General features: G+C 35.9%; 5 protein-coding genes across 6 annotated transcripts in view; 2 read left to right on the top strand and 3 right to left on the bottom strand.

Annotated features, from left to right (window-relative positions):
- Nucleotides 1–3,054, bottom strand: part of LOC107822351 (protein BREAST CANCER SUSCEPTIBILITY 1 homolog) — a 6,540-nt gene extending 3,486 nt beyond the window's left edge. Inside the window, exons 1-7 of the mRNA XM_016648884.2 lie at nucleotides 2,867–3,054; nucleotides 2,705–2,758; nucleotides 2,557–2,627; nucleotides 1,636–1,749; nucleotides 666–1,156; nucleotides 156–266; nucleotides 1–49 (exon numbers count right to left, since the gene is read on the bottom strand). The exon at nucleotides 1–49 is cut by the window's left edge and continues 917 nt beyond it. Of these exons, the coding sequence (XP_016504370.1) occupies nucleotides 1–49; nucleotides 156–266; nucleotides 666–1,156; nucleotides 1,636–1,749; nucleotides 2,557–2,627; nucleotides 2,705–2,758; nucleotides 2,867–2,922 (946 nt within the window). The 5' untranslated portion in view covers nucleotides 2,923–3,054. The remainder of the gene's footprint in view (nucleotides 50–155; nucleotides 267–665; nucleotides 1,157–1,635; nucleotides 1,750–2,556; nucleotides 2,628–2,704; nucleotides 2,759–2,866) is intronic.
- Nucleotides 3,055–27,300: 24,246 nt separating this feature from the next.
- Nucleotides 27,301–32,960, bottom strand: LOC107822369 (BAG family molecular chaperone regulator 3). Its single transcript, XM_016648905.2, has 4 exons — nucleotides 32,630–32,960; nucleotides 30,954–31,210; nucleotides 28,347–28,493; nucleotides 27,301–27,591 (listed from the first exon to the last, which is right to left on the bottom strand). The coding sequence occupies exons 1-4, from the start codon at nucleotides 32,943–32,945 to the stop codon at nucleotides 27,451–27,453; spliced, it is 861 nt and encodes a 286-aa protein (XP_016504391.1). The 5' UTR covers nucleotides 32,946–32,960; the 3' UTR covers nucleotides 27,301–27,450.
- A 5,287-nt stretch (nucleotides 32,961–38,247) lies between these two features.
- LOC107822325 (uncharacterized) lies at nucleotides 38,248–38,781 on the top strand. Its single transcript, XM_016648859.2, has one exon. It carries the CDS (start codon nucleotides 38,248–38,250, stop codon nucleotides 38,779–38,781), a length of 534 nt encoding a protein of 177 aa, XP_016504345.2.
- Nucleotides 38,782–45,629: 6,848 nt separating this feature from the next.
- LOC107822387 (mediator of RNA polymerase II transcription subunit 19a) lies at nucleotides 45,630–52,391 on the top strand. 2 transcript variants are annotated; one of them, XM_075230678.1, is made up of 7 exons: nucleotides 45,630–45,670; nucleotides 46,834–46,901; nucleotides 49,239–49,528; nucleotides 49,660–49,878; nucleotides 50,484–50,552; nucleotides 51,947–52,050; nucleotides 52,172–52,391. In XM_075230678.1, exons 2-6 carry the CDS (start codon nucleotides 46,871–46,873, stop codon nucleotides 51,962–51,964), a joined length of 627 nt encoding a protein of 208 aa, XP_075086779.1. In that variant the 5' UTR covers nucleotides 45,630–45,670; nucleotides 46,834–46,870; the 3' UTR covers nucleotides 51,965–52,050; nucleotides 52,172–52,391. The 2 variants fall into 2 exon arrangements, with proteins under 2 accessions (XP_075086779.1, XP_016504412.1); XM_016648926.2 differs by having other exon boundaries at nucleotides 51,947–52,059.
- Nucleotides 52,380–54,777, bottom strand: LOC107822378 (borneol dehydrogenase, mitochondrial). Its single transcript, XM_016648914.2, has 3 exons — nucleotides 54,619–54,777; nucleotides 53,424–53,764; nucleotides 52,380–52,944 (listed from the first exon to the last, which is right to left on the bottom strand). Exons 1-3 carry the CDS (start codon nucleotides 54,639–54,641, stop codon nucleotides 52,517–52,519), a joined length of 792 nt encoding a protein of 263 aa, XP_016504400.2. The 5' UTR covers nucleotides 54,642–54,777; the 3' UTR covers nucleotides 52,380–52,516.
- Nucleotides 54,778–72,089: the final 17,312 nt, after the last annotated feature.

Genomic DNA, 72,089 nt, shown 5'->3' with positions numbered 1-72,089 from the left:
AGGGTGCTCGAGTCTTCTCATGAGCTGCAGCACACTCAGTATCTTTAATCTAAACCAGCAAAAGAGAAATAAATTAGAAACTAAACAAGTTTAGAGAATGAGAAAGAGGAAAACAGTTCTGACTCCCTTGGCATTAATGTACCACAAAGAAATACCTTCGTCTTGTAGGGGCTCGAACAAAGTTCAGGAGAGCAAGCTCTCTGTGTCCAGTCGAACATCTCACTGTCAAAAAGATCTACTCCATTTGCTGCATTATGAGTTCCACTCTGCATAGCAAGAAAGTGGGAAAACTAATGAAACTTCTTCAATAAATACACAGAAAGTGTGAACATGAACAAGATCATCATTAAGCTCGACTCCGGATCACAAAACACAAAAGCTAAGTTGAAGGGTAAGAAAGGAGGATATCCAAAAACTTGAGGTTTCTATATACATTTTTATGTACTGTAAGGAAGCTGAAAAAAGAAATACCTAAAAAAAAAGTAGACTAGGAAGCATTCCTCTCTCTCATCCAACGGGATAAATCAGAGTGTAATGTTAAAGCTTATCTGGCATTTAGATCAGACCAAACAATCCAATCTTATCAATTTTCTATTTAAGGGTACACTTTATTCTGGAGCTGAAGCAGTTGTTTCTTGGTATAAATTGGATATCATGTTACTTACTTTTGGAGATATTTCACAGTGGACCTCATCATCCATGTCCTTTATATCACTGAAGCATGGAATAAGTGGAGGTGTATCCATGATAATGTCTCCATCTGTTTGCTGACTTGACCTTTCTACATCCTCTTCTTCTCTCAGCCAGAAGAATGGAGATAGTATTGGTTCTCCTTTTTTGTTTAGAATGGACCTGTCTTTCTCAATCAGCAAAGGTTTCTGAGCTTCATTGGTGACGGATTTACCATTCCCACCAACCAACTTTGTAGGTGGCGGAGTCTCTGAAGGTGGATATTGTGGCACCTGCACTCTCTTCTTTGTTGGAAAGGAGGGTCTAATAAGATTTGATCCAGAATTCTTTTTGTTGCACTCTGAAGATTTTTTTGATCCTTTCCCTCTTTTTCTTTTCTGATTATCTGTAGCTGGAACCTCTGTTATAATTTTACCTTCATCTTGGAATCCACAAGATTGTTTGCCATTAGATTGGTTTTCTTCACCTGCATATGAGATAAAGATGCTCAAACCTAAATTATTTACTGAAATGATAATAAATACTTCTAAATTGGTCGAATCAAAGTAATTTCTTCAGAACCATAATACACATCAAAATGGATTATTTGGATTACGTTCAGGACTAAAGAATGAATATCAGATGCAAACAAGAGTTACTGGCATCCATACCATATAATGCTCTACAGGAAATTTATAAATATGATTTCTTTGGTGAGGTTGAGTGTTAACAATATTAAACCTAACTTGATAAAAACCAACTAAACATATTAAAGGTCACTTGTTTTGATTGGAAACAAGGTAGATAAAACAAAAACATGCAAGTTTAACACATGTAAGACATTTGTCCAAGCATGCATTAGCGCCCCAAACTATCCATCCCAAAAAGTCCTTGTTAAACAAATGCTATGATAACGGTAGGTGCATTTGTACATGCAATGCAAAAGCAGAATTGATGGAATATTACCTGGTAATATGGATGTAGAATTGGTTTGAGTAACAAATATATTGACTCCTGAAGCAACTTCCATGTTCTTATAGATGTTCACCAAATTATCCATGTGCAGAGCAGGTCGGATTTCTATAACACCAATAAATTAGAAGTTACATAAAGAGAAATAACAGAGTTATTAATAACCTACATAATAAAAGCAGCAATGAGAACATTACTTTGTTAAAGCGAATTTTAACTGACTTAAGTTTTGTGTAACTAAACATGTTAGTTCTAACAAGTAGAGCCATAATGACTCCAAGAGCACAGGGGAATCATGAAAGAATATGCAAAACAGGGAAACTGGCTTGTTACTCACACATTATGCACTAAATTAAAATGTTTTTAGGATAAAAGTAGCAGCACTTGATGGAGCCTCATGGCTAGCACCTTAACATTGATATAATTTGAAGTGGTAAAACATATTTTAGCCACTCATCATGTCATTAAACTTAAGTTAGCGATGCCATCAAATTATTCCTGGTATAACTTTTAGGCCAATTGCATATACAGTCGCCGCAATAACGACTGAAGCAAAATTCAAAGACTTCAATGTTTGAGCATCATGTTTATATGAGTAATTAAAACCATAATTCCACAAACCATTTTATTAGCTCTATTATTGATCCTAAGGGAAATACTTTAGCACAGGGCAGGATCCACAGTGTAAGCTACAGGTTCAACTGAAACCAATAGTTTCGGCCTAGACACAATGTATGTGTTAAGGAATTCACAAAAATATGTATAAATATTAAATTTTGAACTCGATTATTAACACTTGAGGTCAATGTCCTACGATCCTGAACCACTCAGTTCAAATCCTAGATCCGCCTATGCTTTAACAAATACAAACGCAACATATAAAACTTGGTATAAGAATAACAAAAGGGCACAAACCTCTGCGATGAAAAGGAACTTTGCACACTGGACAATTGGACCCTGATTTCATAGTAGTCTGAATACATAAACTGCCAAAAAAAAATTCAATTTCGACTAGAAAACAGCATATTTGCATATATAAACATTTTTTATACACATTACATACTTGCAAAATACATGATTGCATGTAAGTGAAACAGCCGAATTCAACAGACTCAAGCTGCGAACAAGCAAAACGAAAAGGAAATATTAAGATTATAAAATATTAATAAAATGCCCAGAAAAAATTAAAAAGAAAGAACCCTAATAGTTCCTGAGTTAACTGTACCAGATGGGACACTTGAGCTCTCTTCCCATTTTTTCAAGATGTGAAATATCTGCCATTTTTTATTGCCCTGATAATTAGTGAAGTTCTTCGTAGTTGTGAAACGAGAGTTGTGTTTGGCTATGGATGATTTATGGGGGTTGGGCTAAGAAAATTGTGAATTGTGAGAGAAGCTAAACAATGAAGTGTGAATAAATGCGAATTTTTTGAATTTTTACTGAGAGCGCGCTTATTCTGTCCCGCCACAGAATTATGATTTTTCGCCCTGATTTGAGTAGATGGATTCGGATCATCCGACCCATTAAACCGCCCATTTAACATTTACCCATTGTTTACTCATTTACGAGGAAGGAAAGTGAAAATTCCTGTTGTACACTATATATTTGTATTTTTTAGTGTTCTCATCGAGTTTATAATATATAAAAAAATTGTATTTAAAAAATAACAATTCTTTTAATAAGAATGTCTACAAAGATATTTTGTGGTAAAATAATTATGGCCTGGTCTTACAATATGATCTCAAATTTGTCGCTTGTTCTTTATAATTTCTGTCGCTTTCTATTTTGTTGTGTAGCATAAATGATAAATGCATAATTTTCCTCCCTCTTCCTTAATTTATTAATGATGATAGTGAATAAGCCAACAAAGAAAAATCAGTAACGAAGTAATACGATCTTGAGTAGTGCAGAACTAACAATTCAGTGAATAAATTAATAGAATTCAAATATAATATTATTAAAAAAAACTGCAAGTGTTTGTATGAAATAACAAGTCTCCATCGTACCGATGCAAGAGTAGGAAAAATTATGTTTCAGAAAAAATGTAAGTTGGGTTATAAAATAAAAGGAAAATAGAACAATATTAAACAAGAGTAGACAAGAGATGAGAGAGAAGGAGGGGAGGTGTTTCTTGTCGATCTTTCACAGGAGAATAACATTCTACCTATAGGTTACAAACTCTTTTCAAATTACATGTATTAATAAACTCATTCATTTGATGTTGAATTTGCCAAAGACAATTACAAACAAAGCATCTACATACATTGAAAGTGACATTCATATACATTGATTTATAACATTCTCCCTTAGATGTCCATATATAATGTGTCTCGTTAAAACCTTATTATAAAAAATTTGGTGGAAAAAAGTCTAGTGAAGGAAAAAGAGTGCACACCTCTTGTAATACGCATTGAGTGTTGCCTTATTAAAAACCTTACCAAGAAAACCCAATTGGGACAAAATATTGGTTGAGAGAAAAAGTGTATTGCGCGCATTATACTCCCCATAATGAAAACTTTATTTGATATCTCGGAGACAAATGCATTCCAATCTTATGTAACTACCAGACTTGTCGCTTTGAGCTTTTACATTCCGTTCAGTTATTTGAAATCTTGAGTAGCTCTGTATGATGTATTATGACTCGTGTGAATTGTCGGTTTTGGTTTTCAGGTGATTCGGATTTGATTTGGAAGAATGACTCTCAACTATGAAGCTTTAAGTTGGAAAGTTGACCAAGTTTGACTTTTGAGTATTTGACCTCGGATCGAAGTTTTGATGGTTTCGTTAGGTCTGGATAGTGATTTTGGACTTGGGCATATGCCCGGATTTGCATTTTGGATGTTTCTAGAAGGTTTCGGCACTATTTGGCGAAAGTTAAAAATTTGAAGGTTTGGATAGTTTATAAGTTTGATCGAGAGTTGACTTTATTAATATCGGGTTCAGATTGTTGTTTCGGGGATGGAATAGCTTCGTTATGTCATTTGGGACTTGTGCGCAAAATTTGAGGTCATTCCGGGTTGATTTGATATGGTTCGACACGAGTTTTGGAAGTTGAAAGTTCATTAAGTTTGATTTGAGGTGTGATTCGTGGTTTTGATGTTGTTATGTGTGATTTGAGGATGCGAGTAGGTCTGTGTTATGTTATGTGACTTGTTGTCTTGTTTGGACGGGGGCTCGAGTGTGTTTCAGACGAGTTTCAGATTATTTCGGCCATGTTGGCAATTTTGGTGCTGGTTCTTCGCACCTGTGCATATTTGGCTGCAGGTGCGGACGCGTTTATGCGGTGGAATTCTCGCTTCTGCGAATAAGATGTGTCTTGGTGAGTTCCTCTTATGCAGAGGAATAAGCACAGATGCGTAAGCACTTCTGCGGGGACTGGATCGCTTCTACGAGAATGTGCGTGAGTTGGGTGTCCACTTTGGCGGTGGTGCATACGCTTCTGCGAAGTCGCAGGTGCGGTCTTGGTTCTTTAAGCTGTAGTCGCAGATGCAACATTTTATCTCGCAAATGAGAGGCCGCAGGTGCAGCATTTTGTCCGCAAATGCTGAAGTTCTGAGCATAAGCATAAATATCAAGGGTTTGTTCATTTGGTCATATTTTGAGTTGAGAACCTCGGATTCTAGCTATTTTGGAAGTAATTTTCACCACATGGATTGGGGTGAGTGTTTTATACTTGGTTTTGATTATATTTCGTGATACCATCTTCGTTTTCGCTATTTAATTGATGATTTCAAAAGAGAAATTGAGGGTTTTTGTCTAAACTTTCCTAAAGTGAATTTTTGCGTTTTGAACATTGTTTCAGAGTCGGAATTGAGTGAAATTAATATGGTTTGACTCGTAATTGAGTGGGTTGTCGGATTTTGTAAGTTTTGTCAGATGTTTGACTTTTTGTTTGATTTTGAGTTATTGATTAAAGATTCGATCTTTATCATTTGGGATTGTTTCCGTTTGCATTATTTGATATTTTTGAGTTACTTTTGACTAATTTCGTGCCGCTCAAAGGTTGATACGCGCGGGATGACATTTTTAGAGTATTTTTTGGCTTGTTCGGTATTGTTTTGGCTTGTTTGAAGTAAGTATCTTATCTAAACTTGATCGAGGCACTAGTTGCCTGGATTATTTGTGATGCCTACGTTTTATGGGTGCACGCATGCGTGTGGTTTGAACCCATGTGCTTACATCGAGGGGTATTTATCCATGCCTGGTTGTGTTTAGGCTATGATAATCCTAGAATTGACTATTAAGATTTACGATATGATGTTTCTCATATTTGTAACATTGTGTGAACTATTTGAGCCATGTTTGAGGATACATAGAGGTTTAATCCCCGAATGAACTTGTTAAATGCTATTCTATGATGAAATTGTTGATTTGTGCTATGATAACACAATTTGCACATACCTACACTTTTGCATGTCATTTCTACCACTCCAGGAGTATGAGATTTGTTATCCATTCATCACATACATGTATTCTTGTTTCTTTGCTCCTGTGTGATTTGATTGGACCGGATGTATGTGACCGCGCCGGGCGGATTATATTGTTATGCCTGTGACCATGTCGGGTTGATTGTGTTGTTATGTCGTGACCATGTCGGGCGGATTGTGATATAGCATATGATCACGCCGGGTGGATCCATCACAATGAGCCTGTGACCACGCCGAGCAGATTATTATATTGAGCTTGTGACTACGCCGGGCTGATAGCACGTTGAATTGGTCGTGCTTGCGTGTATCTAAGGATCCATCCCACTATGGTCACCCTATCATATTTCTCTCTTGATGGTGTACACGCGGATTGTGAGAAACCAACGGGTTTCTGGTTGATGTAAACTCTGGATAGCTGGTCATTGTTATTGGATCGGGTTGCACGCCGCAACAGACTAATATTTGGTTATTGTATTTCATCTTTACTTGCAATTTCATTAACTGTCTACCTGATTTTACTTGCATATCTTTCTTATATGCTGAATTGTTGATTGAGCAGAACACTTTAAAATAAAGAATTGTGAGTATCAAAGTGGTTTTACCCGAGATTTCCTGATTTGATCATATATTTGTTCTATACTTGTTGAAATCTGAACTGCACAGGTTATAGTGAGTATTATTTATAGTTCTTGCTTTTTTTACCTCACCGAGGTTATTTAGGAAATTTATTGAGTACATGGGGTCGGTTGTACTCATACTACACTTCTGCACGTTGCGTGCAGATCTTGGTATTGATGTTGTTGTGTATGGTGAGGGATGACATTGAAGATGTACCTGCATTCTAGTTATGGCTATCACTTGTCCTTGGTAGCTTTAGATTCGAATTATGTTCATGTACATTTCAAACATATGTTATATTTATTTCATTTCAGTTTTGTAAATCTAAGTCTTAGTGGCTTATGACTTGTACTACCAGCCATTGGGGAGTTGTATAAAAATCTAGTTATTTCATTTTTGACTTTTATCATTATCATTATGTTATTTTCTATTGATATTTGGCTTACCTAGCGGGTTGGGTTAGGTGCCATCACGACATGTTGGATTTTGGGTTATGGCAAGTTGGTATCAAATCTCTAGGTTCATAGGTTATACGAGTCATGAGCAAGTGTCTGGTAGAGTCTTGCGGATCGGTACGATGGCATCCATACCTATCTTCGAGAGGCTACAAGGCATCTAGTATAAACTTCCCATATTTCATTCCTTATCTTGCGACATTGATTCAGCCTGAAGCGTGTATCGCTTTGTATTCCTTCCACTCACTCGGATGCATATGTGAGCGCTCCATATCAGTTGCGCACTGACGACTTATGATTTCCATGGAGGAGGTGAAAGATGTGTTTTTTTGTGTTTTGATGGCGGGTCAGTCTGGGGAACTTGAGACCGGATTTTGACCGTAGCTTGGGCTCTTTGGTTCCAATTGTGTGAGCGTGTGTTTTTGGACTTATATGTTCGGTTGTGTCTCCATGAGTGGGACTGGTGGCTCAATGAGTGGTTGGATGACTATATGATAATTATGTTATGACTGCGAGATATGTTCAGATGGTTTTTGATATGACAAGAAGATTTTGCATGGGATGTGAAAGGATTGTGAATGCTCGATTCTTGTGGATGTGTTATACAGCCTTGAGTTATGAGTGTTTTGAGGGATTCTTTCATATTGTTCATTTGCGGAACAAAGTGGATTCTCATGTCTTGTTGACGAGTTCAAACTCGAGAAGATGCAGTGTTTGCATAGTGGTCATGGACATGAAAATGTATAGAGAGATTCCACTTTGAGGCTAAGCAGGTGGGTTATCTCCTGCGGGGGTGGTCTACGGAGGTGTGATCCTTATGATGTTGTGTGGAGAGTTTCTTTTATCATTGGGTTATATGTGTTACGGTTTGAGTTTCGATCGGTTGATAAAGTCGACTTGACCGTCACGAGGATGTGCGAGATTAGCAGATGATTTGAGGTATTATATGATTTGTGTTGCATGATCTTGTGAAGGATTTAGTTAAATCACACTGCGGGATTGTGGCAATAATAGAGTGTGGGTATTGTAAGTTATCGAATATTTTGTTCTATGTCTTTGAGCCAAGTGGGGGGGGTCTACCATCGGTGATTTGATTGCATGGTTATGTGTTGTATTGGTTTCGGTCTGAGGCATACTTGTGGATCGGTTATGACTTGTAGAGGTTGGTTTTAAGGATGACTTGAGTAAGGAATTTCTGGATGCTTGATGTATTACACCTTATGGATATATGGAAATCTTGGAAATTTGTCTAGGGTTGTTGTTCGTGATGGATGTAATGTACCAAGAAAAAGGATTCACTCGGTTGCATTAAGGTGGGTTTACTTCTTGGGGTGTTGGTGTTCTAATGGAGCACATGTCATTCGGCTCACTTGGGCGGTACATTTGAGATTTGAATAGGGTGGATGACTCTCGAGAAGTTCTAATGGGTTCAAGCTTCTTATGTGGCAATTGAGAATTTTTCGGTATTGTATATGGCTAGAATCTGAGATTTACATTGGATGGTGTCGAGACTCGTGATTTTTTTATATCATTATGGATTCTACATTTCAGTATCAGGGAGGTAAAGGAAATGGTTTTAGATTCACGTAAGGTCTCTTATTAGTGGGTATCTCAGGTGCGGTATTTTGAGTGTTTAAATGGGAATACAGTGGCTTATTGGACTTAGGGTGATATGGTTTTATGCTAGGATCTCTCATGGTGAGCATTGAGTTAAGGGTCGTAGTGTGCTAGCAAAGAGAAGTGCTAACTTAAAGGCAATTTAAAAGAAACTTGGAGGAAATAAGACGGCTTGGTAGTAGGTTGGATCAATATGGTAATGGTATGCTCGGTTCTTTTGGTTCTTACGATGTGTCGAGGCTTTTCATGTGTTTTGTGGTAATACTCTTGGGTTTGGCGACCTGTGTGACTTGGTTAAGTTAGAGGGATTCAATTTTGATGGCTTGGTTATGTGCAAATGGATTTCGTAGAGTTCTCGATAATTTCTACCACGACTTGGGATGGATATTTTTTATAACATGAGGATTTTGTTGTGCATTGCGATTTTCTCCTAAATGGGATCAAGTGGAAGGTTTCTAGCTATTTGAGTATGTATTTTGCTTGTGATTCAGAGTTGTTAATGAGGTTCGCGTATTTTCATATGATGACCTGATAGAGTTAGTGTGTCATGTGAGGTTGAGATTTGCATGTGCAAGTATACGGTTCGGTTTCAAAAGGGAGGTCATGAGTTATAAACGGCACTGACAATTTCAGATATTTAGAAGAATGTTGGCACTATATGGTATCACCTGAGAATACTGCGCATCCTTGTGTTTTCACTTAAAGATGTTTCATTGGTATTGCGGTACTCGCTTGATTGATCGACTACTGATGTTCGGATTTTGATATATGGAACGGAAGAATTGTGGAAATATTTCTCGTAGAATGATTATGTATGAAGGATGTGTCAGTCACTTGAGTGGTGGAGATGGGATCAAATCTGGTGATTCTTTTGTACTCTTGTGGTTTAGAGACTGAGAGTCTCAGAGGTAGATTGTTCCTTGGTTGCGGACTATGAAGGTATGGCCAAAGTCAGATATCTAATAGTATATGATATGGTTTGTCCATTGAGGACTTTTGGAGAGTTATTTACCTATCTGTGGATGACCGGAGTTGATTTGGGGCCCCATTGGTAAGCCAAATGAGGATGTGTATTCTACACCGGGTCGGATTTGTTAATTCAGCATTGTTAGTGTTGAAGGGTGTGTCATTTGGTTAGAGTAGATCTTGTTCATGTTCTTATGTGTTCTATGTGTTACTTTTCTATGCTATGAGGGGTTGTGATCTGTTGGTTATTCGCACACTAGATGCGTTTCTGTTTGGGGTGTTGAAAGGTTGAATGCACCTTCGTTACGATCTTTTCAGGCTGTGGTATATTGTGTTATTCGCTTCTCCATGGTTATGGTCATGTACTTCGTGTACTTGATGTCGAATTATGTGTGGTTGTTGATTTTGAGCATTGTTGCTTGAGGTATTTCATATGGACCGGTATTTGGATGGGTCACGCATTACAGTGGGGTTATGTTGGGATATGATCCTTTGTGTTAGATCCATTTGTCTTGGTTCTATTATGTGTAATGGGTTCTTTGTGGTAGTATCTGTTGAACCTGTGGGACGGTTCTTTCATTTGAGTCATTTTCCATTCTTGGGTGCATTTGAATTGTTGCTTATTGGTGCACGGATTTGCAAAGCTTGTGGCTTGAGATAGTATTGGTGTGACATGTCAGTAGAGTGGTTGTATTTGATGAGACGAGGTCATTAGACCTAATATGTGTACTATCGAATTTGATTGCGATATATTTGGAAGGATAAGGTCACTGATCGGCTTAGAAACTGGCTATGGTTCTTGTTGAAAGAGGGAGAGCTCCTTGACTTGTTGAGTTGATGAGTGGTTATGAGTTTCTACGTGTTTTATTCATCATTGTCAGTGTACGAAGGTTTATAACAGGGTTTTAATTGATATGAGGTTTGTTACCGGTACCGGGTCTATTTTTTAGCAGCTATTATGATCGAAAATTATTGCTACGAGTATGCGAGTTATGTGGTATATCATGTGATTACATCTTGGGTTATGGCTATGGCTTGATACAACTTGTTCATACTTATACAATATGTAGATGCGAGATTTGGATCTTGTAAGTAATTCCGAATGTTGGAGATTGGGTTCCAAGGATTATGGGCTAAGGTTGAAGGAAGAGTCTTCGGTTAGGTTAAGTTGACGAACTTATACGGATTAGGCTGACGTGGTATCACCCTCGGGTATGTGCATGGCAAGATTACACAGTAAATTGATGGCCTTGAAATGACTCTTAGCACGTTCGAGGACAAACGTATGTTTAAGTGTGGGAGAATGTAACTATTCGACTGGTCATTTTGAGCATTTGCATTCCGTTCAGTTATTTGAAGTCTTGAGTAGCTTCGTATGATGTATTATGACTTGTGTGAATTGTCGATTTTGGTTTTCAGGTGATTCAAAATTGATTTGTAAGAATGACTCTCAACTAAGAAGCTTTAAGTTAGAAATTTGACCAAGTTTGACTTTTGAGTATTTGGCCTCGTATGGAAGTTTTGATGGTTCCGTTAAGTTCGGATAGTGATCTTGAACTTGGGCATATGCCCGGATTTGCATTTGGATGTTTCTAGAAAGTTTCAGCACTGTTTGGCGAAAGTTGGAAATTTGAAGGTTTGGATAGTTTATAAGTTTGACCGAGAGTTGACTTTGTTAATATCGGGTTTAGATTGTGGGTTCGAGGATGGAATAGCTTCGTTATGTCATTTGGGACTTGTGCACAAAATTTGAGGTCATCCCGGGTTGATTTGATATGGTTCGACACGAGTTTTGGAAGTTGAAAGTTCAAAAGTTCACTAAGTTTGATTTGTGGCGTGATTCGTGGTTTTGTTGTTCTTATGTGTAATTTGAGGATGCGAGTAGGTATGTGTTATGTTATGTGACTTATTTTCATGTTTGGACGGGGTCAAGAGGGGGCTAGGGTGTGTTTCGGACGAGTTTCAGATTATTTCGGTCATGTTGGTAGTTCTGGTGATGGTACTTCTCACTTGCGCATATTTGGCCGCAGGTGCGGACGCGCTTATGCGATGGAATTCTCGCTTCTGCGAATAAGAGGTGTCTTTGTGAGTTCCGCTTATGGGGAGGAATAAGCGCAGATGCATAAGCACTTCTGAGGGGTATGGATCGCTTCTACAAGAATGGGCATGAGCTGGGTGTCTGCTTCGGCGGTGGTGCATACGCTTCTGCGGAGTCACAAGTGCGGAAAGAGTTCCGTATGTGCGGTCTAGGTTCTTTAAGTTGTAGTCGCAGATGCGACATTTTAGCTCGCAAATGCGAGGCCGCAAGTGCGGCATTTTGTCCGCAAATGCGGGAGTTCTGGGCAGAAGCATAAATATCGAGGGTTTGCTCCTTTGGTCTTATTTTGAGTTGAGGACCTCGTATTCTAGCGATTTTGGATTCAATTTTTACCACATGGATTGGGGTAAGTATATTATACTTGGTTTTAATGATATTTCGTGATTCCATCTTTATTTTTGGCATTTAATTGATGATTTCAAAAGAGGAATTGAGGGTTTTTGTCTAAACTTTCCTAAAGTGAATTTTTGCGTTTTGAACACCGATTCAGAGTCGGAATTAAATGAAATTAGTATGGTTGGACTCGTAATTGAGTGGGTTTGTCAGAATTTGTATGTTTTATCAGGTTACAAGGTGCGAGCCCGGATTTGACTTTTTGGTTGACTTTAAGTTATTGATTAAATATTCGACCTTTATCGTTTGAGATTGTTTCCTTAGGTATTATTTGATGTTTTTTAGTTTATTTTGGCTAGCTTTGAGCCCATCGGAGGTTGATACGCGTGGAATGGCATTTCTAGAGTATTGTTTGACTTGCTTGGTATTATTTTGGCTTGTTTGAAGTAAGTATCTTATCTAAACTTGGTTAAAGCACTAGTTGCTTGAATTATTTGTGATAGCTACGTGCTATGGGTGCGAGTATGCGTGGGGTTTATACCCATGTGCTTACACAAAGGGTATTTATCCAAGCTCTGGTTGTGTTTAAGTTATGATATTTCTCATATTTGTAACATTATGTGAACTATTTGAGCCATGTATGTGGCTACATAGTGGTTTAATCATTGAATAAGCTTGATAAATGTTATTCTGTGATAAAATTGCCGATTTGAGCTATGATAGCACAATTTGTACATGCCTACACTTTAGTATGTCATTTCTACTAATCGAGTAGCATGGGATTTGTTATTCATTCATCAGATACATGTATTCTTGTTTATTTGCTCGCGTGTGATATGATTGGACTAGATGCATGTGACCACGCCGGGCTGGTAGCACGTTGAATTGGCTGTGCTTGCATGTGGATAAGGATTCATCCACTAGGGTCACACCTCATGTTTCTTTCTTGATAATGTACATGCGGATTGTGAGAAACCGACGAGTTTCTGGCTTATGTGAGCTATGGGATAGTTGGTCACTGTTATTAGATCGGGTTGTGCGCCGCAACAGACTAATATTTGGTTATTATATTTAATCTTTACTTGCAATTTCCTTGACTATCTACCTGATTTTACTTACATATCTTCCTTATATGCTGGATTGTTGACTGAGCAGAACACTTTAAAACAAAGAATTGTGAGCATCAAAGTGGTTTTACCTGAGGTTTCCTGATTTGATCATATATCTTTTCTATACTTGTTTAAATTTTGAACTACGCAGGTGTTAGTGAGTATCATTTATCGTTCTTGCTTCTTTTATCTCGCCGAGGTTAGTTAGGATACTTATTGAGTACATGAGATCGGTTGTACTCATATTTCACTTCTGCACCTTGCGTGTAGATCTTGATATTGATGTTGATGTGTATAGCGAGGGCTGGCATTGAAGATGTATATGCATTCTAGTTATGGCTATTACTTGTCCTTGGTAGCTTTATATTTGAATTATCTTGATGTATATTTCAAACATATGTTATATTTATTTCATTTAGTTTTTAAAATCTAAGTCTTAGTAGCTCATGACTTGTACTACTAGTCCTTGAGGAGTTGTATAAAAAATCAGTTATTTTATTTTTGTCTCTTATCATTATCATTATATTATGTTCTATCGATATTGGCTTACCTAGGGATTGGGTTAGGTGTCATCACGACGGTTTGAATTTTGGGTCGTGACGTCTTATGTCTCAGCTTCTCAACTGTTGATGTTGGCAATGACTTAGTTAATAAATCTGCTAGATTATCACTTGAACGGATTTGTTGAACATCTACCTCACTATTTTATTGAAGATCATGCGTGAAAAAGAATTTTGGTGAAATGTGTTTTGTTCTGTCTCCTTTGATATATCCTCATTTTAGTTGAGCTATGCAATCAACATTATCTTCATATAATATCGTTGGAATCTTCATCTTTAAAGAAAGACCACACAGTTGTTGAATGTGTTGAGTTACTTAACTCAACCATACACATTCTCAACTAGCTTTATGAATAGCTATAATCTCTGCATGAATGGAAGATGTAGCATCTAAAGTTTGTTTTGTTGAATGCCATGATATAGTTGTACCTCCACAAGTAAATAGAGATCCTGTTTGATATCGGTCTTTATGTGGGTCAGACAAATAACTTGCATCTGCCTAATTAATTATTTGTGAATAGAATTCATAAGAAAAAAATAATCACATATCAATAGTCCCTCAGAGGTATCTTAAAATATGCTTAACACCATTCCAGTGTCTTGTTGTTGGAAAGGAACTAATTCTTGCTAATAAACTTATTTCAAAAGTTATATTTGGTCGAGTATTTTTTTCAAGATACATTAGTGCCTCAATTGCACTAAGATATGGAGTTTCATCACCAATAAGCTCTTCATCATTTTTATGAGGTCGGAATAAATTTTTATTTATATTAAATGATCTAACAACCATCGGGGGTACTCAATAGATGTGTTGTATCCATATAAAAATGCTTTAGGATCTTTTCGGCATATGTTGATTGATGGACAAATTTTTTATTTTTTATATGCTCAATTTGTAGACCAAGAAAAATTTTGTCTTTCAAAAATCTTTCATTTCAAACTCTTTCTTTAAATAGTCTAGTCCTTTTGGAAGCTCCTCAGGAGTTCCAATGATATTTAGATCATCAACATACACAACAATTATAACAAATTCAGATCCATACCTTCTTATAAAGACATAAGAAAAAATTAGATTATTCTTATATCCTTATTTTAACAAGTACTCACTTAAGCGATTATACCACAGTCGCGCTGATTTTTTCAATCCGTATAAGGATTTTTAAGCTTTAATGAACAAGTTTCCCGAAAAAATTTATAAGCTTCAGGCACTTTAAACCCTTCAGGAATTTTCACATAAATTTTGTTGTCTAATGTGCCATACAAATAGGTTGTGACAATATCCATCAGACGCATATCAAGTTTTTCAAGAACTGCGAGATTTATAAAATACCTGAAGGTGAAGAATCCACCATAGGAGAATATGTCTCTAGATAATCAATGCCAGACCTTTGCAAATATCCATATGCCACAAGTCGTGCTTTATATCTAACAACTTTATTTTTTTATTTTCGCACAAAAACCTATTTGTATCCCACTAACTTTATTCCTTCAAGTGTTCGAACTATACGTTCGAATACTTCACGTTTTTCAAGTAAAGTTAATTCTGCATGTATAGCATTTTTCCATTTTGACCAGTCATTTTTTTGTATACATTTATTGACAGATCTTAGTTCAAGATTCTCATCTTGTTGCATTATTTCACAACAACATTATAAATAAAAACGTTGTTGACAATAATATTATTTCGGTTCCTCCTTTTTCCCGTAGAGACATAACTTATTAAGATCTCTTTATTCTTAATATTTTCAGGTACTTGGATCTCCTCTGAGGTCTTATTATTTGTTATATCCCACGTCTCTTTTTGTGCAAATACCTCCATGTTATGATTCCCTAGATTATTTGCTATTTTTTTTTCGGGGATTTTTATCTTTGGAACCGAATGGTCTACCATATTTTTAGCGTGACCTAGACTCATTTGCATTTATATATTGTCCAGCCAAGATATCAATTCGAATAGGAGTATTAGCAATTAGAATATGTGACTTAGTCACCCTTGGTAGGTCAGTGAATGCATCCGGTAGTTGGTTTGAAATATTTTATAAATAAATTATCTTTTGAACCTCGTGTTCACATTGATTTGTTTGGGAATCTAAATGGCATAGTGATAATGCATTCTAATCTATTTCTTTTTCCAATTGCTTATTTTCTCCCCTAATGTTGGTTATATTGATTCATCAAAATGACAATCATCAAATCTTGCCGTAAATAAATATTCGGTCATAGGTTCCAAATATTTTATAATACAATGAGATCCTTACCCAACATATATCCCCAATCTTCTTTGGGGACCCATAATTGTGCGTTGTAGTAGAGTAATTGGAACATATATCGCACATCTAAATATTCTAACATGAGAAATATTTGGCTCCTGGCCAAAATCTAATTGTAATGGGGATACTTTATGATAACTTGTGGGCTTGATCCACAGAAGAGCTGATGCATGCAAAATAGCATGACCCCATGCCGAGATGGGAAGTTTTGTTCTCATAAACATTGGTTTAGCAAATTAATTAGATGAGTTTGATCAATGATTCCGCTAGACCATTTTGAGTATGAACATGAGCAACTGGATGCTCAATTGTTATCCCAGTTGATATATGATCACACCCAACTATTCCTCATAAGAGGTCTAGCGGTCGTTACAAATATAATCTGATTTATAAGTTCGGAGTCGAATTTCACAGGGAATTAACCTACTAATCACAACTACTAGTTTCGCACGAATTTAATCAATCAACCTTAAGAAATATTAAATAACGATTTGAGTGTTTACTAACTAAGAGCACAGTAATTAAAATGCAGTAATTTATAACTAACAAAGCAAATGTTGTAGACAAGATTTGAAAAAGTCAATGGTTATGATTTCCCTTATTGTCGGAATCTCCATCGCTATGTTTCCTATAAATTCGTCTAAGTATTCTCTACCAATTGTGAGTACTTTAGGTGTCGTAGCTCTCTCTCTCTCTCTCTCTCTCTCTCTCTCTCTCTCTCTCTCTCTCTCTCTCTCTCTCTTGAAACTACCACAATTTACTGGACGTATTCTCCTGAACTACGCTAGTTAGTGCTAATTCACCGCTCATTACGATTACACCAAGGTTTCATTATCTCTAATCCCGCTTTTAAACTCTTCGTATTGATCTCTCAAATACGTTAGGAGTGGTGTTGTTCAATAACTAACTAAATTCATAATCTTTCTCGAGCAATACACACTAAATAGACACAGTTAATTGGGAGTTCTTTAATCAATAACAACCAAAATATTGTTGAACATGTAGATAAAGATCAACGACAAATTTATATTAAACGTAGTGAAAAATCATCCTTCAATAGGTTCCATCAAACCCTAGATGAGATAGTTTAGCTACTCATAAATGTATCAACAATCATCATGATGTTCAAATACCTTAAACTACAAAGTAAAGTGATAAACAGGGGGAAAAATCATTTATGTCTTGCTCCATAGTTCTCTGTAGCCTTTTTGTTCTCCAAATAACGTCCTACCCTTTCTCAACTCATTTAGGGAGTATTTATCTGTTAGGGCCGAAGTCCTCGAGTTCAAATCCGGGTTGGAGTCTTTTAATCCGCAACTTTTAATCACCGAACTATAGACCTCACGAGGACAGGCTTATAGAGTGGGCAACCTGGCTACAGAGCTGGCTACTCCTGGCATGTAGCGCGGTCAAGTTGGCTATGCTTAGCCTGTAGCACAGTAGAGCTGGCTATAGAACTCGCTATGCTTGGCTTGTAGCTAGGCTTGGGTACTTGATGACTTTGTGCTCTTTTCTTGTATTTTCGTCCTCTTTTCGTGCAACTTTTATTCGACTCTATCTTCCGATACAAAACAATATAATTTAGCTCAATTGTCGCACAATTAATTACTAAACCAATAAAATATAGGGCGAGTAATACTAAAAGTATAGAATTTTGGCCAAATATCAATATACAATAATCATAAAAGGCCTGGAACGTAAAATCACCAGCATTATTAAGACGGAGTGTCTTAATTGCATAATCTGAAAACTATGCTCTTAATCTTATTAATTGAGCCAGTAACCTCGCAAATGCCAAATTGCGAGTTGATAACAAGCACACATGTGACTATCTTGTATATGCATATATCAAAATCATATAATATCTAAATGGTCCACATAGAGGGTGTATGATCCCACATATACCACCTTGTATACGTTCTATAAATATTGGAGATCAACTCCAATTTTAATTATTGATGATCTAATAATCAGTTTGCCTTGAGAACATGTAGCACAAGAGAATTCTTTAGTTTGAAGAATTTTCTTGGTCTTCAATGAATATCCATGTGAATTCTCAATTATTTTGCGCATCATATTATAACCGGGATGGCCCAACTGGTCATGCCAAATAATAAAATTATTAGTAACCCCTTGTTTACTATGGTATGTGATTCGACTAGACTAATACTAGTGTAGTGTAATCCGGAGGAAAATGCAGGGAAGTTTTCAAGCACATACTTCTTTTCCGCTTTTATTGTAGTAATATAAAGGTATGTAACTTTTTCTTCATTGGTGGTCTCAATATGATAGCCATTTTGGCAAATATTTTTGAAATTTAACAAGTTTCTTTGAGACCTACTATAATATAATGCATCACTAACAACCAATATAGTTCCTCCGGGTAGTAATACAACTGCTCTTCTAGATCCCTCAATTAATTTTGTACTACCAGATATTGCTATGATATTGGCTTCTTTCACAATCAAACAAGAGAAATATCTCTTATCTTTTAATATGGTATGCGTCATAGCACTATCCAGAAGATACATGTCTTCGTTATTATTCATACGGCCTACTGAAGACTGAGAATCTTTTCATAAAGAAAAAAAATACATCATAAGTAATATTGAAAAATTTAAGAACAAAAGAAACTATACTCAAGAAAGTAAATACTAACAACATAAAAAGTTTTATTCAAAATATGAACTTCATAAAGTAAAAAGAATAACTATTCTTATAATTTTTTCCAGTAAAAAGTGTTTATATCCAATTTTGCCCTCATATTTTATAAAAGTATTCCATATACTTCAAAATATCACTTTGCACTATTGCCCAATTTATAAGGGTCATATAAGTATTTTTTATAATTTTAAAGCTTTAAAATTAATTTTTCTTGTATTTAAATTATTCAAATATTTATTAATTATTCGTTTAAATTATATTCGGGTAATTTAATCACCCAAATTTATTATTTATGCACACATGCATGTTTTATTATATTTTACTTCATTTTTATATAATTATATTTGCATTTTTTGTACTATTTACATATTTTTGCAATAATAGCCTATACTTTGCAATTGGTTGCATTTTATTATTTTATTCAGAGTCAAAATAATATTTTATATTTTTACAACCTTCATCTATTATTTTAAACTACACCATTTTTTAAATAATATTTTGTACACTTATTTAGCTATTTTTTGTTAATTTTATTTTCCTTAATTTCTTTATTTTTAAAAGAAGCCCAAACCAAGTCATTTGTTCGGATCAAATAAGCAGCTCAGACAACCCCACCTTAGCCCAATAATGTCCCATCCTAAACCAAACGACAATCCGCTTGCAACCCGCTTCAAATGACCCGCCCCAGCCCCTTTTAATCTTGGTCGTTGATCTTAGAGATCAATGACCCATAAATCATCTCCCCCTTTTTAATTAACTCCAAGCCGAAAACCCTACCCCATTTTCTACCAACAACCGCCCCCAGATCCTCTCGAACATTCCTCTCTTCTATGAAAGAAACCCTAGCTGCCTCACTCGAATCCCAGCCCCAGTCTGAGATTACATGGAAATCTTCCATATTTCCTTTCCTTTTTTGCACACACAATGATTCTTACCATCTCCTCGACGTTACAGTGTGTTTGGTATTGAGTTATTTATGGAAGTTAATCAATACACGTTCGTTCGACTCTGATTCTGTATTATCACCATATTATTGACTTGATACATTCACTGCCAGGTTATATGGGTCAGTTTTAGTGAGACCTTTAACTATTTTGGTTCTCCATCTTGAATTAGAGTTTGCCTGATTTTTCTCCTAATCCGATTCTAAATCAATTTTGCATCCTCTTATTTACTTTATTATGTTTGATTGACTTCGTTTCCTTGTTTGTTCATTTAATTTTGCTATTATATAAACCCTTCCCCAATCCCCCTAAAACAGGCATGAACTACTACTATTACTCTCTCACTCTCACTTATTCTACTATTCTAAACTTAAGACATTGGCCGACTGAAAGCCAAGGCCACTAAAATTCAATTATTGCTCTTTTCTCAGTGAGAGCACTGCCCGAGGTTCACTTGAAACCCTTGGAAACTCTGACGCAATGAGATTTTGGGAGTCCTGCTATTCTTTCTCTACTACTGCTAACTGAACTACTATTGGTACTTAATTTTCTCCTTTACCTCCTTGTTAATCTGCAAACTAGTGAGTACCTTGACTCTTGCAATTCTATTTTATTTTGCTTGTGTTCAGTGCTTTGTATGTCCGTGTTGTTTGAAATTTTGTGAACCAATATGATTTCGATATTGTGTTATCTTCGTTTGCAATCCTATTTTCCTTGAAGCTATTTTGCAGTTATGCATTTTCTAGTATCAAAACTTGCCTAAATTCGAAACTTCAATATATGCTCATTATGTGTGTTCATCTTGAATGACTTTTCACTGTCTTAAGCATGCTTAGTCTATTATGTTTATATGTATCTGAGTTCTTATGTTATTTGTTATGAGTCTATCTCCATGTGTGCTTTGGATTCTTGTAAGAGACTAATTCATGCCCAATATGTACTTATTTTTGTTAAAATCCTTCATGTACAACCTACTACTTTCCTAGAGTTAATCCATGATCATGTGAATTCTACATGCTAACACTGTTTGAACATTGGGTAAACATGACTTATGTTTCCTCTGCTATTTGTGAACCCAATAATGTATTTGTTGCATGTCATGATGCTTTCTATATAACTCTGCCTGTTAGTGTTAGGTTTGCTTAAGATTAATGCCTTAGGGAAATCTTGGATGCATATAATTGAGCTTGGCATGTGTGATCAACCTATAGAATCTCTAGCCACTCTAGAACAAGGTGGTACTTGCTGATTGCTTTGTCACACCCATTAAACTGAGTTTATCAGATTAGTTTGTTGTGGACTTTCGTGTTAGGGGCCTCTGTTTGGCTGTAGGATTAGTTTCAATCATGTCTTACCTTAGATCTTCTTGTCTTCTATGTATATGCTTCTATTGAATCGAGATTAGTTATGAGCCATGCCCGTCTTGAATTCATGTTTGTTGAAATCTCTTTGAGAAGTTTTTTTGCAAAAGTAGTTATGTTCTTATTTCATATGCCTCTATCATATCTTGGGGTATCGTTTTGTTTAAAATCCCAATTTCTCTATTATCTATAACACCAAGCATCCAATGTGTACATGCTTGCATCTGAAATTGTTTGAGCAATTTGTTTGTGTGGGCTGTTTGTACTCCTGCTGATTGTTAACAAGATAATTGTCTTCATGTTTGGGACTGGTTTATTGGGTCTTGTGTGTTGTTGGACATGAGCATTGGTTAGACATGCTTTAGTCATCCTTGTGAGCCTAGGGTGTTGGGCATGTTGGATATGCGAAGAGTAAGGCTGGCAAAGGCCCGGAAGGCATTGCTGGTTATTTTGTAATTGTACAGGACCTGTAGTTGTTGTATTTGGGCTTGTGATTGCCCTATTAAGTCTTTAATTATTTTATTATTCTATTTGGGCTTGTAATAATCTATAATAACAAATAATGGGGAAGTAGTGATGGGGGGCTGGGATACTTTAATTTTCGTATGAAAGGGTAAAAAACGTGCATATAGGATCAAAGTGCTTCACTTGCTCGACATGCTCTATTTCTATACACTATTAGAAAGCATGCCTATAGGATCTAACTGTTTCACTTGCTCAACATACCCTATTTCTATACGTTGTTAGATAGAGTGGCTATAGGATCTAAATGCCATTGGATATTTGCTCAACATGCTCAGCTGCTATGTGTTGTTAGATAGCATGCCTATAGGATCTCGTTGAGTAGTCAAGAATTGCTATTTCTTCCAGTAACGTGACTCATCTAGATACCATATCTATAGGACCTTAAATTAATTAATCGAATTGTCGTTGTTGTTATTCTTATCATACTGCCCGCCTAGAAAACATGCATATAGGGATAAGTAAAACGAGCATGTGTTCTTAATTATTGCCCAAATACCAACTATTTAGAGAACATGCCTATAGAGTATTACTACTCGCCTAGAAATCATGCATATAGGATCAAAGATAAATACTTTTGCGCCTTCAATAGTCTCACTGCCCATGCGCAAATCGCTTAGAGATTATGCCTATAGGCCTTTAATAAAGATTATAATCAGCAGCTTTGTCAAGATAATTTGCTTAGAAGTACTATCTATGGGATTTTATTAAGTCATTCAATCACATAGAAACCATAGATATAGGCCTTGAACAATTTTAATGTATTTTGACTCCAAATCTGCCTTGCCTACAACTGCTTACTGCATAATCTGGAACCTCGTTTGTATAAACTCATGACTATTTACGTGCATTTGTACCTACGTGTGGAGGCCAACTTGAACCCTTAACTATTAACTGTGTGCAGTCCTACTTATTTTGAATGTATGCCTAGTTTTGTCATTTTGAGCATCCTAAGTAAAGTCTAGAATCACCCAAGTAGTAGGTCCAAAGTCTCATATACTATAGGCATGGGACGGGTAATGCACGCATAGGACGTGATTTAGAATTGAACTAGAACGCTTTAGGTAAACAACTTTAAGATAGTAATTGGGTAGCAGAAGATGATAGTCTGTGCCCGCTGAATAATATGAGCAACCCCTATCTTTGAGGGAGTTGAGAAGTATTATTTATGTTGCGCGAGGTGATCCTTTAGGGTAAAAAAACATAGGACCCCCCATATACGTTTACTACTTGGACCCTTGTTTATTTGGACTTATAACAATTTAGGTTGTACTTTGTAATCATCGAGGGATTGTACCAATTACTTATTAATGTATAATCTACTTCCTTCATATGTGTAATTTCGTTTATGGTTGTTTCACATTGTAGTTGTATTTAGACTCCCTATCTTCCTTTAATTTATATGATCACATAGGATAATTATAATTCAATAATTTCACATAGCATAAAATTCGGCTGGGAACCATAGTAGTGGATCTCGAAGAGTACCTAACCACTTCTCTTCAAGATAATTTGAGCTCTTACCCGATCTCTAGTGATACGGACTAGTTAAAACAGAGTTATTTACAAATAGGTGCCCTAACGCACCTTAACATCGTTCAGTGACGACTCTTCTCTTTTAATACCCATTTAAAAGAGTTGTCACATGTCGAAATCCCCTTTCGCGAGAAAACGGGGCACGACAATAAGTCTTAAGTTATGATGTTCAAAGAAGTTTCCAGCTTCTAAATGAGTAATATTTGCAAGACCTTCAAAAATATCATCTTTATAGGCAAGGTTTACTTCAACTTTATCATAATTATTCATACGGCCCGCCTCAACTGAAAGGCCAAGTGAGTCTCAACTTTATTTTGTTTTTCTTTTATAAAGGCTTGATAAAGTTTGATAAAATGTTCAGGCGTATGACAAATTCGTGTTTAATAATTTTTCATACCACATTGGTGGCAAATATTACCTTTGCCTTTTGAAGGATTATTCTAAGAACCCGTATTGCTCTTTTATTTATAGCGACCACCACCATGATGATTATTATTTCGTCCCTTGACATGCCCACATATATTCATATTATCACGGTAATTATTTTATCTTCTTTCAGACTTTTAATCTATTGCTATCACATTCGCTTCGGGAATTGGAGTTGATCTAGTAGGGCGGGCTTCATGATTTTTCATTAACAGGACATTGTTTTTGCCTCAACCATCATTGTGCCATCAATATCATATATTGGGATTCAAAACGAATGTCTTATCATTATGGTGGACCAGGACTTGAACCCGATGTCTCACCCTCATGGAGAGATGAGACTTGAACCCACCGTCTTACTATTATATAATATATATCGCAAGTTGTTTCATTTATTTTAAGGAATGCAACATAATTTTGTGTAGGCATAAATTTAATTTTTGATCTATTTGACATAGTAAAAACTATCATAAATAATCGAATTAATTTATATGATTATCTTTTTTACAAGTCATAAAGACATGTAAACAATTATGAATGACTAAAACATAAAGAGATATTCTAACCGTTCGAGACAAATACATCAATTAGTTTAGATAGACATTTAAGTCACTATTAAATAGGTACTGCATCTTTATGTTAGCATACTATAACTAAAAGATGAAGAATATGTAAGTATTACCCTAGTGATTAATCAAAGTAAGATGTAATTATTATTTTTTCTTTTAGCAGATGTAAGCGTGCACATTTTAAAGTTACTAATTTGAAAGTTCAAATAATTCTAAACTAAAAGTTACCTTAATGCAAACAGGAAGCAGAACATGATGTGACACCATAATCTATGTAATTATCTATCATATTTATATGATAATGTTCAGGAGCAATATTGCACGCAGTCTTTCAATTTCATAGCAAAGTTAATATTATTATAATTCTCAGAGCAAGTCATGCGTGTAGTAATATATTCAAATTAAATTGTTGGTTAGAAACTTGAGAAGGTCCGTAAAACGTTATAAGCAAATGAAAGTGTACCTGCACTGGACAGAAGGTTAACTAATACTTTTATGGGTCGTTTGGTTGGAAAGAAGTTATTAGAGGATTAATTATCCCAAGATTAAATTATCTTGGGATTAGTTATTCCACCTTTTCATGGAGATAAAAAAATACTACAATTTTGGGATAACTAATTACGGGATTAATTATACTGTAATTTTCTTCCAATCAAACATGAGATAAACTTTTCTTAAATTTAATCTCGGTATTAATTATTCCTTATCCCTCATACCAAACAAGCCCTTAGGAAGAAGATAGAATCCGGCTGAAGCACATTATCTCAGTTTGTAAGAGACACGTGCTGGTAACGTGTTATAAAACTATACTTTAAGAAAATTATCATTCGTAGCTATATTTGAATTTTATAGCAAATCCATGTATAATACCTGTGAATTTTATTTTTCTATATTTCTTTATTTCGCCTTGATTGTATTCGTTGCACGAACGAATACAGTCGGTACAGGTTGTATTATTTGTATACACCCATGTGTTTCGCCTTAGTTGTATTCACCGCGCTGATGAATAGGATTACACAAACAAATACAGTTTATACATGTTGTATTCATTTGCGTAACAAATACAATTGACACACGTTGTATTCATTGCACATCTAAATATAAATAATATAAGTTGTTAACAATTAAACAGTAACTATAAATGATAATTAAATAAAATATAGTTGCAGATGGTAATTTGGCTCTAAACTGTAATAGTTTATGAAAATTCATATATAATAAACGTACACACTTTTCTGACGTAATTAACCCGACTTAAGCAACCATGTGAGTTGTGACACTTCACTTGCAAAAGCCTAAGCTTACCCGAAAAAGAACAAAAAATAAATTGGCTTGAGAAGTGAACATGGACGCCCTGAGCTGCCGTTGGGCTGATTGTGCTGGGCCTTGTCTTGCTCAACACCCACCCCAACTTGGGAGAAATTTAAAAATAGTCAGATTTATAAGTAGTAATTGAAAAATAGCCATAATTTCAAAAGTAATAGAAATTTAGTCACTTTTCATGTAAAGATAAATTTGAACGAAAACACTGTTCAAAATTCAAAAAATATTCATGCACAATAGACTGGAACTCCAGCATATTATACTGGAACTCCAACATAATATATTGAAGTTCCAGTATAATATATCGGTCCAACATAATATGTTGGAAGTTCATACACAAGTGCTCCAATCTCCAGTATATTATGCTAGAACTTTCCGCGTGTTGGAGTTCCAGCATAATATGCTGGAAGCTCATACACAGGTGCACTAATCTCCAGTATATTATGCTGGAGCGGTCCGTGTTGCAGTAAAATAGTGACTATTTTTCAATGACTTTGCAAACGATGACTATTTTTGAATTACCAGTCCGAAAACTGGCTAGCCCGTGCTATTTTTACCCCCAGCTTAGAGTGTGAAGGAACCTGTAATTGGGAAAATCTTAGCTAGCGTTTGGACATAAATTTAATTGAAACTTAAAAATAAAATGAAATTGTGTTGAAAAATAATTTTTGAAAGTTGAAATTGTGTTTGGACATGCATTTTATTTGAAGAAAAGTTAAAGTTTTGTGAGTTGAAGAAAATATTTCACCCAAAAATTGCCCTAAACTAATTTTTGGGAATTTGAATTTTTTTTTTCTTTTCGAAACATGATCATATATCATAAACAAAAAATGTAATGAAACCAAAATCTATGGTCAAACGAGTCATTACTAGTTCACTCGGTTGATTACCCGATCTTTCACATTATTGGTGATTCGATTTATTTTCCAACTTGTAACTCCTTCCCTTATTACCTGAGCTTTCATCTTATTCGCTCTAATTAGTGACGAATTATTTCATTACAAATATTTTTCATGTAGTTCCTCCTCTCATCTTACCTTAAACCCTTCCTACCAACTTTTATTTTTCTTCCTATCTTATTCTCACGATCCGGGCCGGCTCTAACGTGATGAGGGGTAAGGTATGTGCCTTAGTCCCCCAAATTTGGGGGTGCATTTTTTAAAATGAATAGGTTTATAAATATTTAAAAAATAAATATTTAGTATTTTTAATACAAAATTAGAGTTTTTAATATAAAAAGGAAATAAAGCTCTTTAGATATGCAAATAAAGTAATAATTTGACATATTTAAAAATGGATAGATGAATAGTTTTCGCAACGTTTAAGGTTTACTCCTTCATTAGATAATGCATACAAAAATTCACACTCACTTTTTTAATATGTCCAAGTTAATCTTCTTTTTCTCCAATCTCTTTATATTTCAGAAACCCCTATATATTTTCTGTCTTTCTCTTTAATATTCTTACTCACCTTCTTTCTCCAATATTTCATTACTCACTTTCTTTTTACAAGATTTCATTAGCTCCACTGTTCAACAGTACTTTTAAGTTTCCAATAATTCTATAATTCTATTGCTCTATAAAATATTATCTAATATCAACAATATCTTGAGAAAAAAATAAATGAGCTGGCTATATTATCAATTGAATAAAGATAATTAGAGAAAATCGATTATAAAAATAATTATTAACAACTTTGTATTTCAAAAAGTTAGAAGAATATATTTCAAATAAAACGTATGTTATAACTATCTTTTAAAAATTTAGACCCCATATTAAACCGCATATCCTTGAGCCGCCTCTGCTCACGAAATAGCTAGATTTCTCACTGTGTGAGCTAGGATTTGGAATTATATTTCCCATTTACAAATACTGCAGAAACATTTATTGGCGAATCAGTAGAAGAGAAGCTACAAGCACGACTTGAACAACTGTTAAATCTCCTTAGTAAATTACAGAGAAAAAAACTGGAAAAGTAAAAGATAAAAAGTGAAAGAGATTTTTAAAAGAAATCAATCAAATAATTCCCAATTTGTCGTGGCAGGAGGAGGATCAAAAGTTTCCCACTTAGTGGTGACTATAACTGGCTTTATTTTTGCATTGGCTATTTTTAGCACATCAAGGGTTTCCACACATTTTTGCACTCTTTGTCCCTGCAACCATAAGTCATTAACTTACCAACAGCTCTATAAACGAAAGTAGTACAAAAATTTTTATATTACAGAATTCATAGGGGTGAGGTAAAAGTTAAGGTCGCAAGAAAAGTATAATATTCAATTATACAATGTACATTGTAGAATACATGAACTCTAGACTAACAATTTTTTTTTTTTAGTAATTGTCTGGTGTATTAAACTTCTGCTATGCGCGGTCCGGAAAATGACCGGACCATAAGGATCTATTGTACGCAGTTTTACCCTATATTTCAAGAGGTTGTTTTCACGGCATGAACCCGTGACCTCCTTGTCACATTACATCAACTTTACTATGAGTGACCTTTTCTTTTAAAATTACATTTGGACTTCTTTTACCGATTTACCTATCCGGTACGGGACTCACTTTTTCTGATTAATTGAGAATAGCATCACATAAAACTTATTAAACGAAGTGCTTCCAATCAGAAATTTATCAATTCTCAAGACTCGATCTAAACCCTCTATTTAAGTGGGAGAGGAAGCTCGTCCAATTTATACCATCACATCTCTTGGTGACCCGTTTGAACTAACATTATCTGGTTATATGTAAGGGACATCTTATCAATTGGGTTCTTATATAGATATTTTTATATATGTACTAATAATATATGAGATATTATTAGTACATTGAACTTTTAACAAGGAACTTATGAAATAAATAAAAATAAGTTCAGAAGAATATGAGACTAGGAAAAAAAAATGAGAATAGGTACCTGCAAATTCTTTTGGGCAGATGCATCTCCTTCTACAGAGATGTTATCCAACTTGACAGCTTGTCTCATTAACATCTCAATCAAAGTAGTGATCTGTAATTCTGCTACTTTCTTCCCATTTCCATTTGACTTTTCAATTGCAGATATCTATAAATATTATTATCAAAATAAAAGGCACACTAATTAGTGACCATTTGCATAAATTTAGAGCATAAACTCTCAACGTGCATAATCATGAATATTATGAAAACCAATTCCGGTAAGATACTAAATTTATTTCAAAAGGTCAGTCTTCAAACTCTTTATGCTTTGACCAAGATTATGTAATGTTCGTTCCCAAACTGACAACCAAGATTAGTTCACTAAGATTAAATTCACAAATTTTAGTTTTAGTTTTATTTTGGTAAAGAATTCAGGATTCTTGTACGGTTGAGGACACAAAGAAACAATCAGTGCATTTGTGTCCCACCACTCCTCCAGTTATGTACAATTATGATACTAATTGCCCCTTCAAGGCTTCAACTACCTTATATATATAGTTCCTTCGGGGTTAAAATTGAGACGACAGAGAGAAGATTAACAGCTTGTTTGGATGGTTGTCATGTATCCTTTCATAATAATCGTATAATATTGTATTGTATTGTATTGTATTATATTGTACTGTATCGTTTTGATATATATAATGTTTGGCTAGATTGTATTGTTTCCCGTCGTTTTCATGATGTTATGCACCAACAATATGAAAAATAAACTTGCAATATTATCAATTATAAATAAAAAGTAACGCAAGAGGTAGTATTATTATATAAAACGGTAGGGTAAAAGATAAAAGAGGATTTTTTTAATAATAAAAAGGGGAAAGATGAGAGAAATAAATAAGAGAAACGAAGTGACCATACCAAATCGGTTGTTCCATAAAGTAACACTTTTTGTCGTTACGTAACGACGGATTTAACGATACGATCCAATAAATTTAAGTAACAATCAAAACAAACATTATATTTAAAGTAATAATACGATACAATACAATAGGTAACAATCATCCATCCAAACAAGTTAGCAACATGGTCCGAGCAGAAGGATGCCACGCACAAATCGAGAAATGTTCCAAATTTTTAATAAATTAAAAAAAAAAAAACACTACCTTATATAATTTCAACCTCACATTATGCATCATAATATTCTAAGTAATTCACAGCTGTTGATTGACTTTAAAGTCATTTTTTCCAACTATTTCAGCAAATAAGATTAGGTCGTATTTTACTTCAGAAATTATAAGTAGTCTCTAATTATATAATCTGTCATTGTAATTATATAAGTAGTCTCTAATTAAACAAAATATAGTTTAATGCATATTTTACACTATCAATATTCAGTTTAGTGTTAGCTATTGCGGTAGATTACTTTTTATTTTCATTTTTCTGGTTCCTAACCTTTATTATTATGTATGATTATCAATAATTAATTACCTATTAATTTACTTGATGGAAAATTCCTCAAATTGTCAATGTATAGAAAATAAACTCTACAAATTACTCCCTAGGGTGCAAAACAAGGGGTAATTTCACAAATGGTCATATAACTATACTTTTTTTCACTAAAGTCATATAACTTTGTTTTCTCACACAAAAATCATATAACTATGACTTTTTTTTCATCAAAGTCATATAAATTTATTTTCTCACACAAAAATTATAAAACTTTCACTAACTTATACAAAAATCATAGTGGTCGAAAAATAAATTTTCCGGTAGTATTTTCTTATTTTATATTTTTTATTTTTTATTTTCAATCTAATAAATAATTATCCAATTAAAATAGGAGAAATATGAGTATATTTTTAGCCGTTCCCAACAACCCGATCTATATATATATATATATATATATATATATATATATATATATATATATATATATATATATATATATATATATACACACACACACACACACACACACACACACACACACACACACATTATATATATTGGCTAGCAAATGCAATTAGTTTCGACCAACCGATTAATTTTATATTTTTCCCTTAAAATAGGAATGACCCAACCCAGCTTGACCTAATACCCATATACGTAAGTTAAAATAATGCTAAAAGTGAATTCTTCCCCCATAAGAAACTTAGTTCGGAATGCATGAGATTCTGACAAACAAAACAAGGAAATAAAAGATATAATTAGAGAGCACTTGAAATAAAAATGCTATCGGTTTTTATTAAAGAAAAATAAAAGATAGAAATATCATGTTTTGAAGGATTTACTATTCACTTTTAGTATTATTTTAATTTTTATATATGAGTATTGGGTTGGGTAAGCCAATTCTGGTTGACTCATCCCTATTTTAATTGAATTACTATTTATTAGACTGAAATAAGAAAATAAAAAATCATAAAACAAGAAAATACTACTGAAAAATTATATTTTTCACTCACTATGATTTTTGTGTGAGCTAGTAAAACTTTTATGATTTTTGTGTGAAAAAACATAGTTATATGACTTTTATTATTCCTCAAATTATTACTACTATTTATCTCTCTTCAAACCTTTTTAGATCATTATTTTATTGGAGTAGTATTTAAATAGAAGTGCTAATTACCTGCTCAGCCAGTTTATCAATCTCCGCTGACACATCGTTAATCAAGCGATGTGCGGCTTGGATTTTGGCGTTCTTTCTCATCTGCATGAATCTTTTCTCTTTGCTTTCTGGATCCTCGATTAGGATGACTTTTGATCGATCTTTGACTCCACACATGTCTAAATATTCTCCATTTTCTCTTTCTTTCCCTCTCATTATTAGTCTTTGTTCTCCAGGTTGTAATCCTGTTTCTTCTGTTAATAACTTCTTTAATTCCCCTGCCAATATCAACCAACTGGTTTTACAACACTATAACGACCTAGTTTTAGCATGGTGAACTAAGAATAAATCAACACACAAGATTAAGCATAGTAGAGCATTTTGCAGCTTGTAGCCTATTTGGCCAAACATATAAAATCAACTTATTAAAAATAAGTATTTTTTAAAAAAAGTACTTTCGGCGAGAAACAGTTTTATTTGGTTAATTAATTTAAAAAATACTGTTTAACATCAATTGGTGTTTGACTAAACTTTAAAAAAGTGCTTCTAAGTGTATTTTTCTTAAAAGTCTTTTTAGGAAGAATCTACTTTTTTCTGATTCTCAAAAACTACTTATACTTCTACTCAAAAACACTTTTTGTCCTTCTAAGAACTTGGCCAAATATCTTAACTATAAAATAAAATAAAAAATATTTTTGGCCAAAAAGAAACTTAGCTAGACAGGCTATATGTCTAGAAGAAGTTGTTTATAGTAATGCGTTGTAAAAGATTATAAAGTTACTGCAAATTAGAAAAAAAGGGCAAGAAGAAAATCAAACTACACGGAAATCACCATTATATTTAGCACAAAGTAAAAATTCGACAAATAAGAATTTTTTTATTTGCCATTGCCATTTATATTTCATTGTATTTTCCTAATATTTTTTAGAAACTAAACAAGCCCAGACATGGCTAATATGTTGCAACAATTTCATTTAAAAAATAAAACATAACATACTATGCTTCTTAGTTTTTTATCATTCGCCAAGTTACTTGTATTATCTCTAGCCGGACACTGGACAGGAATTGCTATGATATTTTTCTCGGTAAGCTAATTATAATTAACTATTATAATGCAAAAAATAAAGTATAATCGATGAAAAACCTAGTATGCCAAGAAAAATCGTAGATAATCTCAGGACTCATTAGCTTCCTATAGAAACCTATTATTTTCCAAAATATTTCTACATTTTCGAGCGATTTTTGAATATAGAATTTTAATTTTAAGATGTGAACTATATTATTAAGAAAAAAAATTATCGGAGTCTCGAGGGATACTATTAAACTGATTAGTTGAAAGCAGCCCGAATTAATCTTTGGTTTTTAAATTGGGTAAATTACATATTATAAATGCTCCAAAAAATAATAGTCAGCAAAATATATATTTTTTGTATATTAAGATATAATATAAATATAATACATATTTTATATATAACTTTTGTATATTTGGCTAGTGTTTGTAATTAAGTTTGACCGACCGGTCAAATGTAACTTGTGCTTCTAAATTATATATACATTAATAGTGTAAATTTTACACCATAAGTACAATGGAATTGAGTTCAAGAAGTTATTTTTTTAGATTGTTATATCAACCATGGAATATTACAGGTCAAAATTAATCTAATAGTGTGAAATTATATAGTGAAACGCAGACTTACCAAAAGTGGCGTGAGGATTGACGGAGATCTCGTACCGAGCAGCAGCATAAGCCACACGAATCCGTAAATTCAGTGTTATTGGAACGTCGGAATTATCACTCCGTCTCTGGACTAACATGCCTCCGGGCCTCATCTCCCACTCTATTACCTCCTCTTTGACGGCGGCAGCGGCGGTCGACGTCGTCCTATCGGCTTTTCTGCCGTTGAATTTCAGTTTTCTCTTCATCATTTTCTTACCTTCGCCGGCAACTGTTACCGGAGAAAATATTACGGGGAAGTTGTAAAGACTAACTATCCCCCCACTGTCCACCGACATGCGCCAACTGTTTTATAAAAAGGGCATAGCAGTTATAATATCACTCTGTGGCCCCCACCCCTCCAAAAAGAAACCCCACACCCACCAATTATACGAATTACTGAATGTTTTTTTTTTTTTTTTTTTTTGGGATATGTTCAAGTTGTAATAGAAGATCCAATATAGGCAGAGTACTTGGGATTATCCTAAACTTGGACACATTTTATTTAGTGTACACTTAAACGAAAAATTAGCTTTCTAAGTGGGAAATTTTCCAACTGTAAGAATTTACTTGTTACAAATTTGTATTTTTCTTGTTGCTTCTTAACATACACTGTATATTTTATTTCAAATTTATATTTCTTTTATTTTTTTCTTTAGATGCAATGGCTATTTGTTATTCTTTTTTCTTTTGGGGCCAAATATGTGTTCAATGAAACTTGACGTTCTTTCTATACAATAAAATGCAGTAACTTAATCGGAATAATTTAAGTTACTATATATAACTCTGGATAAGATTATCTTAATTTATGGATCACTGAAGTTATATACTACTACTTTTTTTTATATTTTAAAGATGAGTATTTCCGTTTTTGGCTTTGTTTTCGATCAATAGCATTTAGATTAAAAAAATAATAATTATGTACAACGATAGAAGAGATTCCAATATGCTCTTATTTTATTTTTCTGATCAATTAACTATACCACGAATCAACTATTTAACTACTTAAATAACATCTATATATAATCTTCGCCCTTTTCTATTTGCCATTTTATTTTTTGGCGGAAGGAAGCCACAAAAATAAACTATATAAATGTGAATGTCTCTCTAAAAAATTTCAGTGTTTCATTTGTGAGAATGTATTTGCTATCAATCAATAATAGTTTCCCATACAAGTATGATTACAAGAGGTTTTTAACTATGGCGTTCTCTATATATCCTTCCACTTCTTGTATAATTGTTTTTTTAAAGTTGACTCCTTAATTAAAAGCATTAAACGTGTCAAAGTCCAACGTTAAATGATCCTCTAAACGTAATAATATGTAGATAAAAAAATCATAATTAAGTTACATAATAATAATAATAATAATAATAATAGTAATAATAATAATAATAATAATAATACGTGAAAGTGACAAGTCACTCTATTATTAAGTTCTCTAGCAATTATGAAAGAAATGAATGGAGAAAAGGAGGTTGACCAATAGTAGATAACCAAATGTATTGATAAGAATAAGCCAATATAACAGCTAAGCAAAAGACTGCCGACAATCTAAGTATCAAAAGATGACGCAGGGCTTGGCAAGAGTTATAAGAAATAATTAATAGCGACATTAAATTTTAGAAGAGTTCATTTTATATTTTGTTGGAAAAAAATTATGATATAATTAATTTTGTGATTAGTTATTTCGAGATTATAATATTTTTTTATTTTTATAAAAAATTAAAATAACTAATTTTAAAATAATTATTCATAGGTTAACTTTTTTTCAACCAAACGACCCATATAACATAATGTTTGTTTACTTTTGAAGAAGATTTGATATCAATGGGCCACTTGTCTTTTTATTATTGGGTACAAATAATGTACTTGAAAATAGATTGTGCCCTTTTTATGAGATTGGTTTTGATAGGCTTATCTTGATTAGGTGAAATTATGACTATCAAGTTTACTTTGTGTGGAGTAATCCTTCATTAGAATTTAGAAGTTTCTTATTTTGTTTGCAATTTAAAATATACGTGATTGGGAGGTGAGCATAAGCCATTAGTTGATTAACATTAACAAAAACAAGAGATTATGCTTAAAGGCAAAGAAAATGATGTTTGCTCTTCCAAAAAAGGAAAAAATAAATAAAGAGGAGATAAAGATAGAATTACTTCTGTTTTTAAGCTTTTCTTTTTGTCTTCTGTACTTGGTTAAAGACAAATAGAATTAAACACAGCCGAATAGTTAGCAAAACTAATTGATTAGTTTAACGATTAGTTAGATGTTCGACGTCATTACCTATAAGTTAAAGAAACGTTTGATCGTATTAACTGTCTTAAGTTGCTTTATCGACATAAATCCTTTTATTAGGAGATAAGCATGTCATTTTGCTATTAAATCAAGTTGTCAATTGATAAAGTTAATTAAGATGTCCCCTTTTTTATTTATTTATTATTCTTATTATCTTTCACGCTTTCCTTTTTAAATTTGTTGCACAACCAACCAGTACTCCTCAACAAACAATGACGACCAACACAGAGAATTAAGTGCAATTGACACATTACCTTCTTTTTCTCTTATATTTAACTTTGTTGTTCTATCTGAATGGATTAGGGCCAAAGATGCAAAACTTTGTAAAAGTTCTAGTCTCAAGACTTATATGTCCAAATTAAAAGAAGAAAAGAGGCTTATATGCCCATTAAATTTTTAATGCAAAATAACATTCAGAAAGTTTATTTACCAAATAAACGTGCATAGATTACAAGACCACTACTCAAATTTATCTTTCCTATTCCATTATATTTTTTCCCCAGCATTTTCCATTCCACTATTAACTGTTCGAAAAAATCATGAGGGTGTGTTTGGTACGAAGGAAAATATTTTTCGAAAAATTGGTTGATTTAAATGTTTTGGAAAATATTTTTCTTATCAAGAGAAGGGAAAACATTTTCTAAAACTCCTTCTCAACCTTTCCCACCCTCACCCCACACCCTCACACCTGCCCACCTAACTTCACCCCTCTCTCAAAAAAGGTTTTTTTTTCTTTCAAATTTTAGTTTTTTTTCCGTCACCACCCACCCCCCTCCCCCGCGCAAAAAAGTTTTTTTTTACTTTTTTTTTTTTTGTAATTTCAAATTTCTGTTTTTTTATTTTTCTGCGCTACCCACCCCACCCCACTGCCCCCCACCACGCACAATTTTTACAAAAAAAAAATTACTTTTTTTTGGTAATTTTTAAATTTCTGTTTTTTTTCTGCACCACCCACCCACCCCCCTCCCCCACCCAACCCGCACAAAAAAAGTTTTTTTTTTACTTTTTTTTTGTAATTTTAAATTTCTGTTTTTTCGTTTTTGCGCACCCCTGCCCTCCCCCTCCCCGAAAAAAAATAATATTTTTTTTATATATTTTCAGAGGTTTATGTGTTTGGAAGTTTACGGGTTTAGAAATTATAAAGTTTACGGGTTCGAAATTTCGCGGTTTCAAAAATTTAGAGATTCGGAAGTTTATGAAATTTGTGGGTTCGAAAGGTTGGTTCGAAAGTTTATGACTTCATGTTTATTGTATCTAAATTATTTATGAATACTCTTGAAAAGTTATTTTCCTTAATTTGCGTACCAAACACCGAAAAATAAATAAGATTACTACTTGTTTTCCAAGAAAATATTTTCCGTTATACCAAACACACCCCATGTCACCAATATGTTGTTCCGTCTTTTGAACATAATTCTTCTCCTGAAAAACTATTTACGGGCGACAAGAAAAAAAAAATATATCTTATAGGCAAATTAGATTTCAAATGACGATTTGCACAAATTGGCTATTTAGTGCGTCACTATTTAAGTTTTGACCTTATTTAAATATATTCTGCCAAATTAGCTTGCGAATTAGAATTTGGTTGCAAGTCATGGCGAATCAACCAAAGTCTGATAGATCTGCACGACTCCAGTACGAATTGTGCCTTTTATAATAAATTGTTTACCAACACATTTTTCCTTCAATATTGATCAGAATCGATCTAAATCAACTCCAAAATTGATATCCAATCATCTGATACTAATCACAAGAATTCTCAGTTGTTAGATTCAATTCAAAACTTCAAAAAACAATAAACCCACTTTATTTTCTTCAACAATCAAGTAACACTCAACAATAGTTTTTAAGTATTTTCAACAAATCAATCCAACCTAACCACAAATAAGCGACGAGTCTGTAATTTTTTGTAAAATGTTACAAAGAAGAAGGAGGAGGAGAAGTTGTGGTGGATAATGTATATTTCTCAACCTTCTAAAAATAGGAACGAAAGTTAAATGGGTGTCAAGCAGAGGACACTCCTTAAAAATTATTAGTACCATCTTTAGGACATGATGAAATAACCCAATTAGGCGTCCACCTAATTTCTTAAACTAAAAATAGCCGACGAATGTATTATATATATATATATATAATTCATATATAATATGTATGTAAATATGTATAATTAATGTATAACTTATGTATACTAGCTAGAAAAAGCAAACAGTGAATATGACTAGCTATTTGTATAACAGTCTCTTATTCTTTTCTATTCTTTTGTTGTGAACAAAACATCTAATGGGCCATTTCAAAAAGATAAGTTAGATTTAAAAGTAAAAATTAGATTTCAAAAAGCCATCTCTCTTATTTCAAGATATTGCTTACTCTAAGCACTTCTCTAATGTTATGAAAAGGACTCTCAAATATGTTCGTGTGAACTTTGACTTTTCATAGCAAACTAAGTTGGAACATGATGAAAATAATGTTTTACCTTGTTAGAATTAATTATTCACTTAGCTTAGCTTAGTTACTAGCTTAATTATTGGAGCAGAGTTGTTAGTGTTAGCTGTCGGTTAGTGGAACGTATTAGTTAAATGACAGTTGTAATAGCTTTAGTTAGTGGACTTCATTTTTCTTAACATTTTCATGTTTGTATATAGTGGACTCTCCACTCACATTTTAATTTTGAAGAAAAATAAAATTCTAGAAGCTTCACGCTCTCTCCTTCTTCATTCTCTTCATTGTAACCTCCCATGGAGTAGAAGTCCAGTTCTCATCACCATTAAAGCTTAGCTGAGGCTTAAGCTATTGTTACACCGACGAATTTAATATGGTATCAGAGCAAGGAGCATAAGTTTGGACTCGTCTCTGAATCGGTTAGTTCTAATTACGTCAATCTCGATCTCAATAAGATCGCACACATGCAAGTTCATTTTTCATCAATTTCAAACTTCTTTATTTTTGTAATCACTTGAAAATTGCTTCTAGATTTGTAATTATTATTTTATAGTTCTCAATCACTTAGAAATTTCATACTGTACGAGATGACTATTGTCGAAGATGATGATCAATCTACATCGACCATGGCTGAACCGCCTAATCAGTCAAGTGTTGATATCATTAGTCCCTTGTATATGCATCCATATGATAATCCCGGAGCAGCGTTGGTTCCTATTCCATTTGATGATTTTGGATATCGATCATGGAGAAGGGGTGTAATGTGAGCCCTATCAGTGAAAAATAAGCTGGGATTCATCAACGGGGAATGCAAGAGACCAGATCCAGACTCATCGAAATTTTGACTATGGGAAAGATGCGATGACATGGTCACCTCATGGATTCTAAACTCCTTAACTAAGGAGATTGCAGATAGTACTGAATATATGACAGATGCATTTGAAATGTGGAGAGAACTTGAATATCGATATGATCAAACAAACGGAACAAAACTCTACCAGATCCAAAAGAAAATCAGTGATCTATCCCAAGGAGGCCTTGATATCACTGGTTACCATACTAAAATGAAGAAGTTATGGGAGGAACTCAACACTTTGATTGTCAAATCTCATTGCACTTGTAATTGTACATGTGGAGCTAAGGAAAGCATGCACAAAGCCGAGCAGGATAGGAGGTTGATACAGTTTCTCATGGGATTGAATGAGACATACACTATAGTTCGAGACAGTATACTCATGATGAATCCTCTTCCTTCAATTGCCCGAGCCTTTTCATTGCTAATTCAAGAGGAAAGACAGAGAGAAATCAAGCCAAATAATCATTTGGCTCTAGAGTCATCAGCTTTAAGTTCTAGCACAAATAGACATGGTGCCCTTCAAGACAAATTACTCTCCCAATAACAATCACAACAATAGGAACAGACCTTTTTGTGATTATTGTAAGAGACCATGGCACACCAAAGAGAAATGTTATAAGCTGCATGGATATCCTCAAAGTTTCAGTCAGAATCATAATCCAAATATAAATCACAATCAGACCTCCAACTTCAATCAAAATCCCAGACAAAGTTGCAACTACAATCACAATTCCAACAACAACTAGAATAATAGGTTTAATAGAAGAAATAGAACAGTGGCTAATACATATGTAGCAACCACTGATACACAACATGTTGAAACTGAGAAACATGTTGCTCATGATAATACTCAAAATGTGAGTCTCACTCAAGAGGAATACAACCAGTTGGTGAGTCTACTACAGCAGTTTCAATCAGGAGGAGGAAGAGACTGCACAACTAGTACTAATACTGCATCAGGAGCAACAAACTTTGCAGGTATTATAGCTTGTACTTCCTCTATTGATTTTGGTAAACTGTCATGTGAATGTTTCAAAAACAAAGCTGACTCATGGATTATAGATTCAGGGGCATCAAATAACATGACCTTTAACAAATCCCTATTAACCAAGATAATAACCTTACCCCATCCTTTATTAGTTGTACTTCCAAATGGCTACAAGGTAAAGGCGACAAAAATTGGTAGTGTGATGCTCACTCCTAAGATCACCCTAGACAAAGTGATGTTTGTCCCATCGTTTAGATACAATCCGATCTTTTTTCATTCTTTGGCCTCTCATTTTAATTGTCTTGTTGCTTTTGTCAAACACTGTTGCATACTGCAGGCCCCTTCAATGAAGAGGCCTCTTGGTGATTGGTAGAGTCAAAGATGGGCTGTACATCTTGTGCCCAAGCTGCCTGAGGAGCAACAGTGCAAGCCCTGCAGTAAAGACCACTAATGCCTTGTCCACTACTTCTACTTGTTGCACTTGTAACACACATTGTCCCTCTCATTCTACTGTAAATAGGTCATTGCATGTCAATAAGTATGTTTCCTCTTATCTAGTTATAAATAATCCATGTGAAAATACTGAAGAACAACTTTCCTTTACAAGTCCATCTTCTAAGGTTCCTAGTATATTTTCTCATTTATGTACTAAAGTCAATATGGATGTATTATGGCATAACAGACTTGGACATATCCCCTTTACCAAAATGAGAAATATTACTACTATTCCTGTCAATTTCTCTCCCAAACAACCCTTCAACTGCACCATTTGCCTAATGGCTAGACAAGAAAGACTGCCATTCCCTCATAAAACCAGTACAACCAACAGAATTTTTGAACTTCTATATGTTGATTTGTAGGGTCCATATCATGTTCCTACACATGGTAGATACAAATACTTTATAACTATGATGGATAATTTTAGTAGATCTACTTGGACTCACCTTTTATCCAGCAAAAGTAATGCCCTTCAAACACTCAAAGGATTCATAAATCTAGTAGAAAACCAATTTGGTGTAACTATCAAATCCATAAGGTCAGACAATGGATTAGAGTTCACTAACACATAATCAAGTATGTTGTTTCAATCTAAAGGCATCATCCATCAAAGAACCTGTCCCTACATACCACATCAGAATGGTGCAGTGGAAAGAAAATACAAATATCTCCTTGAAACAGCCAGAGCACTTCTCTTCCAATCCAAATTGCCTTTAAGATAATGGGGTGAATGCGTTCTTTATGCCATATACATTATAAACAGGTTGCCTTCTACTTCAACTAACAACCAAACTCCATATGAACTATTGTATAAAAGAAAGCCAAAGTATTCCCACCTAAAGAGTTTTGGTTGCTTATGCTACCCTACTGTACCAATACCATATAGGGACAAGTTTGAACCCAGAACAACACCACATGTATTTATTGGCTATCCTTTCAACACAAAGGGGTACAAGTCTTGAGTCTAGCCACCGGAAAGATTCATATCTCCAGAGATGTAGTCTTCAATGAGTCCATCTTTCCTTTTGCAGTCAACATGAACAAATCTCCTCAATCATCTGTCCCTCATTCAATTCCCTTCATTGAGTCTCTATGTGAACAACCCTCCGATAGTACAAATATTACACAACTGTCTGAAGATTTCAATGATCAAAGGAGTCCTGATAGCACATCCAATCCTATGTCACCTATACATGTATCTTCCCCATCACCTCCTACAGTACCCTTTTATTCATTACCTAATTCACCACAATATTGTTACACTGAACAGACCCATGCAGAACCTGTCCAACTGAGGCAATCTCAAAGAACTCATAAACCACCTATTTGTTTGCAAGATTATGTACATTCCCTTCCCCACCTTAAAACAAATCATGTTACCCTAAATGCCTTATTCTCTATGAATCACCACATTACCTCTGATCTACTAACCTCTAACAGTCAGACTCTTGTGAGAAATGTTTGTCATGACAGGGAACCATCATCATATGAGGAGGCCCATTGATCCTACATGGCAAGCAGCAATGACATAGGAATTTAAAGCACTATATTCTAATCACACTTGGGACCTAGTAACTCTGCCACCTGGGAAACAAACAATAGGTTGCAGATGGGTCTACAAGGTGAAACACAAAGCAGATGGCAGCATAGAAAGGTTCAAAGCCAGGCTGGTTGTTAAAAGCTACACTCGGCAGGCAGGAATTGATTATACAGAAACATTCTCACCAGTGGTAAAGATGACAACAGTGAGGGCTTTGATAGCTACAGCAGTTAAGAAAGGTTGGTTCATATCTCAATTAGATGTGAACAATATTTTCCTCCATGGATTGGAGGAGACCTCAATGAGGAGGTGTATATGCAGGTACCACCTGGGCTTGTTGTGGATAAACCATGATTGATTTGTAAACTGACCAAATCTCTTTATGGCTTAAAACAAGCCAGTCAACAATGGTATGCAAAGTTGACTGAGACATTGTATTCAAAGGGCTATATACATTCCATGTATGACTACTCACTTTTTTATAAAAGAAATGGAGAATCCTCAGTATATGTTGCAGTATATGTGGATGATGTACTACTCACTGGAACTGACCAACATGAAATTGCACAACTCAAAGCATTTCTACATGAACAATTCAAGATCAAGTACCTGGGGCGGCTGCACTACTTCATGGGATTGGAGATTATGTATAAAGATGATGGAGTTATTATATCTCAAAGGAAGTTTGTGCTAGACCTGCTAAGAGAATACAATTATTTGGATTACAAGCCTTCTTCTTCACCCTTGGATCCCACTATAAAGCTGAAGGCTAGAGAAGGCACAATCCTACAGGATCCTACCTATTATGGAAAGCTAGTAGATAAATTAAATTTTCTAACTAACACCATATTGGACATTGCATATAGTGTCCAACACTTGAGCCAGTTTATGCAGGAACCTAGAGAACTTCACCTGAAAGCAGCATTTTATCTGTTCGGATATTTGAGAAATGACCCTACTTTGGGAATTTTCATGTCAAAGGATGGAGATCACACAGTTAAAGCCTATTGTGATTCTGATTGGGCAGCCTGCCCGGATTATAGGAGGTCCATTACAAGTTATTTAGTGCTACTAGGCAACAGTCCTATCAGCTGAAAATCTAAGAAACAAGAGACTATATATTTATCCTCTACAGAGCAGAGTATAGAGCTATGAGGAAAGTAGTAAGGGAACTAGTATGGTTGAGCTGACTATTTGAAGAACTGACTGTTCCTTTTTCCTTGCCTATCTCAGTATTTTGTGACAGTCAATCTGCACTGCACATTGCAAAGAATCCAGTATTTCACGAAAGGACCAAGCATATAGAAGTGGATTGCCATTTTGTGCGTGATCAATTACAAGCATGCCTAATTTCTCTCCACCATATCCGAACAGACAATCAGCTTGCATATGTTTTGACTAAATCCTTGACTAGGATCAAGCATAGTGCTACATTAGGCAAGTTGGCTGTGTTCACCACACCTCCAACTTGAAAGGGGTGTTAAGATTAATTATTTACTTAGCTTAGCTTAGCTTAGTCACTAACTTAGTTATTGGAGAAGAGTTGTTAGTGTTAGCTATCAGTTAGTGGAACGTATTAGTTAAATGACAGCTGTAATAGCTTTAGTTAGTGGACTATATTTTTCTTAACATTTTCGTTTTTGTATATAGTGAACTCTCAACTCACATTTTAATTTTGAAGAGAAATGAAATTCTAGAAGCTTCACTCTCTTTCCTTCTTCATTCTCTTCACTGTAACCCTCCCATGGAGTAGAAGTCTAGTTCTCATCACCATTAAAGCTTAGCTGAGGCTTAAGCTACTATTACACTGACGAATTTAATATATCTTCTGATTATTCTAATTTTTACATGTAAAAATGAATAGTTTTTCAAATCTAATTAATTACTAGCTTTTGTTCTTTTCGATACAATTTTGTTATGTTGACTTTGGAGAGAATAATATAACAAAAAATTTTCCATAATTTTAGCATGATTATTATTTTAATCGGTCTGTGAAAGTATATTGGTAAGCTCTCTCCCTCTCTTGGGTATTGTTTTTTTGGTTCTCTCATTTAGTTGGCCAATGTTTTAAAATATTGCAGTCAGTTTTATGAAACTTATCTTTCAGCTGTAGCTAGTAGGATAGATGCTTTTGTAAGTATTGTCAAACTATACTGCTTCCTTAAATAAATGCATAGTTCTCTCTATCGAATAGTTAAAATGGGAAAAAGGAAAGAAAAAAATGTGGACATAAGATGTTAACTTTATAAAAATGTGTAATTATCTTGCGAGCTCGATCTGAAATTGACTTATTGCGTTGCCAAACATTCAGATTTGAGTGTCTGAAATTTGCACAGTTGTAAGTGAACTTCAGATGCGAGTGTCTGAAGTTTTCACTTGCTGCAAGTGAACTTTAGATGCGAGTGTCTGAAGTTTGCACTTGCTGCAAGTGAACTTCAGACGTGAATGTCTCAAGTTAATTTTTACTTGCTGCAAGTAAAGTGTCTGAAGTTGTAGTGCTATGTCTGAAGTTTTTAATGCTACAAGTGAACTTCAGATGCAAATTTCTGAAGTTTGTACTTGTTCGTGTCTCAAGTTGTACTACTACGTCTGAAGTTTTTGATGCTGCAAGTGAACTTCAGACCTCGGGTCTGAAGTTGCACTGCTATGTCTGAAGACTAAAGTTTGTAATACTGCAAGCAAACTTCAGAGCCGAGTGTCTGAAGTCGGTACTGCTAGAAAATAAGCTTCGGATACGAGGGTCTGAAGTTTGCTTCGTTTAAGCACCATTCAAGTAGCCTACTGTCAGAGCTATAAAAGTAATGCCGTTGATGCTCTCTTTGTTTGTTGCACGTGAATATGTTCGATTACCTGAGTTTTATATGAATACATGGTTCTGTTGCTTCCGAAAGATTTAATTAATTGATCTTCTTTCTATCATATTGTGTTTAACCTTTTTATGAGCGGTTTTTCTATTGATTCACTTATAGTTCCAACATTGACGGCCATTACTGTTATAGCTCCCACATGTGATTGCGTACAAAAATTAATTAAAAGGGAAACACTACATGTGAAATTTTTATGGAGGTGCAAAAGTTCTCTTCTTTTTGGCCATTCCAAAGTTTTTGATAACTCCAAATTCCAATAAATGGATTGAATTTATTTTTCTTCTTTTTTTTTTGGTCAGAAAATACGTTTTTTCTTAATGCCACAAGAATTCTACTGTGTATTGGTCGTTTTATGCGATTGAACTTGAAAGGATCCGACGATATACGGATGGTAGCGAAGCAAACAGCTTCACAGTAGTTTAGGGGTATTTTTGTCTATACAATTGTTACTTACTACAAAGTACAAACTGGGTAAAGATTAAATAATTTTTACGAATTGGGTATAAGTTAAACAGTGTCACTAAAATAGGGTGTTTGTGCAATTTGCTCGATGTCAAATGAGTGATTTGCCGCTGTACCCTATATTTGTATCACCTTTTAACCTGTACCCTATTTTTAAAAATTATTGATTTGGTAGTCAGTTGACAAAAAGTTCGTAATAATATGACAATTATACCTCTGACAAAAGATATAAAATATGTATCACGCATTAATAGCGTGATCTGCAACCTCATTCGTGAAAATTTTTATATCGAAGCTAAAACTTCATGCTAATACATGCTGAAGTTATTTATCCTGCAGTCTACAATTTTGTCATGAGTTTTATCCGAAACTTCAGTCTAAACATGCTGAAGTTTTTTAGTTCATTTGCTAAAATTTCAGACTAAACATGCTTAAGTTTTTATCTTGCAGTATGTAATTTTTTAATGAGTTTTTGCTAATGCATGCTGGAGTTATTTAAATCATTTGCTAAAATTTCATACCAAAACATGCTGAAGTTTTGTCCTATAGTCTACAGTTTTGTCATGAGTTTTATCCGAAGTTTCAGTCCAAACAAGCTGAAATTGTTTAGTTCATTTGCTAAAATTTTAGACTAAACATGCATAAGTTTTTGTCTTGCAGTATGTAATTTTCTAATGAGTTTTTGCTAATGCATGTTGAAGTTATTTAGTTCATTTGCTAAAATTTCATACCAAAACATACTGAAATTTTGTCATGCAGTCTACAATTTTGTCAATAGTCTTTTATTAAAGAAGGACAAAATCATCTTTTTAAAATGCTTTTAACAAAAAAACGGGTACGTATTCAAACGGAAAAATAAAATGGGTACAAGTTGATAAGGGGCGACCAAATAGTTAGCCCCATATAATTTTTACATTTCAAACTGACACGGCCCACTGCCTTCTGGCCCAATTAGCCCATTTCAACAGATAGCCCAAATCTAGTTAGGGGCTTTCTTCTATTTCCTCCAATTCTATATAAACCCAAAATAAGGGGCTTTCTTCTATTTCCTCATCCTCTTTCTCTTCCGGCAATTCGAGTAAGTAAATAAACCCTAATCCCTTTTCCAATTTCGAGTTCCCCATTATTTGGAATAACTTTATATTCATTTTAAAATTTCAAGCCATTTACCAACTCATTCTTACCATCCAAATATTGATTTAAATAGTCTCTGCTATTTCGAATGCTTTTGAAATAAATTGATTTAAGGTTCCCTTGATTCCTAATCAATCTGTCCAAATATATATTTGATTATCAGATAAATCGGTGGTTAATATAATAGCCAGCTCACAAGATTATCAATTATCATTACACTTACATTATGCATGAGACATTGTAGGATAGTGTAGGAATAGGCGTAAGATTTGGAGAATCCCAAAGTATTTTGAAAAAGATAAATTATGAGTAGTGAAATTATACCGACTCCAATGCAGCAGAATGGATATAGATGATTTATATAGTTGAACTCAACTGATTTGGAATTGAGGGGTGCAGGGGCAAAGAGAGAATAGGAGCTACAGGTTGAATCGAACCTAGTAGTTTTGATACAAATCATGTATTTGTCTTTAAGAAATTTAGTAAATATGAACAAATTATTAATTTAGAACCCTATAACTTAAAAGATTTGGAATCTAGAATCCATAAGCTTCAAATCCTGTCTGTAGGGGGTTGCAGACTATTAATTATCATGGACCGACCTATAATATAGGCTGCCATAATATGTGCCCGTTCTCACTTTGGATTGTGTAAAATGGTTTATCTTCATATGGAGGAGATAATGCAGTTTAAGTATACGGATAAATTGATTTGAATCAATTATCTAATTTTCTAAAAGGAAATATAAAGATAAATTCCTGAGGTAATTTAAGGGTAGTTTCGCATATGAAATGTTATGGCAACTGTAGGGACTCAAAATGTTGATTGACCCTGGCATATACTAGAAGTTTTTGCACATGCAGTTGTACTGGTGTTTGTCAACTAAGTTTGTTCTGTGGTCATATGTTTACTGGTTTAGTGGGGAGAGCTGAGAGTCAACAGACTTGAGCAAAGTGTTGTTTTTACTGATTATCTGTAGTTGCAATATTTTTGATTGCTATCCTTATATTTCTTTATTTTCCCCCTTTTTTATGGTATACTATTTAAGTGGTGGCGTGTTCTTCTTTGTGGCTATATGCAAGCTGCTAATATATCTTCTCTTTGAAGGTCCTTTTATATTCAATTCAGTAACTGCATAATCGTGATGGATCTTGATCTCAGAAAGTTTGGAAGAGGTAGGATGTTTTGAGGGTATTAAACTTCTTACAGTATTTGCTCCTAGATTGTTTTCCCCCTTTGCTTCAATAGCGTAATACTTTTACGCCATGAATGCTAGTTTGTAGACCAGAATGCTCTTTTTTATTTTGATGAAGTAAGGGTGATTCATTAATAGGCATCAAGAAGATGCAGAAGGTACAAAAAGGTAGATAACTAGCTCCAGTGCAAAAATCTATGCTAAGAACAGGGAGCTAATGAAATCCATAAGGTGATCTGCACTAGTTACAGGGGAAAGATGAATCCAGCTAAATAGATTAACTAAGCAAATAGTCTTGAGGGAGTAGGTTGGAGTGAGATGCCATCAAAACACCTCTTCATATCCTCTAGATACACAAAAAAATTACTGCTGGAACCATTCTCCAAATCCTCTTGATGGCTTTGTCAACTCTCCAAAAACACCAACTTTCATATGCTTGCTTTATTGTCTGAGGCATAACCCATTTCAGACCAAAAATAGAGAAGAAGAGATTCCAAATTTCACTTGCAGCTGCGCAATGGAGGAAAAAATGATTGACACTTTCTGAATTTTGTTGACACATGTAACATCTGTTAACAAGTGTAATGTTCCTCTTGCTTAAGTTGTCTTGAGTGAGACATACCCCCTTTATAGCTATCCAGGTGAAGCAATTCACCTTGGCAGGCGCCTTAGTTCTACAGAATGCTCTTTCTTATTTAGTGGAGTTTTATTTTTCTGATACCACATCTGACATTCATTAGTCTTTTCTAATGAAAGTCTGAGAACTTTATTATTCCATGGAATTTCTGGTTTGATGATGATTCCAAGGTCATCAAAACTAGAATCTTAGAGAAATCCTGCTTGGTGCAAGATCGAAACTTTGGCATTAGGTGACTAACTTGTCGTCAAGATATATTTTGAATGATTAACTAGTGGTCAAGATATAAGCATGGCCCTTTCTGCTAATACTTAATTAGTCACACTCGTGAGGATCCATTATTACATGTATTTATAGTATAGACAATGGGGGAGCCAGAATTTTCTCCAAAGGGTGTCAAAATATAAAAGTATGGATACACCGAAAAGTTTAGGGGAGTCAATGTATAATAAATATACATAAAACAGAAAAATTTATCTAGCAATACAATATAATTTTCCGGCGAATTTAATTTATATATATCTGGTAATACCTTCCGGAGCAATGGCTCAAAGCAGTGCTAGTTTTTTTTTAAAAAAAAAAAAAAAAATCTGAAATCATTTTCCTACTCATTGATAGTGTAGCAGAACTCTATAAAATAATGGTCAAGAAATAAACTGTTTTGTCTGAAATAAACTTGTTCTTCAACTTTTCATCACCTCCTATGGTGGAAAAACTCCTTTTTGATTGATTCTATTACTATATTCACTGTCCATCAGAGCGTCACGATGAGAAAAAAAGCTCGTGAGGTTTAAAACAGTGATAGAGCAAAATTGGAGCTTCAAAATGCTTCTGATCATAAACAGATCAGTTGATGAAATTTGATGAAAGTCTTAAGCTGACTACTTCTGACATGTGTTACTGCCACGCTTTATTAGATATTACAAAATCTTTTCTCTGACATTATTTTAGCTCATAGGAGATCTGTAGGAGGGATATTTTTATTTTCCTTCCACAAATCATTTATAGACCAGGCAGAGTTAACTTACTGATTGTGATTAATTTAGGTGTACTAATGTTACCACGAGGCCTGGATTAACAATGCAACATAAATGTTTATATGTTCATTGACATTAACATTATATGTTTGTTTCTATGTTCCTCCCGACTCCCGAGTTGAACTAAAGAGGTAGTGGGTGACATATTCTCTACGATCTCTCTCTACATTTCATACCTTGTTAATTGCTCTATTCCACATTCAAGATTTTCCACACCACAAGTCAGCTAAGTGAAGTGTTTAACTTTGCTCATGCCACATATAAAGTGGATTATTAACGTACTGAGCTCAGGTTCTGAGAGTACGTTTAAAAAAGAAAAGAAATGTTCGAAACCATTTTTAGGTCTGTGCTTGCCACTGAAATATTAAAGAAGGAAATTTGCCGGACTTTGGGAATGTCATGGGGCTAGGAGGAAATAAAAGTGATAGATGGCAAATTTAAGGTGGCAGGTGAACAATGATAAGGATGAGAAGAAAGAATTGAAATGGTCAAGTGAAGCATATAGTGTGAATTGAACTATTGACGTGTGGGTTCAATTTCGGCTTTAACATTAGCTTTACCAATGTTTTTACATTCTCTCTATTGGATATTTGTTATCTGAATGGATTTTCCATCACGTGGGCCTGTTTTCTTGTGTCTTCAGGACCTAGAGAACTTGGTGGTTCAGTTGATCTTTTAGACCATTGTAAACTTAGGAAACATCTTTATTTTTTCTGCAAGAGGTCACTGCCACTCTCTCTATGTGAGACGCAATACCTCAGGAATGTGGTGGGGGACACAGAAATAAGGAAAGGTGAAGGAATGGAGCTCGATCAGCTGTCCCAAAATTCCTCCTGTGTGGGGAAGAGACATGTACAGTTGCGTCCTTTTGGCTTGGATCTTCTTACAGATGCTTTTCAGCTAAGAGAAGCAACATCCACCGATCTGCCATTGGTAATAATCCACCATTTAATCCTCAATGTGCTCTTTTACTGTTTTGGGAAGTGCTAGCTCAAGCCTTCATCTGCTGTACTAATCCAGTCTTGTCATAAAATTTCCTCAGTAACTTATGTTTGTGTCAATAGGCAGAACTTGGGTTCCCTACAGGTGCATCTAAATTGAAGAATGGAAGCAAGGAAAAGAAGAAGCATAAAAACCACAAACACATAGATAGGTCGAGGAAGCAGGATCCTAGCAGTTGCATTGCTAAGGAACCTAAATCAAGCAGGGTTAACAATAAGGAGAAAAATGGGAGCAAGATACAGAATTATGGTCCAGATTTGTTTCTGACACAGCAAGTAAAGGTAACACAGAATTCAGGTTTTATGTCTGCGATATTGGTTAAATCCAAACTGAAATTTGACTTCTTTCTTAGCAATTTTCTATAACTTAAATGCTTGTGCTAGGCTTGCGGACTGAGAATGAATTTTATGCTTCTTGTCATGGTCCTGTTGTTTTCATATCTTTTCCCATGATCGAATTCTAAGTTTCATCTAATATTTTCAATTAAACTCTTTGAGCATAAAAATGTATACGTGTTGAACATATTTGCAGTTAGTGGTAAATATCTGTATGGGAGAATGGTTATGTGCAAACACGTGGTCGAGATATATGTTCTTGCTAAATTTCTGCTATGACATCTGTAGGTCAATATTATTGCCCTTTATGAATCAGTTAATTTTTTTAAACTCCTCCCAAATTAGGAGGATCTATAGTGTTTCCACACTTCCCCTCCAACGTGACTCGAACACAGGACCTAACAGTCGTGGGTGGAGGTGCTTTTACCAACTGAGCAAGCCATAAATCAGTTAAACTTAAAGAGACATTTGTGGAGCTTAGACTTGTATTGAAGCTGATATCTTTCTCATTATTACATCGAGTAACCATTGTCTATTGATTACTTTTTCAGAAGTCAAGAACTGATGGCAATGGAGTTCTTTCTGGTATCCAAACATTCCAGAAAAATGAGCTAAATAAGGTAACTTTCGTCCCACTCTGTTATTGAGCAAATTTTTCTTTAAGTAGAAAGTCCATAGTGATGTGGATTAACTTAGATAAGTAGCCACTTGGTTCCATTGGTGGGGAAGCGTTGCTTCATATTTTTCTTTTTCAATGCATGAAAAATGAATTGATAATTTTCTCAACTCATGACATATAATGCATGAAGATATGAAAGGGATTGTTTTCTTTTCAGTGAAAATTGGGATATATTGTCAAACATACATTTATTTAGTTGGTTTGCTTTTTTCTTTTTCTTTTCCTTTTTTGGGTCCCAAACTAGCGAATGTCTCAACCGAAAGCTTGAGATATGGAGAAGCACCTTGGAGAGTAAGAGCTTTAGGATAAGTAGAAGTAAGATTGAATACATACACTGCAAGTATAGTCAACAAGAAGAAGAAGTTGGGGTGAGACTAGATGCGACTGCGGTGCCAAAATGCAAACGATTTATATATCTATGTTCATTGTTTCAAGAGAATGGAATGATAGATGAAGATGTTATCCGTAGAATTAAACCCGATGATTGAAATGGAGCAGTGTTGCTGGGGGGTTATGTGATAGAAGGATGCCTACCAAAGTGAAAGGTAAAGTTCTATATAACAACTATAAGACCCGCTATGTTATATGGTAGTGAATGTTGTGTTGCTAAAGTCCGACATATCCATAAGATAAGTGTTGCAGAGATGCGAATGCTAAGATGGATGTGCGGTCATACAAGATTGGATAAAGATTAAAATCGACCACATTCGCCAAAGGTGCAAGTAACACGCATTGAGGATAAAATGAGAGGTCACTTTGAGATAGTTTCGTTATGTTTTGCGTCGCGTTACAAAGGCACCGGTTCGTAGGTGTGAAACTATGGTGAGTGAATGTGTTAAAAAGGGGACAAGGTAGACCTAAAATCACATGGAAGTAGTTGTCTTGAAAGGCCTAAAAATTCTTGGAATTAATGTAGACTTAACTGTAGATAGGGCACAATTGAAAAAAACGATCCATACATGTGATACTTACTAGTTAGGGATATGCTTTTAATTTGTTAGAGAACTTTTAATATTATTACAATCTTCTTCTTATACTTCACTTTTTTTTTGGGTATTGATGATGATATGAGTTGGACTTAAAGAAAGAAGTGAGGATTCATGTTGCCGATCCCAACTTTTTGGGACCGAGGCTTAGTTGTTGTAAACTTGGTGAGGTTACTTATTAGTTTTGTGCTTTCACATACACAGGGACCTGGGTACACAAGAACATGCATTAATTTGTGTTGGTGTGAAATCTTACATCATGTAATATACCTGTGAGAAGAGTGATTGGTGATGATGTACATTGTGGATTAACTAGCCTTTCTTTTATTGTTTTGTTTTCTTGGATTAGGCGTTCAGACGTTCATGAGTGTACAGGGTGTCATTGACACCACAAATCCGGTTACGAGTGTAGTAGCAAAGCACATTCAAATTTTCCGCATTAAAATTCATTGGGTATAACAGGTTTGGATTCTGTATTTAGTTTTAAGTTTTTTTTTGGTGAATCTCGTTTAAGATATTGCTTAGTTATCAACTTCTAAAGTTGTTTACAAGCTGCCGGTGTTTTCTGTTGCAGGTATACCATGTCTGAGTCAGCTTTCAATTGGTTTTAATGGTTCCTAAGAGATATTAAGAGGTTCTGATTGGATAATTATATGTAACGTCCACTTCCAACTTTCTAGGGAATAGTAGCCCTGTTGGTATTTTGGATCAAGATAATTCAGATTTGTAAATTAGGAAAATATTGAAGGTGAAAATTTTATGTTGCAGTTGATAATCATACCTATGTTTAAAGATACTCTATGGAGACACGTATGCCTTGAGAAAAGTCTCGCTTACATTGTATTAGCAACCTTACATTGTACAAAACCATATAAGAAGTAACAAAAGACTAAACCACAGGTAACTTATTCAAGTAAAATTACTTGAAAAGTGAGAAACCTGAATTCTCAATGGTAAATCCACCATCAATAACAAAATCTTGGCCACTCACACACTTGGACTCATCACTTGCGAGGAAAACAGCTGTTTCAGCCACATCATTTGGAGTGAGTATTGCACCATTTAAGGTAGAATAAACATCTGAACCTTCTTTGCCCATCTTCTTTAAAGAATCAAAAGCCATTTGTGTAAGAACAGCGTATGGGGAAACACAGTTCACACGAATGCCATAACGTCCTAAATCAACTGTAGCATTCCTAGCAAGTCCTAAAACTCCATGCTTTGAACTCGTGTAGGCATGAGAACAAACGCCACCAATCGATGAACACACACTGCCAGTGACAATTATGCTACCTTGACGACGAGGGATCATGACTCGGGCTGCTTGTTTAATCCCAAGAAATGTTCCTGCAAGGGAAATTTGAGCTTTTAGTTGTTGATATATCAACAACGAATTCTGGTTTTAATCCTTGTGATATTTGGTTAATTAAGTATTTTTAACTTTCAATGTGCATTTTTGATCCTTCCGCTCTTAAGGCATATCTAGGTTAATATAATTCTAAAAATAATCTAAGTATAACATATTTGCTATAGATTACAGAGGCGGATTCGACCATCACAGGAGCACCATGACATTCAATATAAATTTACTGTTCACAAAGATTGGTACATGGACCTATGCTAAGATCTGACTATTTCTTAAGACATTTGCAAGTATACATGAAGTTTTTGCCGAAGTCTCCGGGTGCGTCCGCCTCCGCTATAGAAAGGGATTTAAAACACATTTTGATTAATTCTAAGTGAAATATGCTTAGTATGAAATATTACAAGGAGCAAAATCAGGATATATCAATAACCTAGAGATTAAAAGTGCGATCATCCCGTACCTACGAGGTTAATACTGATGACTTTTTCGAATTCGGATTTTTCATTATCAAGAATGTTAGATTTTACTGCTCCCATAATACCAGCATTGTTGTACATGATGTCTAGCTTGCCATACTTGGATACAGCAATGTTCACAGCATTTTCTAGTTCTTCTTCTTTAGTAACGTCACAATGCACAAATGTGGTTGATGATGGATCCAATTCTTTGCAAACTTTTTGTGACAAATCATCTTGGATATCTGCAATCACCACTTTAGCTCTATGTTTTGAGAAAAGTCTCGCAGCTGCTTCGCCGATGCCACTAGCAGCACCAGTTATAATTGCAACCCTACCTTCAAGCCTAAAATAATTAATAATGATCATGCATGTTATTTTTTATATTTCACCTCGAGTTAAAATTACAATGATAGTATCAAAACTCTTTATAATATGTATATAATTTAAATCCTTTTATTTTATAAGTCGTGTTCGTGTAAGATTTTCATATAGAAAGGTATATTTAACATAGAGATAGGTATAGGAAAGAACATTCATGCCGTTTGGTTTCAATACTAAACATGCTTAAATAAATCAAAAAGAAAGGGGATATTACATCTTAAACTTTAAGCATTTATTCCTGTTTAAGTAAAAAAGATAGGTTAAACAATAAAGTACAAGAAAATAAATGAAATACTCATAAGTTCTCACTATTCATACCCTTGGAGGCTTAATGATAGTAACAAATTTTGGCCATTTTGGCAACAAATCCTTTATTGATCCCAATTCTGCTCCAAGAAATAAAACCAATAACAAGAGAAAAAGCTGTGGAGAAAAAAGATAAAGCATATTCATATTTTGTAGAGTATGACATGTATTATCATACTTTCTTGTTTCCAAATAAAGAACACACACATATCTATACTCGAGACCAGATTTCAATTTTGAGTTTTCAAAAGGGTTAAAGTTACCAACCCCAATATGAAAAGATTTTTTACACTGGATATAACAAATTGTTACTAATAATTACATGTTGTTGTATGTCAAGTTTAACATAATGGTGTAAAAATTCTTATACACTATCAATGAACAAATTCTTTCAAAAATTATTATGGACAAATTAAATTGCATGACAGCGTGACTAGAACATGTACTGCTCTTTATTTGGGCACGATTCATACTTATCTAAACCCATTATAGTAGCAAGAAATGTCTTACCTTCTTGCCAAATGTGCAGCCATTGAAAAATGTATTAGCCCTCAAAAACTTCTAAGTGGAACAAAAAAGCAATATACTTGGGTTCTTAGCCACAGATTGAGATAGGTTTATCCTTTTGCGCTATATAAAGAATAGGGCAGAAGGATTCTTAGCCACAGATTATCAAAATGATTCGATAAACTATGACTTATGGTCCCAGGAAATGCTATGTGGACCTTGCGCCAGAAACTGAAAGGTCTTACTATAGAGCTAAGTAGGTGGTTCATGGCACCGACGGATCCAGAATTTTTATCAATGGGTGTCTAAATATAAATAATTAGATATATTGAAAAGTCAAGAGAAATCAACGTATAGTAAATATACATAAAATAAAAAAAATTATCTAACAAAATAATATAATTTTCCGGCGAAGGGGTGTTGACACCCCTTGCTTCAATGTAGCTCTGCCACTGGTCCATGGATATAGTGGATGTGTTTGAAAGGGTCAAAGTCTTGGAGAATGAGACCATAGTGTAGGAAGAAGGAGATTCAGAGGCGGACCCAGAATTTGAAGGTGGCGGGGCACATGAGCGGACTGCTCAACCAGTGACCCCGTTGGACTTTAATTTTAATCTTAAAGGTTACAAGCAAAATATATGACCGATTTTAACATATATATATATTCGAAATTTTTGCCTAGGTTAACGGGTCCGGTGACCCTCTAATCTATACATAGGTCCGCCTCTGTTCCTTATAGAGCACAAGCAGAATACAAGATGCAGGATTCTATTCTCAAGTGAAAAAGCTAGAATTACATGGGCTGAAGAGGGAGATACTAGCTCCAAGTATTTTTACAGTGTATTAAAGAGAAGAGGTAGAGTTCACATATTCATAAAATCAAGGATAGCATGGGAATTGGGTAGAGGAGAAACAAGCACTCTTAGATGCTGCAATTGAATACTTTAGCCACATGTTAAGTGAACAAGGGAATGAGTCCAATATGCACATTTTGAGATGGAGTGATCACTTAATAGGAAGAGAATGATGATTTGCAAAGATTACCAACAAAAGAACAGATTAAAGATGCCATTTTCTCTACAGATCAAAGCAGCACAACTGGTGCAGATGTATTTAGTGGACACTTCTTTCAAGTTACCTGGGATATTATAAAGGAGGAGATAAAATGTAATAAATTGAGTAAACCCTATTTTAGGAGATTTATAATATTTTTTCTTGGCAGTAGCGGGTTGTCCACGACTCGAATCACTGGTCGTTGGGAATTCACACGTTATCGAGTGAACTCCCTAGGCCCACAGTCTAAAACCCCCTTCAATGATGTAAAGATAACTAACCGTAGCCATTCTCTAGACGTTCCAACATCCATAGTGATTTTTATATAGATTGCGTTTGGGCTTAGGGTTAGGCTAACTAATGAGCCTAAATAGCTAGCACCCCTTATGAATATACTAGACCCAAAAGTTATTTCCCAACATCTCCCACTCACTCATAAAGAAGTGCTCAAACTCCATTAATGTAAGGAAAAAACTCTCTTTTATCTCTCTTGCATCATTCATACTAGATAAATAGGCCGTGTGACTAGAATATTATGAGAGCACGTTGATACATCCTCTTGATCTCATGTATCTTAGTTTCTTGTATTCATAATTATGACTCATTAACTCATAACCGTTACCAGCAAACACAAACCAAGTGAGATTTCATCAATGATCTTCATCTTATCACGAGCCCGTCAACTTGAATTCAATTCGCTTTTAGTCATATTCCGCCAAACCGAATCTCATAGTCATTTGGTAGCATGCTAAGATAGTGAACATCGAATCAAACTTTAAGCCACTGATAGAATTTGTGAGGGTACTTAATTTACGAGTCCAATTATACTAGTTTAACTCAAATCCGACTCCGAATCGACGTTCAAAACTCAAAAAATCACTTTATAAAATTTTAGACAAAACCTCCCAATTTTCTCTTTAAAATCAATAATCATACGCCGAAAACGAAGATTAATTCATGAAATATATTCACAAGCGAGCCAAGAATGCTTACCCTAATCCGTGCAGTAAAATTCCTTTCCAAAGTCGTCCAAAACCGAGCTCCAAGTCTCAAGAATGTGAATAAAATGACCAACCCTCGAAATTATAGGTTCTGCCCAGTACTGTTCACATATGCGAAGAAAATAGCCGCTTCTGCGACCACAACTAACCAACCGACCCCTTGCACCTGCGGAATAATTTTTTCCACTTCTACGACATCGCAGGTGCGAGCTCCTCTTCGCTCCTGCGTAAGACCTCACTTCTGCGCCCACGACAATCGCTTCTGCAAAGTCGCAAATGCGACTCAAATTTTGCATCTGCGAAGACTCCAAGCCCATGCTTCTCCCGCTTCTGCGATAAGCTTCCTACCTCCCGCATCTGCGACCAATACTCCGCAGATGCGGCTACACCATCACCAAAAATTTTCAGCAATGCAACAAGAGGAAAAATGATCTGAACCTCATCCGAATTTCCAACAAGAGGTCAAATTTAAACCTTCAAATTTTTAACTTTCGTCAATTAGCGCCGAAACCTTCTAGAAATATCCAAATGCAAATCCGGGCATATGTGTGAGTCCAAAATTACCATCAGGACCTAACAAAATCATCAAAACTCCAATCCAAGGAAAAATACTAAAAAGTCAAACTTGGTCAACTCTTCAAACTCTAAAGCTTCAATCATGAAATTCATTCTTCCAGATCAATTCCGAATAACCTGAAAACTAAAACTGACGATTTGCAGAAGTCATAATACATCATACGATGCTGCTCAAGAATTCAAATACCTGAACGAAATACAAATGCTCAAAACGACATCAGTTACAGAGGAGCAAGAAAGGGATTTAAAAGGGTCAAATTCTTGGAGAATGAGACCATAGCGTAGGAAGAAGTAGGTTCAGAGGGGGACCCGGAATTTGAAGGTGGCGGGGCACATGAGCGGACTGCTCAACAAGTGGCCCCCGTTGCACTTTAATTTTCATCTTAAAGGTTGCAAGCAAAATATATGACCGATTTTAACACATATATATTCAAAATTTTTGCCGACGTTAACGGGTCGGGTGACCCTCTAATCTATATGTAGGTCCGCCTATGAGGAGGTCCTTCATAGAGCACAAGTAGAATACATGATGCAAGATTCTATTCTCAAGTTAAAAAGCTAGAATTACATGGGCTGAAGAAGGAGATACTAACTTCAAGTATTTTACAGTGTATTAAAGAGAAGAGGTGGAGTTCACATATTCATAAAATCAAGGATAGCATGGGAATTGGGTAGAGGAGAAACAAGAACTCTTAGATGCTGCAATTGAATACTTTAGCCACATGTTAACTGAACAAGGGAATGGGTCCAATATGCACATTCTGAGATGGAGTGATCACTTAATAGGAAGAGAATGATGATTTGCAAAGATTACCAACAAAAGAACAGATTAAAGATGCCATTTTCTCTACAGATCAAAGCAGCACAGCTGGTGCAGATGTATTTAGTGGATACTTCTTTCAAGTTACCTGGGATATTATAAAGGAGGAGATAAAATGTAATAAATCGAGTAAACGCTATTTTAGGAGATTTATAATATTTTTTCTTGGCAGTAGTGGGTTGTCCACGACTAGAATCACTGATCGTTGGGAATTCACACGTTATCGAGTGAACTCCCTAGGTCCACAGTCTAAAACCCCCTTCAATGATGTAAAGATAACTAACCGTAGCCATTCTCTAGACATTCCAACATCCATAGTGATTTTTATATAGATTGCATTTGGGCTTAGGGTTAGGCTAACTAATGAACCTAAATAGCTAGCACCCCTTATGAATATATTAGACCCAAAAGCTATTTCCCAACATCTCCCACTCACACGTAAGGAAGTGCTCAAACTCCATTAATGTAAGGGAAAAACTCTCTTTTATCTCTCTTGCATCATTCATACAGATAAATAGGCTGTGTGGCTAGCATCATTCATACCAGATAAATAGGCTGTGTGACTAGCATCATTCATACCAGATAAATAGGCCGTGTGACTAGAATATTATGAGAGCACATTGATACATCCCTCTTGATCTCATGCATCTTAGTTTCTTGTATTCATAAATATGACTCATTAAGTCATAACCGTTACCAGCAAACACAAACCAAATGAGATTTCATCAATGATTTTCCTCTTATCACGAGCCCGTCAACTTGAATTCAATTCACTTTTAGTCATATTCCGCCAAACCGAATCTCTAATAGTCATTTGGTAGCCTGCTAAGATAGTGAACATCGAATCAAACTTTAAGCCACTGATAGAATTCATGAGGTACTTAATTTATGAGTCCAACCATACTAGTTTCACTCAAATCTGACTCTAAATTGATGTTCAAAACTCAAAAATTCACTTTATGAAATTTTAGACAAACCCCCCCAATTTTCTCTTTAAAATCAATAATCATACGCCGAAAACGAAGATTAATTCAGTAAATATAATCACAAGCGAGCCAAGAATGCTTACCCTAATCCGTGTGGTGAAATTCTTCTCCAAAGTCGCCCAAAACCGAGCTCTAAGTCTCAAGAATGTGAATAAAATGACCAACCCTCGAAATTATAGGTTCTGCCCAGTACTGTTCGCATCTGCGAAGAAAATAGCTGCTTCTGCGACAACATTTATGCTTCTGCGACCACAACTAACCAACCAACCCCTCGCACTTGAGGAACAATTTTTTCCGCTTCTACAACATCACAGGTGCGAGCTCCTCTTCGCTCCTGCGCAAGACCTTGCTTCTGCACCCATGATGTGTGGCTATAATTTCATAGTTTTGTACATTATGTGCCTTGTATTTTACACGCTTTAATGATAAATTATACTTTATTTGCGCATAATGGAATCTATTTTATGTGTAGGTGAATTGAAAATGAAAGTAGAGCAAAAGGGATACTTAAACGTTGAAAGTGTGCTCGAGAACAGTGAAAAGGAGAGACCTGGCGAGGCCAGCCAAAATCCAGGCATTAGGCCGGCGATGCCAGGCCTTAGGCCAGGTCCAATCCGAGTTTTGAAGACTTAATTCGTTTCCGGATTTGACTAGGACTTGGCCTACACGTTTAGGATTTCTTCTACATATATAAATAGACCTAAAAACACCACATGGAGGGACTTTTGCAGCCAGAGGAAAGAAGAGCTGGTGGGATCACCTGTTGGGAGTTAGAATCATCAATTTCTACAGCTTTTCATCTTTACTCTGTATTTTAATTATGCAAAATATTTGGGATATTATTACTATGAGTATGGGTAGCTAAATTCCTAATCTAGGGTTTTGATGGAACCTATTGAAGGATGATTTTCTTGTTACGTTAATATAGATTTGCCGTAGTATTTTCTCTATTTGTTCAACTATATTATTCTTGTGGTTGATTGAAGGGCCCTCAATTAGCTGTGCCTATTTAGTATGTATTACTCGAGAGAGAGTGCATATTTAGGTAGTTGTTGAACAACATCACTCCTAAACGTATATGAGGGATCAATACGGAGGTTTAAAGGTGGGTATAGGGATAACGAAACCTTGGTGCGATCTAAGTGAGCTGTACTTAATTCCATCTAGTGTAGTTCGGGAGAATATGCCTAGTAAATTATGCTTGTTACGTTAATATAGATTTGCCGTAGTATTTTCTCTATTTGTTCAACTATATTATTCTTGTGGTTGATTGAAGGGCCCTCAATTAACTGTGCCTATTAAGTATGTATTACTCGGGAGAGAGTGCATATTTAGGTAGTTGTTGAACAACATCACTCCTAAACGTATATGAGGGATCAATACAGAGGTTTAAAGGTGGGTATAGGGATAACAAAACCTTGGTGCAATCTGAGTGAGCTGTACTTAATGCCAGCTAGCATAGTTCGGGAGAATATGCCTAGTAAATTGTGGTAATTACTCGGGAGAGAGTTACGACAGTTAGAGTGCTCATGGTCGATAGAGAAGACTTAGGAAAACTTGTGAATGATTGAAGGGCCCTCAATTAGTTGTGCCTATTTAGTATGTATTACTCGGGATAGAGTGCATATTTAGGTAGTTGTTGAACAACATCACTCCTAAACGTATATGAGGGATCAATACGGAGGTTTAAAGGTGGGTATAGGGATAATGAAACCTTGGTGCGATCTGAGTGAGCTGTACTTAATGCCAGCTAGCGTAGTTCGGGAGAATATGCCTAGTAAATTGTGGTAATTACTCGGGAGAGAGTTACGACAGTTAGAGTGCTCATGGTCGATAGAGAAGACTTAGGCAAATTTATAGAAAACGTAGCGAAAAAGATTCCGACAATAGGGGAAATCACAACCTTAGATCATTCCAATTCTTGTTTACAACCCGTTCATAGTTAGTTGTTAATTACTACATTTTCATTACGTAATATTTAGTTAATAAAACCCAATCTGTTACTTAAATATTTCTGAAGATTGATTGTGTGAATTTGTGCGAGTCTAGTAGCTGTGTTTGATAGGTTAATTCCCTGGGGATTCGACTCCGGACTTATTAGCCGGAATATATTTGCAACGACCGCTTAGTTCTTTTTATAAGGCATAGTTGGGTGTGATAAAATTTTGGCGCCGTTGCCGGAGAATTAATGGTGTTATTAATTGCAGCTAAAAGAAATGCTAGAATTCTTAGTGTAGTCAATTTTCTCCCTTCTAAACCAAATACATTAAAAATTTTAACGTTGTAGTCTTGGGTGTCACAGGTGAATGCCTAGGAAATCCTCAAGAACTGGTGAATTGATTGAAGCGTTATCAGATCCTGAGAAAGTTTTCAAGGCACTAAATCGTGCAAACATGAAAAGCAAACAACAACGAAACTCGACAAAACAAATCGAACCAAACATGGATGACGGAATAGAAAATCCAATCAACAACAGAAACAATAAGAATGAATCAAACATTCAGGGTGTGTTGCCTTTTGTACCGGAAACAACATTATATGATTGGGCACAACCCACTGCCGATAATCTGGCAACCGCAATTGCAGTCCCTCAGATACAAGCAAAATCATTCCAAATCACAAATAACATGCTACATTTGTTGCAGAACAAGGGACTGTTCTTAGGGTCACACATTGAAGATCCTCAGCAGCACCTGAAGAATTTTCTGTCAATATGTTTAACGCAAAGGCAACCTAACGTAACACCGGATGCAATAAAGCTTTTGTTGTTCCCATTCTCGCTGACAGGAGAAGCTCAGACTTGGCTTAATTCACTCCCCATAAATTCCATCACTACTTGGGAGGAATTAGTCAAGCAATTTTTGAACAAATTCAACCCTCCAAATAAAACTGCCCAACAGATTGATGATATATTGAGCTACAGACAGAGACCAACAAAATCACTACAAGAAACGTGGGAGAGGTTCAAGGGCATGCTGGTTAAGTGTCCACATCATGGTATTCCAGATTAGATGTTGGGGCAGAGATTCTACATGGGACTGGCTGACAACTTAAAGGCCAATGTTGATGCTTTAGCAGGTGGAGCATTTCTGAGTAAAACATTCGCAGAATGCAAGATCCTACTTGATAAGATGGCACAAAACTCAGGATGGATGACAAGAGCCTCCACGATCACTCCGGTAGTTCACTCAGTGGCGTTGGACCCAAATAACTCCATAGCTAAGAATGTGGCCACTCTAATGACACAAATGAGTATCCTTACCAAAAAGATTGATGAATCAGGCCAGAAGCAGCAGGTTCACATAGTTGACACAACTAATGAGGGATTATGTACACCATGCATTAACCAACCATATGTTTGCTCGTGGAGTACGGAAGGTGACAACCAGCAATATCATGAAGCTATGAATTATGTAGCCAGCTATGGGGGACAGAGGCAAGGCGGTCAGAATTGGGGTCAACATAATCAACAATATAGACCATCTCAACATCAGTACAATAACAACAACAATCCTGGAGCTATGCGACCACTGGGTCAAGTTGCGCCTTACCAAAGGCAACGGGGCTACATTCAGCAAAATCAGCAGCTGACTTATCAACAACCTCAACAACAACAGATTATGAGACCAGATGATGGGTTTACTAAACTTGAGGGAATGCTGGACAGAAATAACAGAATGTTGCAACAATTGATTGGGTCCATAGGAAAAATGCAACAGAGGGTAGACTCGCATGGATCATCGATAAAGGGTATTGAGATTCAATTAGGACAGATTTCTATGGCCCTAAACAATCATCCCCAAGGGACGTTACCTGTAGATACACAAGTTAATCCAAAAGAACAGGGCTCGAAATAGCTTATAGAAGTGAGTCTACGAAATGGTAGAGACCTAGATCTGGAGCAAGAGATGGCTCGCGAAAGTCGGCCTATTGAAACACTTGTGCCAGTACCCATCGAGATAGATGACTCAACAGGGTTAACAGAGGTGACGGTACAACATGCGCCAGCTGAAACAAGAAAAGAAAAAGAAGTCGCGAAGGAAACTAAGTCAGAGCAAGAGAAGGCAACATAAATAGTGCCAAAGAAGGTTCCAAATCAAACCACATTAAAGAAGCGGCCTCCAACACCCTTCCCCCAAAGATTGACCAAATATCAAAAATATGAGCAATATAAGAAATTCTTGGAGGTGTTGAAGAAAATTCAGGTAAACATTCCATTGATTGACGCCTTAAAGGAAATGCCTGGTTATGCAAAAATGATGAAGGACTTGATGTCTCGTAAGTTCGACTTTCAAGACTTGGCCACGGTTACACTGACTTAGACATGTAGTGCTGTTGTGACAAGACCCATAGCTGAGAAGTTATCTGATCCAGGGAGTTTCACAATCCCATGCACAATAGGCAACTATGCATTTTCTAAGGCACTTTGTGATTTGGGGGCAAGCATAAACTTGATGCCCTTGGCTATCTACAAAAGGTTAGGCATTGGAGGAGCTAGACCCACGTCTATGTTATTACAGCTGGCCGACCGGACAGTGAAGAGGCCCTCTGGTATCCTTGATGATGTATTAGTACAGGTGGGGAAGTTTGTTTTCCCAGTAGATTTTGTCATTTTAGACTGCCGGGTTGACGAGGAGATTCCCATAATTTTGGGAAGGCCATTCTTAGCCACTGGGAGAGCCCTAATTGATTGTGAAACTGGAGAGCTAAAGATGAGACTGAACGATGAAGAGATAACGTTTAGTGTGCAGAAACCTATGCGGTGACCCAGTGAGTTTGCTAACTGCTCTCTAATAGAAGCTGTGGATGTGATCTTGGAGGAGGAAGATGAGACTCTAAATGCAAAAGACCCTCTAGCAGCATGCCTCATGAACTTAGATGAAATGAATGGTGAAAACTTGGCAGAATGGGTTTTGGCCCTTGAAGGGCGAGGGTACTGGAAAAGAGAGCTCGAATTCGAGCCCTTACACTTAGAAAAAAGAAAAACACCTCCAGCTAAGCCGTCAATTGAAGGGCCACCACAGTTGGAACTAAAATCGTTACCGTCTCACCTCAAGTACGCTTTCTTGGGGACCTAAATCCACTTTACCTGTTATTATCTCATCAGTTTGTTAGATGTGCAGGCAAAATAACTTTTGCAGGTGTTAATGGAATATAAGACTGCAATTGGCTGGACCATTGCAGATATTAGGGGGATCAACCCGACATTTTGTATGCATAAGATTCTACTGGAAGATGGGCACAAACCTTCTAGAGAACATCAAAGATAAACCCTAACATGAAAGAAGTGGTGAAAAAAGAAGTGATCAAGTGGTTAGATACGGGAATCATCTTCCCAATCTCTGATAGTTACTGGGTTAGCCCAGTTCAGTGTATGCCAAAGAAGGGTGGAATGACTGTAGTGCCCAATGAGAATAATGAGTTGATCTCGACTCGTACAGTTACATGTTGGTGAATTTGTATGGATTATAGAAAACTGAACACAGCCACCCGGAAAGACCATTTTCCTTTACCATTCATTGACCAAATATTGGATACACTGGCAGGGAGGTCTCACTTCTGCTTTTTGGATGGGTATTCGGGGGTACAATCAGATTTCCATAGCCCCTGAGGATAGAGAGAAGACATCATTCACTTGTCCGTATGGCATCTTTGCCTTTCGAAGAATGCCGTTTGGCTTATGCAATGCACCGGCAACCTTTTAGAGGTGTATGTTAGCCAATTTCACTGACATGGTTGAAGATATTATGGAAGTCTTTATGGATGATTTCTCTGTGGTGGGGGATTCGTTCGAAGACCGTCTGCACAATTTAAGAAGAGTGTTGAAAAGGTATGTGGAGACAAATTTAGTGCTGAACTGGGAGAAGTGCCATTTTATGGTACAAGAAGGTATAGTGCATGGGCATCGAGTGTCCAGTAAGGGTATTAAGGTTGACCATGCTAAGGTTGAGGTGATTGAGAAGTTGCCACCTCCCACTTTAGTTAAGGCAGTAAGAAGTTTCCTCGGGCACGCCGGGTTCTACAGGCGATTTATAAAGGATTTCTCTAAAATTGCTAACCCCTTATGTAAACTCCTTGAAAAGGATCATTATTTTGTGTTTTCTGATGACTGCAGGTTAGCATTTGAGGAGCTGAAGAGGAGACTGGTGACTGCACCAATCATCGTTGCACCTAACTGGGAGCATCCATTTGAGCTCATATGTGATGCGAGTAACTATGCTATAGGAGCAGTCCTGGGGTAGCGGTAGGACAAACTGGTGCACCTAATTTACTATTCAAGCAGAATGCTAAGTGGTGCACAACTTAATTATACCGTGAATGAGAAAGAGATATTGGCTGTGGTGTTTGCATTCGACAAATTCAGGTCTTATTTGATTGGTTCAAAAGTGATTGTTTATACTGACCATGCAACACTTAGGTACCTAATTACAAAGAAGGAGTCAAAGCCACGCTTGATCCGTTGGGTTCTTTTGCTACAAGAATTTGATTTGGAGATCCGCGATAGAAAAGGGGTAGAGAACCAAGTGGCAGACCACCTTTCAAGGTTGGAGGGAGCTGAAAAGAAAGTCGAGGTAGAAGATATAACTGAGACATCCCCAGATGAATAATTGCTAGCAGTGACATTGGAGGTAGCGCCATGGTATGCAGACATTGTAAACTACCTGGCAAGCGGTATTGTCCCCTATGATCTTTCCTCTGTTCAAAAGAAAAAGTTCTTTCGTGACTGTCACATGTATTATTAGGATGAGCCTTACCTGTTCAGGATTTGTGTTGATAACATGATCCGGAGATGTATCCCCGAGATAGACCAATCTTCTATTTTGCAGGCTTGTCATGCATCACCATATGGTGGCCACTTCACAGGAGTAAGGACCGCCGCGAAAGTGCTGGAATCGAGCTTCTACTGGTCGATAGTGTTCAAAGATGCACAGTTATGGGTGAAAGGTTGTGACGAATGCCAACGAACTGGGAATATTTCCCGCCGACATGAGATGCCTATGAACCCAATTCAAGAGGTAGAAGTGTTTAACGTGTGGGGAATCAATTTCATGGGGCCTTTCGTCAGCTCATATAGCAACAAATACATACTCGTAGCTGTGGACTACGTATCGAAATGGGTGGAGGCTGCAGCGCTCCCGACAAATGATGCTAAGGGGGTAATTGGTTTTTTTGAGAAAGAACATATTTACCTAATTTGGCACTCCAAAAGCGATAATCAGTGACGGAGGCATTCACTTCTGCAATCGAGCATTCGCAAAGCTGTTAGAAAAGTATGGTGTACGTCACAAAGTTGCCACCCCATATCATCCACAAACGAGTGGGCAAGTAGAAGTGTCGAACAGAGAGATAAAGAGTGTTTTGACAAAGACTGTGAATGCTACAAGAATGGATTGGGCAAGAAAGTTAGATGATGCACTCTGGGCCTATCGTACCGCTTTCAAAACTCCGATTAGTATGATGCCATATAAATTGGTATTTGGGAAGGCATGTCACCTACCAATGGAGTTAGAGCATAGAGCTTTATGGGCACTGCAACAGTTGAATCTCGATGTAGAAGCTGCAGGCATAAGTAAAGTCATAGAGCTGCACGAGCTTGATGAATTTCGTTACCACGCTTTTGAGAGCACAAGATTATACAAGGAGAGAATGAAAATAATGCATGATAAAAATATTCTTGAGCAGAGTTTTAAACCCGGAGATAAGGTATTGCTATAAAACTCAAGGTTGAGGTTATTCCCGGGTAAGTTAAAGTCACGATGGTCGGGACCATTTAGTGTGGTGGAGATTCACCCCACCGGAGCCATAGAGATTGCTGCATCAAATGACTCTTGCATGTTTAGAGTCAATGAGCACAGGTTAAAACATTACTTGGGCATAGAAGATGCGAAAGTAGTGTTGGTGACTCATTTGCTCGAGCCACCAAATTTAAGCGAGCCTTATGTGCAATTATCTGCGTCGTGCCGCGACATTAAATCAGGCGCTCGTTGGGAGGCTACCCAATTTGTAGTTGATTTTTTACTGTAGTTAGATTTTTTTTTATTTTTTTAGGTACTAATAAGTTTGCAGGCGAGTTTGGGCAAGTCGAGCAAGGTTTCAGCATCACCTAACATACACTAGGCGTTGGGGCAGGCGACGCTAGGATATTTTAGGTACTAACAAGTTTGCAGGCGAGTTTGGGCAAGTCGAGCAGGGTTTCAACATCACCCAATGTACACCAGGCGCTGGGGCTGGCAACGCCTGGCTAACGCCAGGTTCTGCTTGGCCTTAGGCTAGCGACGCCTGGGTAACGCCATGTACTGGTCCAGGCGATGCCAGGTAAGTTATTTCGGCCCAGTTTAAGTTATTTTAGTCGAACCTCCTCACATTACATGCCCTAAACACTGAACACAATGCAAACAACCCTAACCTCACTTAAACCAAACACACATCAAGCTTTAGAAAAGAAATTCACAAGCACACACATCTTCTCATCAGCGTTGCTCTCAACAAAACACACTGCATGAATTGCCCTCACCCACAAACACTCAACAACACATTGCCATAGTGGTCTCCCCCATCCCCATTGAAGTTAAGTTTAGTCTTTCTATGCTTTCACACTCATCAGAAATTCTCAAGCAACTCCCTCCTCTCAAAAGCTTCAAAGGTATGATTTGATCTCTTTCCTTTGTAATTTCGAGAAGGGTACAGGTATACAATTACACACAAAAATTGGTGGTTGTTCTTCATTGTAGTATTGAGTTTGTGTGCCCCAACCCCATGAAACCCCATAGGAATTGTGCTGCGATTTTGAAAACATATTGTCGTACAGAACCCCCAAGCCGATTTGGGAGGATGAGGCCAATGGGAGTTTGGCATCAACAACATACCACCACATACTAAGGACTAGTACATGCGTTGTAGGCCTAAACATGTACACCCGGAAGCAGCTATCAATGAACGCAGCTTGAAAGCAAAGTATCAGGCAATTTGGAAGGGTATTTAGGATATGGGGTTGAGCTATGTATTCAACAACACATGGAACATTAATCTCAACTTAGTTCGAGAATTCTATGCAGGGTTTGATCCGCAGAGTACTGAACAGCTGGTGCCGATTCGTGGATGATTGATAGAGTTTTCACCCACGGTCATATGTAACTTTTTAGGTGCTCCGGATGTTCTTGTGGAGCCATTGGACCACTTCATTTGCTGGCCTACTTACAGAGAGTTGAGACACATGCTTTGTGGTACCGATTCTACGACAGCATGGGTTCGAGATAAGATAACTAATCGGCACAAGAGGTTTCCCAAGAAAAAGATGAGGGCGGAGGCTCAAGTGTGTCTTAAATTGATAAATGCACGGCTCCTACCGTGCAATCATGACACACTCATTAGCCGTGAGAGGACCTATGTACTCTACTTCCTCATGACGGGTCAAAGGTTAAATGTGGGTCATCTGATCCGCTACCAGATGTCTGTAGTCAGAACGAGTAAAAAGATCGATCGAATGCCATTTGCCAATTTTCTAACTCAGTACTTAAGACACGAGGAGGTTGAGGAGGAGCCAGAGTTTGACCACACCATCGATCAGCCCCTACGACAAACGGACATCAGTAGCCTCCGGCTGAAAGAAGAGACTGCCATGACATCGTTGACAAGTACCGAGCCAACGCTCGGGATGATAGTTTTATGGCCCATCTCTCTGGGATGATGGATTTGCAGCTAAGGATAGGAGGTCGACAGACCACATCTAAGGAGAGGACTGAATTGGAGCACCGGTACTAATGAAATAAGGAGAAAGGTGAACTTTTTTGAAAAAAAAGAGTAAGAGCCGCTTGAATTGAAAAAGAAAGAAAGAAAGAAAGAAAAATAAAATAAAAATAATAATAATTGTATTGCTTGGAAAAAGAATATTCTTTGATAAGTGGCGACTCTTAATGTAATTATGCTTAAAGAAATATGGGGTAATATAAATTGAAGTGAAGGTGGAATGTTTGGTTTGGCATAAGTATGGGATATGTGTCAAAGTATATGTATTAAAGTGCTTAAGGGAGGTGTAGTCACTCATATCCAAATGTATCCTACCCGACCCGCAACCTACATTACAACCAATGAAAGTCCTACTTGATCTTAGACTGAATGCACTCGATTAGTAGAGTATTACACTACGGGCAAGCCTATGGTGCATCATTTGTGGCATAAGAATGTTATTTCTCAGAGCAAGTAAATTTTGTCTATCTTGAGTTCTTATATTCTTAAAATTCATTGTGTGTAGAACTAAGCTCTTTGATTGGGTGAGGGCACATAATTTATGAAGGAAAGGTAATGTTATTGACATCCATGTTAGAGTAAGTAAGTGAATTGTGAATAAGACATGGTATTTGTGAGCCGAATCTTGAGGCGAGGATGTCACACTTGTGTTCTTAAACTATTTTAAAAATAATTCTTGGTGTAATCAGTTAGGAGAATTGCTTAAAAAGGTCGGGTCTATAAGTGTAGTTTGATTGCTCGAGGACGAACAATGTTTAATTGTGGGGTATTGATATGTGACTATAATTCCATAGTTTTATACATTATGTGTCTTGCATTTTACATGCTTTAATGATAAATTATACTTTATTTGCACATAAAGGAATTTATTTTATGTGTAGGTGAATTGGAGATGAAAGTAGAGCAAAAGGGATACTTAAACGTTGAAAGTGTGCTCGAGAACAATGAAAAGGAGAGACCTGGCGAGGCCAGCCAAAAGCCAGGCTGAACCAGGCTTTAGCCTGGCGAGGCCAGCCAAAGGCCAGGCTGAACCAGGCTTTAGCCTGGCGAGGCCAGCCAAAATCTAGGCGTTAGGCTGGCGACGCCAGGCCTTAGGCCAGGTCCAATCCGAGTTTTGAAGACTTAATTCATTTTCGGATTTGACTAGGACTTGGCCTACACGTTTAGGGTTTCTTCTACATATATAAATAGACCTAAAAACACCACTTGGAGGAACTTTTGCAGCCAGAGGCAAGAAGAGCTGGTGGAATCACCTGTTGGGAGTTAGAATCATCAATTTCTACAGCTTTTCATCTTTACTTTGTATTTTAATTATGCAAAATATTTGGAATATTGTTACTATGAGTATGAGTAGCAAAATTCCTAATCTAGGGTTTTGATAGAACCTATTGAAGGATGATTTTCTTGTTACGTTAATATAGATTTGCCATAGTATTTTCTCTATTTGTTCAACTATATTATTCTTGTGGTTGATTGAAGGGCCCTCAATTAGCTGTGCCTATTTAGTATGTATTACTCGGAAGAGAGTGCATATTTAGGTAGTTGTTGAATAACATCACTCCTAAACGTATATGAAGGATCAATACAGAGATTTAAAGGTGGGTATAGGGATAACGAAACCTTGGTGCGATCTGAGTGAGCTGTACTTAATGCCAGCTAACGTAATTCGGGAGAATATGCCTAGTAAATTGTGGTAATTACTCGGGAGAGAGTTACGACAGTTAGGGTGCTCATGGTCGATAGAGAAGACTTAGGCAAATTTGTAGAAAACGTAGCGGAAAAGATTTCGACAATAGGGGAAATCACAACCTTAGATCATTCCAATTCTTGTTTACAACCCGTTCGTAGTTAGTTGTTAATTATTATATTTTCACTACGTAATATTTAGTTAATAAAACCCAATCTTTTACTTAAATATTTCTGAAGATTGATTGTGTGAATTTGTGCGAGTATAGTAGCTGTGTTTGATAGGTTAATTTCCTAGGGATTCGACTCCGGACTTATTAGCCGGAATATATTTGCAACGACCGCTTAATCATTTTTATAAGGCATAGTTGGGCGTGATAAGCCCACGACAATCGCTTCTGCGAAGTCGTAGATGCGACTCAAATTTCGCATCTGCGAAGACTCCAAGCCCATGTTTCTCCCACTTTTGCGATAAGCCCATGCTTCTCCTGTTTTTGTGATAAACTTCCTACCTCCCGCATCTCCAGAAATCTTCAGTAATGCAACAAGAGGAAAAATGATCTGAACCTTATCTGAAACTCATCCGAACCACTCGGGACCCCGTCCGAATATACTAACAAGTCCCATAACATAACACAGGCCTACTCGAGACCTCATATCACACATAACAACATCGAAATGACGAATCGTACCTCAATTCGAACTTAATGAACTTTAAATTTTCAACTTCCAAAACTTGTGCCAAAATATATCAATTCAACCCGGAATGAGCTCTAATTTTGCACACAAGTCCCAAATGTCATAACGAAACTATTCCAATTTTCAGAACCATAATACGAACCCGTTATCCTCAAAGTCAACTCCCGGTTAAACTTATGAACATTCCAAACCTTCAAATTTCCAACTTTCGCCAATTAGCGCCGAAACCTTCTAGAAATATCCAAATGCAAATCCGGGCATATGTCCGAGTCCAAAATCACCATCAGGATCTAACGAAATCATCAAAACTCCAATCAGAGGTTAAATATTAAAAAGTCAAACTTGGTCAACTCTTCAAACTCTAAAGCTTCAATCATGAAATTCATTCTTCCAGATCAATTCCGAATAATCTGAAAACCAAAACTAATGATTCACAGAAGTCATAATATATCATACGATGCTGCTCAATAATTCAAATAGCTGAACGGAATGCAAATGTTCAAAACGACATCAGTTACAGAGGGCCAAAATTGGTCGTCAACAACTAGCACTCCTTACGAGTGTACTAGGCTGAAAGGTATTTTCCAACATAAACTTTGTTCATCCGATCGTCTTTGGTGCTGATCTGAGTAAATATTACACACACACACCTGCGTGGTTCTTTTACTAAAGGTTACTTCCCCGAACAGCTTCTCCCAACTTAGACCAATCAGCCCAAGTAAATTCTCAAATGAAATCTTTGCCAAAATCTTGGCGATTAGGATTTCGCCCCTGCTCACTAAGCTTATATCAGATAATCAATCTTGCTTTGATAAGGGTAGGATGATCACTCAGAACATCCTTCTCACTCAAGATAGTACAAGGGATCAGAAATAAAAAACAAGGGAAGAACAATTGTCATTAAAT

This window comes from Nicotiana tabacum, chromosome 15 (assembly GCF_000715075.1).
Source record: "Nicotiana tabacum cultivar K326 chromosome 15, ASM71507v2, whole genome shotgun sequence".
Lineage (NCBI taxonomy): Eukaryota > Viridiplantae > Streptophyta > Magnoliopsida > Solanales > Solanaceae > Nicotiana > Nicotiana tabacum.
This window is presented reverse-complemented; position numbering and strand designations above follow the sequence as displayed.

Excerpts from the sequence above, each read along its gene's own strand:
- LOC107822387 (XM_075230678.1), top strand. The coding sequence starts at position 46,871 with ATGGATCTTGATCTCAGAAAGTTTGGAAGAG. Across the intron at positions 49,529-49,659 it reads CATCCACCGATCTGCCATTG|GCAGAACTTGGGTTCCCTAC; the intron begins GTAATAATCCAC and ends TTGTGTCAATAG. Across the intron at positions 49,879-50,483 it reads TTCTGACACAGCAAGTAAAG|AAGTCAAGAACTGATGGCAA; the intron begins GTAACACAGAAT and ends TTACTTTTTCAG.
- LOC107822378 (XM_016648914.2), bottom strand. The coding sequence starts at position 54,641 with ATGGCTGCACATTTGGCAAGAAG. Across the intron at positions 53,765-54,618 it reads GCTGCACATTTGGCAAGAAG|GCTTGAAGGTAGGGTTGCAA; the intron begins GTAAGACATTTC and ends TAATTATTTTAG. Across the intron at positions 52,945-53,423 it reads CATCAGTATTAACCTCGTAG|GAACATTTCTTGGGATTAAA; the intron begins GTACGGGATGAT and ends TTTCCCTTGCAG.
- LOC107822369 (XM_016648905.2), bottom strand. The coding sequence starts at position 32,945 with ATGTCGGTGGACAGTGGGGGGATAGTTAGTCTTTACAACTTCCCCGTA. Across the intron at positions 31,211-32,629 it reads CAATCCTCACGCCACTTTTG|GGGAATTAAAGAAGTTATTA; the intron begins GTAAGTCTGCGT and ends TGATATTGGCAG. Across the intron at positions 27,592-28,346 it reads CTGCCCAAAAGAATTTGCAG|GGACAAAGAGTGCAAAAATG; the intron begins GTACCTATTCTC and ends TTATGGTTGCAG.
- LOC107822325 (XM_016648859.2), top strand. The coding sequence starts at position 38,248 with ATGGTCACCTCATGGATTCTAAACTCCTTAACTAAGGAGATTGCAGAT.